The 72,089-nt window shown below is 41.5% G+C and overlaps 2 long non-coding RNA genes across 2 annotated transcripts; one reads left to right on the top strand and one right to left on the bottom strand.

The window, feature by feature from the left end:
- Window positions 1-5,547: 5,547 nt before the first annotated feature.
- Window positions 5,548-7,581, bottom strand: LOC310665182. The gene is made up of 3 exons (XR_014505243.1): window positions 7,517-7,581; window positions 6,646-6,718; window positions 5,548-5,923 (listed from the first exon to the last, which is right to left on the bottom strand). It is a non-coding gene; the product is annotated as an uncharacterized lncRNA (long non-coding RNA).
- Window positions 7,582-30,656: 23,075 nt separating this feature from the next.
- Window positions 30,657-65,306, top strand: LOC310665417. The gene is made up of 3 exons (XR_014505462.1): window positions 30,657-30,855; window positions 61,938-62,076; window positions 64,964-65,306. It is a non-coding gene; the product is annotated as an uncharacterized lncRNA (long non-coding RNA).
- The last annotated feature ends 6,783 nt before the right edge of the window (window positions 65,307-72,089 follow it).

Genomic DNA, 72,089 nt, shown 5'->3' with positions numbered 1-72,089 from the left:
TGAGTGTCGTTGCCCAACCCGGACACCAAGGGTGCTTGGCCTGCTTTTAATTATGCTGTTTCATAGTTTCACAGCTAGCCCTGTCACCTATCATAGCAAGCAAGTGGGGATTCTCTTCAGATTCTGCCTCCAGCCACAGAACACTTGGAGTGGCTATTCCTCAACATTAGCATAGCGTAATGTTTCAGTCTCACCATAATCACCTTCCACAATGCTGCTGCATTAGTATTTAATGAGGTCAGAATTAGAGGGAGAGAAAAGGAAATTTCACCTTTCCTGTAAATTGGATTTCTGTTAATTGGATTGCAAGCCAGGTCCCGCTTTGTTCTGTCTGCTATTGTATTCTGGCCCTTTCCGATTGTGCTCTCCTGCTGCCCAGATTTATTTGGATTTCTTGCCTATATGCTGTAGTGTCTAACTATTAGTGACTGCACTGTGACATAGCCACATGATGATGTCAAACAACCAGGCAGCTTACCTACCTGCTAATTTTTTCGAGACTTCAAGTAAGTGATATTATAATTAGAGGGAAAACTCTACCCTACAAGTGGCAGTAAAAAAATGCCACTTTCTCTGAGCTGGGATTTTTGCTATCTATCTATCATCTATCTATCTATCTATCTATCATCTATCTATCTATCTATCTATCTATCATCTATCATCTATCTATCTACCTATCTATCTATCATCTATCTATCATCTATCTATCTATCTATCTATCATCTATCTATCTATCATCTATCTATCTATCTATCTATCTATCTATCTATCTATCATCTATCATCTATCTATCATCTATCTATCTATCTATCTATCTATCATCTATCATCATCATCTATCTATCATCTATCTATCTATCATCTATCTATATCATCTATCATCTATCTATCTATCTATCTATCATCTATCATCTATCTATATCTATCTATCTATCTATCTATCTATCTATCTATCTATCTATCTATCTATCTATCATCTATCTATCTATCTATCTATCATCTATCTATCATCTATCTATCTATCTATCATCTATCTATCTATCTATCATCTATCTATCATCTATCTATCTATCATCTATCTATCTATCTATCTATCATCTATCTATCTATCTATCTATCATCTATCTATCTATCTATCATCTATCTATCATCTATCTATCATCATCTATCCTTTCTTCTTCTTCTTCTTCTTCTTCTTCTTCTTCTTCTTCTTCTTCTTCTTCTATTATTATTATTATTTATACCCCGCCCTTTTGGCTGGGTTTCCCCAGCCACTCTGGCCGGCTTCCAACAAAAGATTAAAAATACATTAAAACATCAGTCATTAAAAATTTACCTAAACAGGGCTGGGGAGTTTTCTTCCTTCTTCTTTCTTCCTTCCTCCACTGAGGGCAGCATTACAACAGAGATGGGGAACCTGCGGCCTTCCAGGTATTACTGGACCAATTCCTACAGCCCTGCCCATTGGGCCATGTTGGCTGGGCTGATAGAAATTATAGTCCAATTATATCTGGAGAGCCGCAGGTTCCCCACACTTTAACTAAAACATTTAAAAGAGTCATCTTAACTAATTATACTAATATGGGCAAATGGGCATTATCATTTCCAACTTATTGCACATTCTGAGGAAGAGGGTGCTGTTGAGCAGGTAGAATCCATGCTTTCAATCACACATTCAGTACCTGACATCTCCACGTATAGCTGTGAAGGACTAAAACCCCGAAAAACACTTTTTCAGTCAGTGTAGACCACACCAACCAGGTGGACTAGTTGGTGTCTCATGTGACAGACTCTATTCTTCATACATTCAAGTGTTTTGTTTTTGACATCCATGCCTAAAGGCGCCATGACAGGTTTAGAACCATGCCAGAAGAAATGTGGGAAGTCAGCGAGGAAGATTTCCCATCATTTCCCCTTTTGCTAATTATAGTACTTGCAGGCTCATGGGGGATGCTTTGAAAAGTGGTACTCTGGGAGAGGGTACCATTTCCCTCATCTAAATTGCCCCTCCCCTAAAGTAGTTTATCTTCATTTTAGGATCTTCGTCTGCTGCATTTTCCCAGTGCAGGCGGGGTGAGGGGAAGCTGACAGCTCTAGGCTGACCTTACTCTAAAGGGGAAAGAGTCTCTTGCTCTCTATGGGTGATGCCGTGATGTAATTTAGAGGAAAATCACAGCTGCTTAATGATCCATATTTCTTTGCTCTTTAAAGAATAAGCTCTTTTTCCTTTTGGAATAGGATTGTGGATCATGCTTGTGTCAATATTCTAGCCTAATTTCCCCAGTTCAATTATACCATGTGATGCAAGTATTTCACTATCAAACTTTCTTGTCCAGGAAGACTTTTAAAGTTTGGGATATTCTGTGGGTAACACAGCCTATTACTTTTGAGTGACTGTAACAATTCAAGTAATTTTCAATATGGAGTCATGCAGTGTAACCTAATATACAATTAACATCTGTCGGGTAGTTTAGTCCTTTGGCACACCTCCAACTTCTGCTAAGAATCTTAGCATGAAATAAGCCAAACCAATTTGTCCGGGCACTTCAATCAGGTGATGGCAGCTTGCAAGGCATTAAAACAATTACATGTATTTATGCAAGAGACATTACCTACAGCCAACAAAATGAGCATTTTATGACATGGCAAAATATTATAATTTACAGAAAATAAATAGATCAGATTCAAAAGCCAATTGTGGGCAACTCTGGATAATGCAGACATTATTTTGAAATGTATAAGGTATTTTCTTTTATGAGTGCTAAAACACACAATGCATTCGATGTCATAAAGACGATTGATTTGAAAATGACTACCGACTGAATGGTTTTGTGTTACTAAATCCTAGCCAGATTGGATGGTGAGCACCTGAGAAACCAAGCAGGAGAAATCAGGAAAACACTTGGACCCAACTGTGAGTCCTTCAATTCTCCCAGTGTCCAAATTAACCCATTACCAGTACTTTCTTCAGCCACAAGACTTGCAAAACTTACAACTGGTGGTCTAAGGTTTTGAGCAGCCTTGGTCACAGTCTGTTGTAACTGTGGTCTGCCAAGACCCAGTTCTCCTGAGCCAGGTGGAAGAGACCTGTTTGCAGATCTGGAGATTCACAGCCACTGGTCTCAGGCCAGAACAAGGTGGACTCTGAGGCATAGGGAGCAGTGGGAGGTACCCTCTAGGAGGTTAAGACAGGCCTGCAACACACCCACATACACATAGCTGCTGTTTTGTGCAAATCTGATGGATTGAGAAATTTGTGCGTGTGTGTCGTGTGCTTACATGTAAACAGATACCAGTGTGCATGCCCATAATGACCTCAGCCTGCGTCCTGGCCAGGCTTGTGTCCTGGGCATAGGACATTGCAGGGTGCAGGCTTCTGCTGGGCAAGGGGGCAGAACCTCAGATCATTGACTATTTGCAATGATTTTCAATTATATTTGAGGATCCCACTTCTGCCCCTTGGCTACGCCCATGGGCACAGGAGATGAGGAGGAAAGGGGGAGGATATGAAGCAACAGGTAGCCTTTCATATGAACAACTCCAATTCCTTTTTGGAATGAGGCATCATTTATTTTTCATTTTTGGACTGCTATTTTGTATAAGCATGGTAGATCACATAAAGTCTATGTGCACATGTATACAAATACCCATGGATCTCAGGTTTTCTGGCTTGGAGCAACACACACACACACACACCTGCTGTTTTGTGCAGATCTGATGGATTGAGAAACTTGCATTTCTTTACAATAAAAAAACTAACTAAAGGTGATTGCTAACAGGTAAACAGATACCAGTGTACATGCCAACAATGACCTCAGGCAAGGCCAACCCACCCATGTAGTGGCTTGAAGTATCTAGCTCAAGCATCAGAAGCTCCTGAGGCAGCACCCTCATGGGCTCCTCCTGCCACACCCCCACCTCTGCCAGAGAAGTGGTTCAAGTATCGGTGCTGCTTTCCTGCAAGATCTTGCGAGATCTCATCAAAGTCTTGCAAGATGTCAAGGAGAGCATAGGATCTCATGAGATTTGGGTGAGATCTTGCAAGCTGTTTCAGGGAGTCTCTCAGGTGCCAATGCCAGCCCTGCAGTGTTGGTACAGCTGGTGCAGTAATGGCAGGTGGCACAGTGGTGGTGAGTGTCCCGTGGGTGGTGGTGGTGTGGTGGTTTGGCAGAGCAGGGTGGCACATCTTGTTTTGCCTCAAGTGGCAAAATGGGACGTACCACCCCTGAGGTCAGAATTTCAGAACTTACAGCTGTGGAAGGCAAGGACCAACAAGGCAGTTGGGGCTTGATAGCTTGGTGAGGAGCTGTGTGATTCATCAGCTAGCGTAGGGTCAGGACAGGTGAGGGTCACATGCCTCATCAAGTCCATAAGATATAACGAGAAAGCTGTCCTTGCCAGGCCTGCGCACAAAACTATGGCATCAGTTTTTTTTTGGGGGGGGGGTCCAGAATTTTGGGGTTGCACGTTAATGAAGTTCCACAACCACATTATTGCTGCCAACACCTTTATTTAAGATATATTTATAGTGCTATGAACACTATAAAGTGCTATATGAGTGCTAAGCCCTTTTTGTACTCAATGTTGTTGTTGTTGTTTAGTCGTTTAGTCGTGTCCGACTCTTCGTGACCCCATGGACCAGAGCACGCCAGGCACTCCTGTCTTCCACTGCCTCCCGCAGTTTAGTTAAACTCATGCTGGTAGCTTCACGAACCAGGGTTCAAAACCCCCATTGTTTTAGGTATATTTTGTGACTGGGAATTTCCTTAGCCCAAGCAGTTTCTGAGCTCTGAGCACAATACTGTGCCTAATATTTCAGATTAAAACTGTAGAGTGGAAGGAAAAGAGGACCTTTTTCTGTCTCCTCACTTCCAGCTACTCTCTGAAGACTGGGGAAGAGACCCTCTTAAGAATATTAGGGGGGTTGGGCAGGGGAAGGACTAGACTAGACCATGTGAAATCTGAACATAATATTTCAGGTGCAGTTCATTCATTTTCAGCGATGTATTTTTCTTATTAAAAAGCGCACCTAGACATTCCATTGCTGTGCCTTAAACCTAGGCTTAAGTTGCCATTTAGCTCGTAGCTTTCAGATCTCAGTTTCTAACACTGACTCAAACCTACAGGAAGGCAGTTGTGCTTAAGCCTGAATGGCAGAACTTATGAATAAGGTACAGTCCTTATTCACATCACTCTACAAAGTTGCAGTTTGCATTTTAAGGGAAACCTCTATTGATACCAAGGAGAATGTAAAATGGAATACAAACAGCAGCTTCTTATAAGATTCTGCCTTTCCCATCTGTAGCAGGGAGGGAAAGTATTAAATTTCCCTTCTCCATTGCCTCCCCACCCCCCACCCAGAGACTGATCAGGTTTTCTCCATCACTGCTGTTTACCTAACAAGAGAAGGCTAAAAACATGTAAACAGGAACAACTATACTTTATGGTAAATGCTATAGTTCTTCCCAGTAAGACCGTGTGTGTGCCTTTTGCCTGTACTTGAGTCATTCTCTTTCCATGCAGGCAAAATAATTAGGATAGCAAGATCAACGGTTGTGACATTTTTTTATTTGCACTACCAACTGTGTGATATCAGAAAGTAATCTCTTATTACAGTTCAGATATTTGAGTGGAAGAAATTATTGATAGCTCTAATGTCGCTTTGCTTTTATTATTCTGTTCATGTTTTGACATGTGGTGAACATATTTTCCTCTCCTTTCATTCTCACCCCCCTCCCTGCCTGTTTCTCTTTTGTCATTAAGGTGCTAGATTCTCTGTGGGATGCAAGGTGTATAGTCTGACTCAGAAAGCCGATTTCTGGAAGTATGGGCTGAAAACTTTGTTAAGAGTTTCCTGTGCAAACCTTTCTGGTGAGAAGAAGTCAAGGTAGCAAAGGGAAATTTCTCTTGGGCTGCAGCCAGATCTACAAGGAGTGGATAAAACACTAAAATGTAATACAGTCGTACCTTGGAAGTTGAACAGAATCCGTTTCGGAAGTCTGTTCAACTTCTTAAACATTCAGAAAACCAAAGCGTGGCGTCCGATTGGCTGCAGGAAGCTCCTGCAGCCAATCGGAAGCCGCGGAAGCCCTGTCAGACGTTTGGGGTCCAAAGAACGTTCACAAACCTGAACACTCACTTTGGGGGTTGTGGCATTTGGGAGTCAAAATGTCAACGTACCAAGGTGTTCGGGATCCCAGGTATGACTGTACTAGAGCTGATATCCACACCAAAATATTTGGGTTGTGTATCCAACAAAGTCACCTTATTCACGCATTGACTTCTGCTTGTGCAGTATTACTTGCTTTCTCTCTCTCTCTTCTCCCTGGGTGCTCTCTGTTTTGTGTTTCCTCCTAGCCTTCTTAAGCAGATTTGAGGGGGTGCACATGGGGAGAGGAGAGGGAATGGAGATTCCTTTGTACAAGCAGATTTAAATACATAATTAAATCTGACTTGGCTTTTCTGAACTTCTGATAACTCCATGCATTTCCATGACTATATTACCTTGGACTTTCTGCATTCAAGAAAAAAATAAACGAAATGTTGTTCTTATATTTGTATGTATCAGGGAACCAGAGGACTAGAAGAGGAACAGACAGTTGGAGGCCAAGGGAAAAATAAATTCAAAGCTGCAATGTTGACTTACCAATTGGGTGACCTTTCTGAAGCCATCATTGTGGGCACCACCAGCCCTGATATTGAAGTGCAGTTCACATTCTCTATGAGAATAAAAGAGAATGCAAAACAAAAAGGGGGGAAAGGGAAAGTTTGTGTCACATTCAATTTGTTGCTTAGCAATACTGTAAGGTTATGCTATTGTTGAAAGGGGTCAGTACTATTATATGAAAGAGCACAACTGCGAATTTTGCAAAAAGATCCTGTGTTCTCTGTGGGATAGCGCGTACATTAATATGTTTTGTGCATCTCTTGGTATATAGCAACATGACTAGCTATTCAGACCAGGTCCCAGTCATGCCTTCCCTTATTCTTTGGATATGGTTAGGTCAGGAATGAGAAACAAACAATCACACCTGGATGAAAGGAATGAACAGTACAGTGATTTCTTCAATGAGAATTGCTCATTAAGCCGTCAATCAGAGCCATGTAGGTAACCAAATTCAGCAATGGCAACAATGGGCACCATGAGCTCGGCTGCAGTGGGGACTTTTTAGCCGACCCTTCAAGCATTTTCCTAATACAAAAGTTCCCAGTATAATCCAGCTTGAAATGAAAAGCCAAACCAGCCAATTTCCTGCAACAGATCCCTTTGTGAAGCCTGATTCCCTAAACACTACAGAGAAATGAATAATATGTTCTGTTGGTACAAGTCAAACATCAGACAACTTCCCCCTTTTCTGAAAAATGGAATTCCAAAACTGCACAAGTAGTACATGTACTGGGAGCCAGGGGAAATGTCTATGGCCCACTGTGTTTGATTTTCCATGGTGCCATGGCCATGCAAACACAGCATCTGGCTTAGGCTTTGCCTCTTGAGCTAAAATTTTAAAGTGCTTCACCTGGAAATGAGAAAAGAAACCTGGATTCTTATCATTGAGCTGAGGTACATGGTAGGCAATGAAAAGAATGTTGTGATTATGGAACTGATGCACAAAAGCCTAGAATTTCTTCAGAACTCTTAGGGCATGATTCACTTAAAGAGCCACATCAGTGGAAGCCCTGCATAAGGGCTTCCATGTGTGTAATGGGGCTTTCCCCCTCTGCTCCCTCTATGTACACCTTGTACCCCTGAAATTGGTTCAGGAGTGGGAGAACCCCCAGAGGAGGAAGTGTGCAGGGGGAGGTGAGTGTTGATCATTGCATCTGGCAAGCTGATATGCTAGTGTAGATGGAATGTTGAATTTCATCTTTGGTGTTTTGAATGGCAACTAATTCATAACCTATACATATCCTTGGCTATCATACCAAAATATTATCTGCAAAAACATCAGCCCAGATGTGAACTGCAAGTATTAGTGATTGATTTTTATTTTTATTTTAAATAAGAACATCAAGTTCCTGGTAACTCCATTAGCTTTCCTGGTGTCATACCACTGCTCAGTACATCAGGTACCCTGGAAATAGACACCTGCATCCAGCACCAGCACCAGCATTTGAATGAGTCTGCAGATCAACTTCAAGAAAAATAATACTATCTGCAAAAAGAAAGTGTGATTGCACGGGAATGTAGACAAATAAGATCCCAAGTAAATGATGTTGGGCGTGCCAAAGAAGCATCCGAAACGTGTGTTTTTTTAAAAAGAAGCTGTGCCTAGGGCAACAACCTTGCAGGCTAAATTCAAATGAAAAACTAAAACGCACCTCTGTCAATGATATTTTATCCTGTATAGCACATGGTAACCTAATCAAAAACCAGACAACTTTGAATAAGGCAAACAGTAGTGCTGAACCTGTAATTTCAATTTGACACCCAGGAACTTTAAGACACAGAAAGGTCCTCAGATTTTTTTCCCCAGGGGGGCAGAGGAAATCCAAATTCCTCTGCCAATTTACCCAGTGGATGCATGAGATCTAAATACGTACCTGACTTCATCTTACCAGCAAAGAGAAAAGTTTCAAATAATGAGTGCCTTCAGAAGAAAAATTGAATACAGTCGTACCTTGGAAGTCGAACAGAATCCATTCCAGAAGTCCATTCGACTTCCGAAACCTTCAGAAACTAAAGTGCAGCTTCTGATTGGCTGCAGAAAGTTCCTGCAGCCAATCAGAAGCTGAGGAAGCCCCGTCCAAAAATAGTTTGCAAACCGGAACATTCACTTTCAGATTAGAGATGTTTGAGAGCCAAAATGTATGAGAACTAAGCTGTTCAAAAACCAAGGGACGACTGTAGATTGAAATAATCAGGATGAATAGGAAGAAGACATAAAGCATATTAAATGTCACACATGCCCAGAAGCACATTCTGACCACAGTGAGGCACCATGTGTGCAACCGTTTCAATGGAAGCAAAGGTGACACAGCAGGGTAAGACAAGTGATGAATGTTGAAATTTCACAGGAAATGTTTTGGAACAACTCCAAACATAGATATCTTAAGATATCCTAAAGAAAGAACAATGAAAGGACCAGAAAACTGATCCTCCCATCTCTCTTGCTAGTTTTGAATGGACAACGTCTTGAATCTCAGACCTCGAATTCCAAGACATTATATGAACCCTGGGCTCTTCATAAGGAATCCAAAAACCCACGAGAAAAGACCTGAACTTAATAGGTTGTTGCCACTGTACTGAGTTAGTTTCCCAAGACACAGATAAGCTTATCAACCCTACCTCCTTCCATGGAATATTCCAGGCCAGGGAAGGGTTCAAGACAGCTCTCCTTCTAAAGTTTTCATTAAACCTGAGCCACATGGAAACTGGGGCCACATCCATACCATATATTTAAAGTAGTATAATGCCACTTTAAACAGTCGTGACTTCCCCCAAAGAATACTGGGAACTGTAGTTTGTTGAGGGTGCTGGAGCTGTTAGGAGAATCCCCTATTCCCCTCAGAGAGCTACAGTTCCCAAAGTGGATTAACAATCAATTCCTCTTCTCTGAGAATGCTGAAAGTTGTAGTTCTCAGCATTCTTGACAAACCACAGTTCCCAGGATTCTTTGAAGGAAATTATGACTCTTAAAGTATATTATTAATTAAAGTGTACGGTGTGGATGTGTGACCCAGGTATTCAGAATCCCCCAACTCACTGTGAATAATATCTGCTATGCTGGGTCCCTCTTCAGTTGTAAAATTACATCTGTGTAAATGGTGTAACTGGACAACCATTTACCCCAGTTTCTACTTTCCCGCTTATCTGTTCTTTTTCTTGGGATTCAGCAGAGTGCTTTTCTTTAGACTCAAGCTCAGAAGATAGCAGAGAGAGAAAGATAACTCTATTCCTAGAATATTTTATTTTTAGTTGCTTTGAGCAAGTAATCACGTAAAAGGCCAGTTTCCTCATATGGCTACTCCCCCCTGTCCCATACACAAATGTTATAGACCTGACATGGAGCCTGGCTCCTTGGATTTAAAGGCAAACAATGATGGCCCCAATAATGAGGGAGTCGAACAGGGAATTGGTCTCCCCCTTGACAAACTGGTCACATGGAATATATAGGCCTTTGACATCTACACATTAGTAGCAGAAAGATATTCAAACCTGACTTTATTAGCCATACTTTTGAGTAGGCAAAGTAGATGCCAAAACAAGGAGGGTCATTCTGTGGCCAATTAAATGATGTGTGTAAAACCCTTGTGTGTAACTCTGTAGCAAAATTGTGGCAATATGATACCGGTATATGAACACATGATTGTTCCCAGTACCTGTGGAGTGCTAGTTCATGTTCCTCTGCCATATGATCACTTCCTTGCCACGCAAATTGTTGCCATGTATCAGTCACATGCAGCCTGGAATCACCTCTATGGAGACCCTCTGTTTGTCTAATGGCATCGTTTCGGGCAGAGAAATGAACACTTGCACATCTAGAATGTAGAGTATGAACAAAACAAAAAAATGCAAAGCATCTGCCATTTAATGCAAGCAATTTTCAAAATAGGTCACCATCAAGGTTCCTTTCTATTCTCGGTCATCAGAAGAGAAAGAAGACGGGGAAATGAAATTTGCAGTGAACGTGTATAATTTAAACTGTCCAGCTGTCTAATTTTCAGCATGTTTGACTAGTTCATTGCTTACACTGCAGCAACACTGTGCATAGAAAAAAGTTATCCAACCATTTATGAACTGTCAGTCAAAAGCTCAAAAAGACTAAGCTTTTGGGGATATGCCGTTCCCAAGCCTTCTGCCTTTTTGCCTCTAACTACAGAGATAGAGGACAGCATCTGGTTGCTCTGATTCCTTTCAAAGTCATACCAAATATGGCTTAGGTAAATTTGATGGGATATTTTGGCCCTTAGGATATAAAATGTGTTCACTGTCTCTTGCTGGATTTGTATTTAATCCATCTGTTCAAAAATGTCTCATATTTCAGGAGTTTATATGTTGGCACTTGATCAAAGAAACTCCCATGAAAGACACACACACATCTCGGCTGCCCATTCAAAGCTCTCTAAAACATGTAACGTTTTCCCCAAAATGGCAGCCTCAAATATGAGGGATCCATTGCCTATACCTCACAGTGACTTGAGTTGACAGCAGATGAGCAAGATGCTTTGATTTCAGGCAATTATATTTCCATGTGGTGTGAAGCCAATTTGACTAACTGTACAGAGAAAATGAGTATAATTTGTAAACCGGATCTGAGAATGTACAGTGAACTCTTTGTTCTAAGTCATAGCCACTATTTATTCACAGCATCTTCTTCCAGTTCCACGAAGGGAAGGCAGCCCATTGCTGCCACCATCCCATGCTGCGTGGTCCCGGTAAAGGAAAAGGTGAATTAACATGTTCATGTTTGCCACCTTCCCAACAAAGTGAGACAATGAGGAAGTTCAAAATGCCAAGGCAAAGAGGGAAAATGTACTCCATAAATCGAGTTATTACCTGGCATGATCATGTTGTCTAAAGTGTAGAAACCTAGAATAAAATATTTGTTATATATATCACCTAGGTGATCTCGGTCAGGTCGCTACCTCAAATCCATGATTTTTGTCTTTAAAATAGAAATGCAAGTGATCTGCCCTACTAGGTTTATTGAGAGGAAGGATGAGATAATTATGAGAACTTCTTCAGTATGCTAAAATATCTCATCCTTCTCTAGTGTAGAGATTGCCAGCCTGTTGGCCCTCTGGGTAGAAATGCCAAAATCTGTCGGTTTTGGGTTATCTCGATTTGTCTCATCATTTCCAGTTTTAAGTTCAGTTTTCCGCATTTTCACAATTTTTTTAAAAAAGTCCATATGAGAAATCAAAACATTTTTGTGTGCATTTCACTTAATATACACAATTTAGTTTAGTGCAGGTTTTGGTGTCCTCGGGTGTCTTCCCGTGTAAAAGTTGGGGTGTCTAGGCGACGTTTCGACGAGGTCTCACTCGTCATCTTCAGGCTGGTGCTTTCGGCTTCTTGTTACTGGAACAGAGCAGGATCTCAGTGTTTGAGTTCCTGTAAATACTGTTGAGGAGGTGTGGTGTATAGCCTCCAATGTTCTGGGCAGAGAGGAGGTTCCCAGGCTAGTGTGCCTTTTCTTCTTTTGTTCCTTAATTACTTGAGGGATATCTTGAGTGATTTCTTGAGTGATTTCCTGAATCCCACTTAGGTGGGTCATTAGGTGTGGATTAGTTGCTAAAGCCTTCGTGTCTTGAACTCTTGAACTTTGTGAAGAGTTTTTCTGAGAAGATGGCTGTACTGCACTTGGTTGTGCTCTGGCTTGGCTTCGTGTATAGGGGCGAGCTGTGGTTTTGTGGCCTGTGCCAGCCAGATCTGTGTAGGGATTGCAGGGGGGTGCAGCATCCGGAGGTGCCACCCTGGTTTGGCTACTGGATGGTGTCTGTAATTTATCTGTGGAGAGGGTCTGGGTTTGGGTCTGGTGTGGTTGATTGGTGATGGCGTTCTGTGTGCCTCTGGATCTGGTGTCAGATTTTGTGGGGAGGGCTAATTTCCAGATGTCTGGCAAGCGGGATGTGTCGTCACGCTTGTTCATGTTGTGAGGGTGTTTCTCTATCTCGATGGCTTCCATGATTATTCTCTTGTGGTGATGTTCCATGTTAAAGAGCAATTTGGAATCTGCAATTTAGTTTAGTATACATACATTATGCAATATATGGTATTTCTGTATGTTGTTTTCACCAATGCGATTTTTTGTGTGAATTTTTTTTCTAATACTTGCTTTTTAATGCATTTTTGTTGTTGGAGATCTGTATTGCCAAAACTGGAGAAGCGCAATTTCAAAAGATCATGGTCTGTATATTGTTCCAGGAAGTAAGTAGGTTCACATTAGAATGTGAACCAGATAAATTTCCTCCCTCCCTATGTCCAGATATCCAGCACCTGGAGGGCTACATGGTCTCCATCTTTGCTTAGGGTGTCGGTTCCTGACTTCAGTGAACGGTGATGCATTCATAGTATTGTTCCAGCAGTGAATTTTCCAATGTTCCTTGTACTAACTTACATCTGAATAATTCATCAAGTATGGTGAGGAAATCAGTAGGCATACCATGAGGAAGTAGGGCATTTGCACATTGAAAATACCCCATGCTTGTTGAACGGAGTGTAGAAGCTGTTTGTTTTCTCTGTTCCAATAGAAGAAAGCTAGTGTACTTTTGCAAACTGTTTTGACCTCTGTGACCAGTTCTGTACTAGCTCACCTTCTCAGGCAAACGCCACTTCCTACATCACTCCCCTAGGGAGTCAGCAAGCTTTCAAAGACACAATTGTGTGATGAACATAATATGAGGTGGGCATAGGGCGAGATGTTTTAAAACAATAAAGAAATGAGCAAATTGTTCACTGCTCTTGTTCATGGCCTAGTTACTGAAATCAATGTGTCTGCAATTGTAACTTGCCTCATAAATCATTAGGTCACAAACCTTAACAATGTCAATGTGCTGTCATTATCCTGTTCAATTACATTACTAACCAAGGTAATATTTAACAGCGCTTTTTTCTCAGAAGAATGTTTTAATGTATTGATGGGGAAGGCTAATAGATGTGGCAGTCAACTTCGTTAAAGCAGCATGAAAGAGTAGAATAGAGGGGCCGCAAGTACAGAGAGAGGAATAAAAGACAAAGGGGTGCACAGTCAATTGAAAGCTGTCATACTGAAATACTGCAATCTTGTAATGCAAAGCACATGCAATTATTACAGAGCGGGGATAGGAAGCTGGCCTTTGTTCCAGGTCCTTCAAACAGAATGGAATTAGTTGACTTGGGCAACTCATCCGTATACCCAGCTCTGCCAGGAAAGGAGCTCCATGTGATGAGCGTGGCCAGTGGGATAATGCCTTATCTTCACCAAGAGCTGTAATTTCATCACAATTGCTTTCTAAAAAGTCCACTTCAAACCATAAAGCGGCAACATTTAAGTCACTAAGTTATGGAAGCAAATAGCTTATACTGACTCGGATCTGGGACACCTGTGAGTGCAACTGCACTTGTGGGGTGTGCTTCCTGGAAGAGGGATGGTGATTTTTCACTGATTCCTCTTATTCTAACTCTGAAAAGCTCATCTGAAGGACTGAGAGACCTTCCCACTAATGTACAAGCAAACCATTTTTTTAAAAAAATATTTTTTACAGCTGTGGTGTTGTTAGTGCAGGCAGAGCTTTCAAACGTTTCAACCAAACAGTGGGGGGGAAAGCAGCTTGTTAAATGGTGTGTGCGCATACTGCATTCAACAAGTGTCTGAGGGGGGGGGATGGTCCAATACATTTTGCTGCCTGAGACAAACCAGAAAAAGACATCCTTTGGGAATTATAGTTTGTTAAGGGTGCTTAACAACGATCCTGGGAATTGTAGTTTGTTAAGGGTGCTTAAGAGAACAATCACCTTGCTGCCCCATTTTCTTTAGTGAACCTCAAAAAATAATAATAATGGAATGGTGTTAGCTTGAGGCAATGCAATCCGAAAGAAATTGTGCGTTAGAATTGCTTTCCCTCCCTTTTTCTTTTCTTTTCTTTTTACTATTCTAAAGATTTATATTTCTATTCTTACGACATATCATCAGTATTATGAATACCTTTATTTTCTGTGTGCTGCTATAAAATTGAATACCACCCTGCCTTTTTTCTAGCACTGAATAGAAAACAGTGTTGTACCCTATTGCTGCCACAGTTGTATTTCATGGTTGTTCAATTGACAGTGCCTTTTTGAGATATGATTGCACGCCTCTCCTTCTTTCTGTTTTCAGTTTTGCCAAATGCATTGATTTTCATAGCTATGCCATATTTTCTGCTTCCTAATGGATTCCTGTTCACTCTTCCCATGTCTAAATCAATGTGTGTGTGTGTGTGTGTGTGTGTGTGTTTTATGTTGGAGGAATTAATCAGTGGCGATGACTTTAAAACTTCACACCTATGACAGTTTTCACATTCTCGATCCTGAAAACATTTGGTACATCAATTCCCTTTGGGGTGTACTTTATCTTCTTTTCAGATTGGAAATTATTGCCTCCTTCCTTTCACCGCTTATTATGGAACAGACTCACAGACATCAATGATCCTATTTTAACATGATTTTGCCTCAGATACGCTCTAATCTCTATTGTCCTCCACCCCCGACAAAAATATAATCCATTTAATGCCAAAAGAAAATCCTTTTTTTGAAGAAATTTTGATGTTGGCCCCTATCCAGAACCCTGCGGGTCTTCTGTGCACACAGCACTCTGCAAATTGGGAAATGTCCCACTTACTGGTATGCCATTGTGATTGTACACAAACAGCATTCACACATGACACTGAAAAAATAATGAAGCATGTGTCTGAATAGCAGTCATTTCTACAAAATGTATCTTGACTTTAGATGTGTCTATGTCAAGATTATTTGTCTGATTCTTGCAAAATGTGGCTCTTTACTGTTTTTACAAGTGCAACCATGCACACTCTGTGTTGTGCCATTGCACAGATAGCCTGTGTGTTTCTAGGCCCAGTTACAGATTTTAATCTGGTTTTAATCTGGAAAACTCTACAAGGCTCAGGACCACTTTTTTGTATATCTGTTCATGTGCCACTTATGACCAGAAAATAAACCCTGCTCTGTGAGATGCATCCTAAAAACTTTACTTGGTAGGGGTAACTCGGGTATCTTTGATTGGTTGAACGTACAGGTTTATGGCCATGCTGTAGTGTAGTAGTTTTGTGACTGTGATAAAAGGTGGCTGGGCTCATTGTCTCGGGGTTTGTGGGGGGGAGAAGTGACAAAACTGATATCCAATAAGTGTCCTCCTTTACTTCCATAACAAGTCCTTGAGTCTGTACTCTGAATAGTGACACCAGAGACCTAGAAGGTGCAGGGCTTGTCAGTCCAACCCCTGCACAGTCTCATCAGGACTGACCTTAAGGCAATTGGAGCAAGTTGGCCCAATTCGGCCCCACTTGCTGCTCCTAAGAGGGGGCCCGCACCAGGGCAATCTAGATGGATTTTATTTATATCTATAAGATTTCGCAGACTTTGGCTGTGAACTGGGGCCCTACAAAAAAAATATATCACGTTGCGCCCCACTGCTTCAAATTGGACTCCACTGGTAAGCCCTGAGTCTCATAGTTGCTGGGCCTGAGTTGCCCTGCCCTTGCATGAAGTCTTGGGTTTGTAATTTTGGGAGAAAGGAGACTGCCCACTGGGGAGCGGGGGGGGGGGGGGCTGGCGAGGCGCCCTAGATTTAGACGCCCTGAGCTTCAGCCTACTTAGCCTATACATAAATCCAGCACTGAGATCCACCCCATAGTCTCATTCCATGACTTTGTGCTGCAGGGCATGTGAGAACTGTTACCTGGTAGATGACACTGCATGGGTTTTCAGTTTGTTTTCCTTTTCTTAAAAAAAATAATGTACAATTATTTCTGGACATATGAAATGTATACCTTTGGGAGCTTTTCTTGGCTCAGTAAAGATACTGCCCTGATATGGAGGAAAGTGAATATCCCTCCACACCCCACCAAAGTTCCCTGGACTTGCATGTCTGCAATTTGGCAGATTTTATCCACTCCAGAGGGATTCCTAACCAAAAGTGAAAAAGAGTGCTAGGTAAAAAGGGGAAAAAAAGAAGTCTCCATAGAACTGAATGGGGAACACAGAGCTTTGTTTTAAACAGAAAATCTTGGAATCTGGATTATACACTGAACTAGAGATGGCACAGGGTAACCCAGAAGAGAAGACTCCCTGGAAAAGACCCTGATGTTGGGAAAGATGGAGTGCACAAGGAGAAGGGGATGACAGAGGACAAGATGGTTGGACAGTGTTCTTGAAGCTACCAGCATGAGTTTGACCAAACTGCGGGAGGCAGTGGAAGACAGGAGTGCCTGGCGTGCTCTGGTCCATGGGGTCATGAAGAGTTGGACATGACTAAACGACTAAACAACAACAACCCAGAAAAAGTTTGCAAACTTTCCCTATTAGCAGTCAAACTGAAGGCACATTTTTCAAAACATCTGAATCTCCAAATCTCTTTGGAGGTCTCTCCTTCAGGGTGGGGTGCTTTAGAAAAGATCCTGCTTTGTCAAGCCCTGGATGTTTCCAAACAGGCTTTCTTCACTTCTTGCTTCAGCATTTGTCCAAATCTTTTGCACACACGTCTATTATCTAACTCCCAGAAGTTTCACCTGGATAAAACAGGCTTCTACATATCTTGGTAAAGAGCAGCGCTCGACGAATCTTCCATATTGAAGCATAACAGAGTGAAAACAAGAGTGTGAACAAATACAGTACATTATGCCAACCTAGGGAACAGACAATAACAGCAGCGAAGCCCAGAAACACAAGCTTTCTTAAGTGAGTTTCAAACACAACTACATCTATTGTATCCTAGAAAACTTTTGACAAAAGAATGTTAACGTCTGCTTAACTCAGAATATATGTATATATAATTGTGTCATGACTTCCTTTGAGATTTTCTATGTTTTTTCACACCTGTATATGCACATCAAATAATATATTTTTATTCCATACATTATCATCATCACCATCATTAATTCTTGAGTTTCTGTTCAGGGCCCTTTTGCAACCTGTATCATTGTGTGTGTCCTTTGTTAAAGCAACTTTTCAGTGAAGGTGGAGTTGTAAATGGATAGGAATAGGAATCCTTTTGGCCTTCCACAGTTCTTGTCATCTTCAATCAGCATTTTTTTATAGCTTGCGTATTATTTCACACCTTTGCTTAACAAAGTTGAATACAACACAGTTGCCTGATTACTCAGGAAAAACTACACAGAGTGGATGAAAGGAACTCACTGGGCATCAGCAAGTTAATATTTTTCTCTCTGTCTTGGTCTTGGGTATCGCTGCATTTACTTATGGATGTGGGAGTTGAAAAAATCAACAAAGGCACTAGCCAGAAAACTCAATGAATCTGAAAATAAATGGTAGTGTAAAATCTTGGCTATTAAATGAAATGGCTTCATATTGATCAAGACTTATATAGAAAGGAATCTTTTCTTTCACCATAATATTTCTTCAGTGCAGTCAGTATATAACTGCTGATTATCTACTCCTAATGCACCAAAGAACCTGACCACAAATAACTGACTTAGTATTATTATTTTTTATAAATTCTTCTTCCATTAACTTTTTTCTTGTCCAGACTTTTATAATACCTGTGTTCTGATTTCAGTCCCTGTTGCACACAGGCTTGAAAATGCTTCTAGGATACAATCCTGTACACACAATGGCCACACTTACAAATATGGATTTTATAGTACTTGGAAGTTTAGATACATTACCAATCAAGTTTGGAGACTAAAAAATGATTTTTCTATCCATTTCCAATTAGTCATTGGATCTCCATTTTATTATTGTTGCTATTCTTGTTATTAGTTTATTTGACTTTTTGTGTTTGTTTGTTTTTCTTTCTCCCATACAACAATTTCCCCTACTTTTTATGATTTTATGTATGGGCTGCTGTTGTTTTAAACTGTTTTTATATTTATATTTGTTTTTATATGCAATCCTTTCAACTATTTTTATACATGTAACAGTTTTATATATGCTATTATATTGTAAACCACTTTAATATAAATAAATTTATTCCTCTCTGCCAATCTTTCCTTCTCCCTTCCCCTTAATATGAGCATTACACAAAGACCTAAAGTGACCTGCCGGCTTCTTAAAAAGACAATTCAAAGCAAGTTCATTTGTATAACTTAGTATCACAGATTTCAAACAACCTAATTCATAATCAGGGCTGCATCCACTGTGGCCATACTCAGGTTCAAAGATAGGCAGATACAGACCTTGAGCAGATGAATATCCAGGATGGTCAAATAGTGTATTGGGCTTTTGGTGTACACAAACAAACAAGAGATGGGAGGTGAGAACAGATCACCTTACACAGTTATGCTGTCAATGTTCCAGTGGGCTGATTGCATGTTCTTTGGCAGATTTGATTCCCAGAGGGGCAATGAGGGTGGATGCCCATATGGCCTGCCATGGCCTAGTTTGTCCACAGGGACTTGTGTTTATTTCAGAGCTTCAATTACATCTTCACAGAGACACTGATTGCTATATTGGTTTGCAGAGCTCTCAACTCTAATGAAACATCCCCTTTATAAAAATGAGTATTTGGAATTTTGTTCATTCAGCAGTCACTGAATACATCTTCACAAAATTTCTCATTATCTATTTGTGTGTGTGTGTGTGTGTGTGTGTGTGTGTTTAATAATAGGAATACAAGCTGTAATTTAGTTTGGCGTTGTATTGAATAATTCTAAGGCATGCCAAGCCAGTCACATTTCTGAGATGTAGAACAAAAAACCTTAACATGGAGTCAAGAATTTGGCACCACATTTTTGTGCAAAATTACTATTTAGAAGATATTGTAAGATGTTGAATCAAGGGCTTAGTCTTTTCTTCTTCTTTTGCATATTGGTAAAGGGAGAGAAATTTGCATGGTATGTTAGAGTACACTTCACTGGTGACTGACATTTTGGGAGTTGTTTGTTTCCTTGGCAAGCTGCTTATATCATTGTGTATATTCCAACCATCCTCTGTTCAAATATTTATTTATGAATCTTTCTTGCCTTGCAAATCACCTTGATTTGCATATAACAAAAGTAACCCCAAATGGGAAACAAAACTCAAATGACAATAAAGATTAGAGCACAAGCTTAGTTGACGGCGAAATGTGTGTCTGACACTTAAGCACTCACCTACATGCAGAACTGAATTAAGTAAACTTGAAAGGCCTAAATATTTAATCCAGGGGTACCCAATGTGGCACTCTTCTGGTGCAGTTGGCGACAGCACCAATCAACCTTGTCCATTGATTCTGCTGGCTGCGGTTAATTGGCGTTTTCCAGTATTACATTGGCTACATCTAATGCAATCCATCTGGCCCCTGCATGGGTAGTACATAGAACATCTATACAGTCGTATCTTGGATCACGAATGTCTTGATTCCCGAATGAATCAGCTCCCGGACGATTGAAACCCGGAAGTGAGTGTTCAGGTTTTCGAATGTTCTTTTGGAAGCCCAATGTCCGATGGGGCTTCCATGGCTTCCGGTTGGCTGCAGGAGATTCCTGCAGCCAATGAGAAGCCACACTTTGGTTTCCAAATGTTTTGGAATTCGAATGGACTTCCGGAATGGATTCTGTTTGACTTCCAAGGTACAACTGTATATGGAAGGAGCTGGAGGGAGAGCCATGTTTTTATCCGCTAACCAGGGCATCAGTACAGTGTCATATCATCAGCATAGGCTTCGAGCTCAGAACTTCTTCACACATGAACGTATCTCACTATAGAGGTGTGTGTGTGTGCATGTGTGTGTGAGAGAGATTTCATTTGTAAAAAGACATGCACCATTATAAGTCTAATTTTTAATGTAAAGATTATGTAGATATTTACTATGCATATAAACTGGAAGCCATCGTGCACAACCCTGCTTGTTTTTCTGGTAAGAGAGGCAGTCATGCTATTCTTGCACATTAAAGTGTACACAAATTTACATAGTCACAAATACTGTTAGCAAATCTACATGGCTGCTAGGACAAACACCAGGAATGCAGGGTTAAAGCATAGCACAAATAATAATTCTCAGGGGCATCCCATCCTGTTTTGCCACCTGAGGCAAAATGGCAAGGGATAGTCCCTCCCCCTGCCGAAGCCTCGCTTACCAGTGTCATGTGGCTATAGCAGCTTCCAATGAGATATTGGGGAGTTATCACAAGATCTCTCAAGAATTCTGTGAGATATCACTACAGCTGCACCACGCTGCTGGTGGTGGCAGGGATGGGCAGTGCTGCAAACAAGGATTGATAACAACGTCAAGATGCAATTGTGGTTGGTGTTTTGGCAGTACATGGCACATAGCTGTCAACCGTCCCTTATTTGGCGGGAAACTCCCTTATCCCAGCACTATTTCCCGCCGCTGTCCCTTATTGATGATGTCCCTTAAATTTCCTGGGTTTCAAAGGAAGCAGCTCCTCTCCCTCCCTCCCTGCTGGCCAGGGAGGAAGGAGGCTCCAACTGTGTTGCTTAGCTGCGTTGCTCACCCAGTAAGGAGTCTAAGAACAACTGGGGGGTGGGGCTTGCATGCCTTGTGCCAATCAAATCGGCCATGTTGCCTGGGGACTCACCTTTGCTCAGCGCTTCCCAGTGGAGAGGTGTCGGTGGTTTTCCTTGCTGCATCCCCTTTGCAGGGTTGCTGCACTGTGGGAACCACCGCTTGAGGCTTCGTTCGGCTGCTGGCTGGGCTTTCTGCCTTTGGCTCGGAGGGGCTCAGAAGTTGAACATACCTGTGCTCAGAATTGGATGGATACGTCATCAACGGCCCACTCACCCTTGCTGGGGAAAAGGTCTATCTGGAGCGGAGACACATGGTGGGGGGAAAGGAAAAAAGGAAAGGAGCTGGTTGAGTACAATGGCGGGTGGCGATCTCGTGGGAGGGGGGGCTTTTGGATTTGTTTTGGAGGCTCCTTTGATTGACTACTATGGGGGAAAGAAAAGGAGCTGTTTGACTAAAATCTCTTATTTTGGCTGCTGATACCTTAATTTTGAGGCTGCTGGTCCCTTATTTTCAAATCTGTAAGTTGACAGCTATGACATGGCAGACATTTTTAGAAATCTTTGGTGAATTTTTTTTGAATTGCTACTTGCAAGGGTAGCAACCTTGTTTGTAGTAGGGTTATTGTAGCATGCCAAAAGATCACAAAGAATATCAATCAGGGTCCAGCCAGCTCTTGCTCTCAAAAGGTCTCCCCCCAAAATAAGCACTGATATACAACAGACGCTATATCTTCCACCTCCACAGTACACTATATCTTCCACATCCCCAGTACCACAAACTCATGTCAGCTGGGCATAGAGAATCCTGCTATACTTTCACTCCAAATAGGCTGAAGGCATCATTTCAAAATGAAGAGCAGTAAATGCTCTTCTAAGGGTAACAGAATTTTACACATTTTCTCCTTGTGCATGTGTTCAAGGTGGAAGAATCAGTCTGCTTCCAGTCCATGCCACATTTGCACGTGCTTATCCAAAATTCAATTCTGCTGTATTTTTCAGCATTAAACTATTTTTAAAAATAAAAAGCTGCACAAAAATCTGCACTACATTTTAAAATATAGGTTTTAATATTTATTTTCTAAAAAAAGAAAGCTTTTTAGAAAGAAGGAAGGAAGGCCATTTTAATTGTATTTTGATACTCTTTTTGAGTAGAAATGTTTGTGTTATGTATGCAGGCATTGTGGGCTGAAGCCAGGCTGTATGCATGCAATGCAGGCCTAGGCCTTAAGGCCTCCTGGAGCTTAGGAGATTAATCTGCATAACAAAAGAAAGAGGATTATAAAATCCTACAATGACATTGTTAGTAGCTGTCAGGCAGCCAGTCCCTGCTGAAATATGGCCAGTGTTGTAATTTGCTAATTGCAGCATTAAGACGACCTATAACAGGCAAAGTATGTGTTTTGCCTGGGCTGGCTTCAGGTATATATACAGTGGTACCTCAGGTTAAGAACTTAATTCATTCCGGAGGTCCGTTCTTAACCTGAAACTGTTCTTAACCTGAAGCACCACTTTAGCTAATGGGGCCTCCTGCTGCCGCTGCGCTGCCACTGCACGATTTCTGTTCTCATCCTGAAGCAAAGTTCTTAACCCCCAGGTAATATTTCTGGGTTAGCAGAGTCTGTAACCTGAAGCGCATGTAACCTGAAGCATATGTAACCCGAGGTACCACTGTATACCTTAAGTGACCTTGTTTGTCGGACTTGTTCCTGTTGTTACAATAAATTCTTTTGAGCTGCGATCTGGTCTTGGGCCATGCCTGAACCCACCTACACTTCAGTTTGTAAAACATGAAAGCCAGTGGATAACTATGTTCCAGTCTACACACACTGAAGGCCATTGGTTCATGTTGGAATTTCCAAGGCATCCCTATCATCCAATTCCTGCTGTCAAATTCACAAAACATTGACTACCACTAGCACAGGGCCATCAGTCCTCTCAGGAGGAGAGCTTTACCTCAAGACAGTGGGAATGACTAAGGGTCATTCAGCTGAGTCTTGTCAGCAGAAGCCCTGTGCAAAGACTTAGAAACTGGCTCAGGGGAGGGATTGGAAGACTGCCCCCTCCCCAATGGCATGTGGGAAAAGGAGATTGTTCCATCTGGCAAGATGAGATGCTTGCCCTGACGGAACTATCACCTTAGTGTTTCTCCACTGTTCCACCACTGAATTCCTCCCTAAAGCCCAATCTGCACCATACAGCATACCATTTTGAAAGGATATGGCTTCCCCCTAAGAATTCTGGGAGCTGCAGCTTGTTAAGGTGCTAAGAGTTTTTAGGAGACCCCTATTCCCTTCAGAGGGCTACAATTCTCTTAACTTCCAAGATAACTCTGATAATTGAATCTCGGGGGGGGGGGGGATATATGGCTGGGAGTTTTGCACCAGGATTGGTGAATCACAAGTTGTGATGGACTGGTCTAGGTCATGGCCTCCAGCTATTCTGTATTACTTTGCAGATGATGGCACGTGAAATACAAACAGCACAAAACACGCTTTGTCCATCAATAACATTATGGCTTAATGATTCTTTTCTCTCCCTCTCTCTCGCCATGTCTCTACAAATATATGTACAATTCATTTCCATCTTCATTTCTTTTTCCGTCTTTGGCCTGCAATTTCCATCTCAGCATGCACAAAATACTCGAGTTTTGGGGAGTTTTAGATATCATGGAGTGGGGTGTTGGGTTTTTTTTTTGTTGGTTTGTAGAACTGAACGAACTATCAGCATTGGCACAGGATAAATAATTCATACATGTAAAATTAATGGTTCGCTTGAAAATGGTTATAAAATATTTAATTTGATTGAAATAGCTAGGCTGGTGTGTTATGCATTTCAGATATGAAGGTTTCAATCAAACAATAAGACAGTTCCATTTTTCATGCTGTTCACACACACTGTTCTCTAGTCCTCTTCTTTAATAAACAATTTCAGAACCTAAATTTGATCATTACATGAAAATTGTCATGGCTGATTATATCATTTTGGAAAACTGATTGCAAGACTAGTTGCTTTCTCTCTCTCTCTATTATTCCATATTCAAGGGTTCTTAAAGGAAGACATGTGGCTTTAGAAGCAATATTTAAAACACAATGGCCAATTTACTAATGCAGGAGGCACTTGTGAGCATTCCATCCAAATTCCATTTTTTGAAAAATTGCTGGATATTTCACGTGATGTAAAAAAAAAAAAGAATAGCCCTGATTCAGATAAGTATGGGGAAACCTGTGGTTTATACTTGAGGCAAAGCCTCCTGTTCCCATAATACATCCAGGACTTCACTGGTCTTTTGTCAGGAAGGAACGTCTGGCTAAATGGCTGAGCAAGTCTAAAACGGCAATTTTAAAAATGGTGAGCAAAAGCAGTAGGAACCAGAGCAGAGCTCCTGACCCTTCAACACACTTACACATCATATACACAAATACATCTTGAGCCAGGGGAGCCATCTTGTCCTCAGGATTGTGGGTGCCTGCCACCACGCCGCCGACATAGGATGTCATATGCACATGCTGGCTACTCCTTCCTCTTCCTATGCGTAGCCAGCAAGGCACCCTTTTATGTGGGGAGGTGCTTGGAGGCAGAGATGGAAGATAGAGACATCATCCTCTTTCTGTGCTTCTCCCGATGGAAACATGCAGATGGGAACAGCTATGTCCTGCTTTAAGTCGTTTGCATACTGTTTTACCTTGTACAGTGGTACCTCGGTTTTCGAACATAATCCATTCAGGAAGACCACTTGACTTCCAAAACATTTGAAAACCAAGACGCAAAGGGCTGTCTGTAAATTCAATAGAGAAAATTTGGGGGGGGGACGACTCAGTGGAAGTCGTTCGACGCGTTCAAAAACAGAAGCATTTACTTCCAGGTTTTCGGCATTCGAAACCCAAAACGTTTGACTTCTGAGACGTTCGAAAACTGAAGTACCACTGTATATTATGTACTATAAAGCTCAATGACTAAGCTCTTTAGCGACAAAACATCTGATTACCAGAACGACGTCTGAGCACTGAACCACTGGTATATCAGAAGTGAGCTCTTTATTTACTGCATTTGCAATTGCTTAAGATAAAACAAATTTGTGGAGGGAAACTACTTTCGCCATTTTTATGGACGTTTATTGTTTGTTTACAGATAGTTGCCTTGGTGATATTACCTTGTGTCGATTTCAATAGTCATTGCATCACCACCCTGTTCATTGTTTTATTGTTGAACTACAGCTCCTATCATCACTGACCATTGGCCATGCAGGCTGGGGTTCCCCATCCCTGCTCTACAGAATATAAGAGGATACATCCCTGCTTTGCAGCGCCCACAGTCTAAAATTCAATATGTTGTTGATTCAGCAGCACATACTTAGGCTTAGTTACAGCTGGGCATGAAAACTAGAAGATGCATTGTACAGAAGAGCGACCATGTTTCCGCTTTACTATATAGTGGTACCTCGGGTTACATACGCTTCAGGTTACAGACTCCGCTAACCCAGAAATAGTACCTCAGGTTGAGAACTTTGCTTCAGGATGAGAACAGAAATCGCACAATGGTGGTGTGGTGGCAGCAGGAGGCCCCATTAGCTAAAGTGGTGCTTCAGGTTAAGAACAGTTTCAGGTTAAGAACAGACCTCCGGAACAAATTAAGTACTTAACTCGAGGTACCACTGTATAGTCAGATCTTCATTCAACCCAAATTTACTTCACTGCTGAGCAGCCCACATTTCTGGCAGTTCTGTGGTAGCATGACAACCCCATGGTTGTTTGGGCACATGTTATACTTCTGTTCAACCTTCTTTCTCAACCAGTCAACTGGCTGTTGTGAACTGACTCAGTGTTCTGGAGAAATAGCAAGTGGCTGTGGGAGACGACTAATACATCCAGGGCTGATACTGCAGTATAATTAAACACTATGTTTGACAAGAAGACTGTACAGTCTGACACTTTAAAAAATGGTCTGTGTTAAATGTAAATTTATAGCTCTTTACGCATGCTTATTCTCATCTAGCCGAGTTAATGTATTCCACTTCTCCTGAATTTCTGCCAATTAACAGATAAAAAGGCACTCTTTACAAGCCTCTACTGTTTCATGATTTTGAGGGCACAAAATCAACACAAAAAGAATTCCTTAATCCGCCATTGCCCAAGGAAGTTTTATCCAAACTCACTTGTTTTTTCCAATTCACTGTGAAGTATGAGAAACAAGTGGGTTAAGATATAACTTCCTTGAGTAGTAGTGGATTAATAAATTCTTTTGTGCTAATATTTTATTAATTCCATTCTTTCCTTCCTTTAGTTCAATGGAACAGAAGAATAACACTTATATGTTATTTTAAATGCCATACCCACCAGCCATTTTTGGATGTCTTTGGGTGTGGATGCTGTTCTTTCTGATGTTTAGCTGCTTACTCAAACTGTTGCCTGATCCACTTCTCTCACATGAGCTGAACCATCAATTTGTGTCATGTACCCAGTACATGATAGGGAAATTCATTGTGTCAGTCAATAGATAGTCAGAGAAGTTTATCAGTTTCTGAGAAATTGCGGTACGGTTGCCTAGAAATCACAAAATTCGCCCAAAGTAGGTGGATCTTAAATTTTTTGGAGTATCAGCTGAAAATCAATGAAGTCAGATTTGGAGTGCAATTTGAGAGATAGCAAATCTTGTCTTATGACACCCCCCCCCCATTTCCCCATCATTTGAGACAGCACCTTGAACACCCTCTATAAAGTGACTATTGCATCTTGGAAACATAAAAAAGAAGAGCATAGACACAGAGGAATAAACTATCCACTGAGAGTCACCTGTGGTGGTAGATCTATAACGAGTGAACCCAATGTGTGAATGCTTAAGAGTTAGCCCATTTCTTGATGGCTCACTTTTGAAGGACTTGCCCTATCAATCTGACTAAGGAGTATTTTCTTTTTATATCCTATTTCAACATGGATATCCAACACATCTAATATACGGATATGTGACAGAAAGTTGCAATTTTATATTTATCCTTGACTGATGCATCCTTATACAATAATGACTCTTCAGTCAACTCACAGGCATAAGAGAAATTACCGGCACAGGCATGAATGTCATTGCTCACATTTCTGAAAAGGGTTCTACGTGAACGTATCACAGAAGAGTGGTAATAGCCATAATCACAAAAGCATTCCCCATCTCAACAAGTTTAAATGGACGAAGCACCACGAGCTGAGGATATTAAAGTCATTTGGTTTGCCCTCTACATTCTTTCAAGAATGCAAAGCTGGCTAGAGTGGGGGGAAAGAAGAGCTGACACATGAATCAGCTCACTTGAACACCACAAAAAGAAACAACTTCCCTGCTCTTCCCACCAGATTTATTTTTCCATTAAAGTGTCTACAGATGCTTCCTTCTGAATAGGCAGTGCGTAAACATCTCTCAAATAATGTGCCTGCCCTTGTACGATTCCTAGAACAGGCAACCCATATATTTGACTAAATTAAAAGTAGTGCTGCTGACACCAGACATTTTCGCAACCGGTATGAGGAATACGTTCCGGATGAATTTCTAACATTACCTCAACAGCATAGGATCCATAACAGCACCAAGGGAATGCGAGGTGCTGTGGACCATTTGGGACAAACTCCTGCCTTCTAATCCTATGCATCAGGGCAGCAGCGGAAGTTGAAGAGCTTGTATTGGGTCAGCTTTGAGACAAATGAAATTGCAAAAGGAATGACAGGAAACTGTGGCCACCAGGTTGGGGAGTACACAGGGCAAAGGAAGAAAACAATAAATGAAATTACTTGATCAATCTATTTTTAACTTCAGGTGACTATCCAGGGTGGCACATTTTTTTGGTTATCTGTTCTGCGCACACTTCATGAGCTTCTGCTTGTACCAATTGTGTTGATGTCGCCTAGTGCGGTCACACCATCAAGAGCACCAGATGGGATCTGCTCAACTCTCACCGACCTTACTGCCACCTTGACCCTCCCTGTCTCCCTCTGAAAGAGCAGCAGTGCCACTGCTGCCAGGAAGCTAGTGTTGCAGCTCCACCCCACTGGGTGAGTTGTTCCTGCTTTTGTGGCATGTCATGGTCCTCCAAGCTATATTTCTGGTTCTTCTTGCTAGGTTCCAGACATGCCCCTGGGACCATCCAGGTTCTCTTACACATCTCTGAGTTTAAAATGTGAGGTAAAACGAGTTTGGATTAGACCATAAAGACCATAAAGAATGATCTCAAAAGTCACAGATTAGTCTGGATAAGCCTCTTATATGGATATCTGAAAATACACAGAGACGAGGAGGAAATAAATATTATCTTCAGATGAAATGAGAGTTGCCCTCTGTGTAAAAGTGCCTTCATTACTATCAGGAATACATTTTCTTGTCTCATTATTTTGCTTCAGTATGGAAAGAAACAGAAAGTGTGTGGCTATTTTAGGGGTTTGATTGCTTCATCAAGATATCTCTCATGAGGGTTGACCTTTGGTATTATTATTTTGTCTGGTGAACGAAACAAGACAGTATCATTATCAGAAAATACTCTTTTTTTCTGGTGAGTAAAAATAGAGCCCATGGAGGGAAGGGAAAGGCACTGTTGAGTCTCACATAATCTGCTATAAAGAAATTGTTGTTTCCGAAGTAGCTCTACATGAATGTTCCAGGCATTCAAAGATTTCTGCTTCTGCAACAGAACCATTATTCCCTTCTCCTACCCATGCATTCCCTCAATCTGTTGTTGGCATTCCCCATACCATTTGGAGCAATTGGAGAAGGGCAAAGGCATACAGGAGGAAGAGAGGGTGAAAGTTCCACTGTAGATGTATAAATCCAGGAGGTTCAGGAAAAAGGGGAAGTGGATGGGAGGTTCCATTTACATATCACACCAGCTATGCTGTAGTTGAAGCAAATGAAGAGAGCGTCTGCTCATCCCACAATGATCCCAGTCCCTGGAAGAGGCATGTAGGACATTTCATATGCATAAAAATGGGTATTGATCAGCTTTCATGTATTTTTAATCTTTTGTTGGAAGTTGCCCAGAGTGGCTGGGGAAACCCAACCAGATGGGTGGGGTATAAATAAAAAGTTGTTGTTGTTGTTGTTACTTGAATGCTTGCTGCCTTTGTGATAAATGGCTCTTTTGATCACCTAGTTAAAGGACATGTAAAATATGTATTTTATGGGAAAGCACATTGAACAGTATTGAAAAATATGGATTTTTGGAGGGAAAGGCATGGAGCAATGTATACAATAATACATATAATTTCAAAGCAAATGTTTAAGGCATTCTTTTAAAAAATCCACACAAAACAGGAGGCATGGACCTATGACTGAGTGCCAGCAACAATGAAATTGGGTGGAATTAGGAAGATTTGTCCATCGCTACAGTTGAATAGGAATCAATAGGAAAAAACTGAGTTTCTCATTGGAAATATATAAATGAGCTCAGCACCACCAATAGAACTTTAAGTATGTATCGTCTTTGATCTGCATGAACTTCTGAATAAATGGTGGGTTTCTCCATTCCAGGTCCTTGTTTATACTTTCTGGCAGTTAAATTTGGCATGGATTAAAATTCTATTTCTTCCCCAGGCTGGGTGTACATAATGCTCATGAAACTGAGACGAATTACAGTGGCTCAGCTTAGGTGCTGCTTTGACAGGGACCACATGCCAGTTTAAATCACTTCTGAATTGTGAGCACTATTCCAAATGAAGGAGATGGTGCCAATTCTGCTGAACTGTTTAGAGTGTTCAGGGTATTTGGATGATGAAACTAATAAGCCTTCCAGGGTGGTTACTGCCACCAAATGTGAATTCAATAGCTCCATGAATACAGCTCATTATGATGCTGTAAATTAGAATGGATAGAAATGAAACAAAAACTCAGCCCCCAATATTTATCAGCTGAATGTCAGTATCGTCCAGGTGCCTAGCTGTCTCCATCAATCTCTTCCATGAGTATCTAAAGTAGAATACACAGAGGTGATCATTTCTTCTGGAGTGACTTCATTTGTTGAACATTTGTTTACAAATTAAGGTTGCAGAGGTTGTATGAAATGGAAGCTTTTTTTGCAGCCGACAGACAGCTCCTAAAGGCCAAGTTACCCCTGACATCATTCACACAATTAGTATCTGAGTTACTGTTTCTGTCAGGGGTAGAATCTGAATTGAGATTGTGGTGTGGGTTTAAAGGTAAAGGTACCCCTGCCTGTACGGGCCAGTCTTGACAGACTCAAGTGTTGTGCGCCCATCTCACTCAAGAGGCCGGGGGCCAGTGCTGTCCGAAAACACTTCCGGGTCACGTGGCCAGTGTGACATCGCTGCTCTGGTGAGCCAGAGCTGCACACGGAAACGTCGTTTACCTTCCCGCTAGTAAGCAGTCCCTATTTATCTACTTGCACCCGGGAGTGCTTTCGAACTGCTAGGTTGGCAGGCGCTCGGACCGAACAACGGGAGCGCACCCCGCCGCGGGGATTCGAACCGCTGACCTTTTGATCGGCAAGCCCTAGGTGCTGAGGCTTTTACCCACAGCGCCACCCACGTCCCTGGTGTGGGTTTAGGAAGCATCTTTTACTCTGACCGTGATCCCGATAGGCTGCTGTTTGCATCCTGAACAAGCCTGATGGCAATGGGAGTTTTCCTTGGCAGCTGTGGGTGTGCTCAGACGGGATCAGCACCATGGCAGGAGCAATGGTATAAAGGCCTCTCCCCATCTAGCTGTAGCTCCATCCATTGGTCAAAGGAACAAGAACCACCAACCGCTATTTAAGGAAGAACCAGCAAGGTAAGAACGGCCTGGTCTCAGCTGGGTATATACAGTCACCTCATTGTTCTTACCATGAAGAACTGGTCTTCTTCATCTGGGTTTCCCACCCGTTTTCCTTTTCTTGTGTGTCTTGTCTTTTTGGCAGCCATCTCTCTCTCTCTCTTCATGTGAGCCACTTTTGGGGTGTGGGGCAATTCTCTTCTGAAAAGCAGGATAAAAATACAGTAAATAAAAGCATTTACTCTGGTGTTTAGATCACAACTGGTCAGTTCTTTTGGAAACAGCAGCATGGTAAAAGAGGGGCAATTTAACTAGATTAGCAATTTCTTCATAATATAAGCCCAAAACTACTCCCGTGCCTCACATAGCCAATGAAATGTATATCTATTTAGGTGCACAATATTCTATTATTATTTCCAATGCAATATTTGGCAAATCTACATCTTGATGTTGATGAAGTTGTCATTAGTATCACTCTAAAGAGCTGTGACAGATGAGATAAAATTGTAATATTGTCCAGACCAATTAAATAGAAACTGTAAAGAGGAAACTGGTGTTTGTGGGGAAGACAGTCCTAACGTGGGATAATGAGGTTTCCCCTTTCAAGTCTAACCCAGTGGTTCTGACATGAGGGAACACTTCCCACCTTCGTTTATTCTGCCTATGCCCCCTTAGAAGTCTGCCACACAGCACCCCTGAACCTCAAGTTAATTACAGGACCACTGGTAAGAGACTAAGAAGTATCCAGATGAGTGCATGGGGCTGCTGCTATGGACCTAAGAAAAAGCACTTTTGAAACTGTCCTTTTGACTGCTGGAGGTGGAGGCTTGCCAAGAGCTTCTTGAAATGCTCTTTGTATGTTAGACTTTTGTAACTTGCATTTAATCTTGCACTATGGTTACTCCGCCACCATTGCCTTTGCTGCCTCTTGGTTTACTACTGTTCTTCATGGACACTGTGAACCTGAATGTGTTGGGTTTCATGAGGAAATGGTCGGTGGAAAACTGCCTACCAGTAGGGAAGGGAGTGAGCTAAGGATTCTGTGATCAACTGAAGTGTCTATCAGCCTGGAAAACAATTTTTAACTGTTGGTTCAAATGGACCTGCTTAGAAAGTGTTGTTTTGTGGGTTGTTGTTTTTTAAGAAACTCTGGATAGGAACAATACCTTCTAAAAAAAGGAAAGCAATTTGAGGGCCTTTGGTAGAGGGAGAGGGAAAGAGACGGCTTTAATGACAGAGAAATCACTGTGGAAATTTCATTCATCAGCAGCATCGCCACCAGCAGCTTAAATGAAGTAGTTAATAACATCCTCCCCTCTCTCGTTCTGAATCATCTTTCCTCTTTCACATACAAAAATTGAGTTGTTGACTTCCTCAATCTTTTTCTTCCTGGACAACCCCTGCTTCTCCATCAATACATCATTGAGGCATCTCATTTGTATGATGCATAGCAATAATCCATAACTGAAATGCAATTACTCTGATGATAAACCACAAAGTGATGAGGGCCAGCTGCTGGGGCTGTCTTTTGTGAGTCTTACTAACAGTTACACTATTATTTAAAAGTGATTATTTGTGTGGGGTGCACATGGGGGTTTGTGTGTGTGTGTGTGTGTGGAAGGGATAACTACTGGCTTGGAAAGGCTTCCGACTAGGAAATGCTTTTCCTCCAACTCAGCCTAGCACATTTATTCTTGGTTCACAAACAGAGCAATTTAACTGAGGCAAGCAATTGCTTCCCTTCCATGCTGAGGGTTAACTGATCTTTATCTTTGTTACAAAGCACTCACAGGATCACATGATGTGCATCATATCAGGTCAGGCAACTTCCCCCTCTATCTCAGCTTTGTCTATTCTCACCAGCAGCTTTTTTGTGAGGGTCTAAGGCAGAGGCGGCTGGTGTGGTGGAGCATAGCCCAAATCCCCATTGTTATGGTCAGTGGCCAGCATTAAAGAAGCAAAATAAGGAGCACATAGAAGACACTATAAAGTAGCATAGAGTTAGTTAGTTAGTTAGTAAGTTTTTTAAAGCATCAACGTTCTAAAAGTTATGGTTGTGTCCTGAACTCCAAAGAGGAGAATTGCAAAATATCTGGGATCATCTGCTGGTGGGTTTTGCTTGCTTCAGCACAGCAGTTGGCCACATGGGGAGTGATAGATGCATTTTTATCGGGGCGGGGGGGGGGCTGCCCTCCTAATTCCAGTGTCACTACAGTTTACCTGCACTGTAATGGAGTGAGGCAATGTAGCAGGTACACAATTATATGCCCCCCTCTCCTAAACAGGCACAAAAGAGAACTTTGAAAGGCTGCAAACTGTGCTTGGCATACCACTTCTGTAACATAAGTGGCCCAAAAGTCATTTAAGAAAATAAAATGAACTTCCATACCATGCTTATTTCATCAACCTCTTATAATTGGTTAAAGTGTGGTGCTGATAACACCAAGGTTGCAGGTTTGATCCCTGCAGCTAATATGGTAGCTGCATATTCCTGGATTTCAGGGGGTTAGACTAGATGATCCTCAGAGTCTATGATTTTATGATTCTATGATAAGAGTAAGAATAGATTCCACCCCTCCTCTAAGCTACCTGGTCTCCCACCTGTTCTTTTTGTTTGTTTGTTTTTAAACACCGTAAACCTTCAACAGCTTGTGTTGTGCCTAGCTTGCCTGATTTTTGTCAGAGTTGACCCAGAAATCACCTTGCACATATGCTAAGCAAAAGAGAATAAAAGCCACAACTGCATGCATCCCAGACATGGGAGCCCTCTGAATGTTATCTCTCATTTCAGAAGCTTCGTTGGCTTCAGCACTTGGAAGCACTTTGCATCCCTGACTGCCTTAGAGGCTCATTTTAAAGTGCTTTTCCTCCCCAAGCTTGTTCTTCATTCCATGCTTACCTGGAGGATGCAAGTTGACTTTGAGAAGCAGACCACCCAGGTGAACTATAATACAGTAGTATCAAAAGAGCAGGTGACTGCAAAATTATAACATAATATAATATATAATAAAATATAATATAGATGTGATTGTTGTTGTTGTTTAGTCATTTAGTTGTGTCCAACTCTTCGTGACCCCATGGACCAGAGCATGCCAGGCACTCCTGTCTTCCGCTGCCTCCCGCAGTTTTGTCAAACTCATGCTGGTAGCTTCGAGAGCACTGTCCAACCATCTCGTCCTCTGTTGTCTCCTTCTCCTAGTGCTCCTAGTGATCTTTCCCAACATCAGGGTCTTTTCCAGGGAGTCTTCTCTTTTCATGAGGTGGCCAAAGTATTGGAGCCTCAGCTTCACGATCTGTCCTTCCAGTGAGCACTGAGGGCTGATTTCCTTAAGAATGGATAGGTTTGTTCTTCTTGCAGTCCATGGAACTCTCAAGAGTCTCCTCCAGCACCATAATTCAAAAGCATTAATTATTCAGCGATCAGCCTTCCTTATGGTCCAGCTAATGAATTCTGTCTTTAGTGTCCTTATGGAGTCCTAATATTCTGCCCCAATCAAGATGTTATATTACCCTGAGAAAGCAATAAGTAAGTAAATAAGTAAGTAAATATGCCCAGAGGTTGTTCATATTTGGCCACAATCCAAAGCACATTTACTTTCCTTTCTGGGGCCAATTGAAACAAACGAACTTTGTATACACCCCCTCCCTGCTACTTTCCTCCTTGGCTGAATTCTGGACCCAGCCCCCTGTTAGTATTGAGACAGCTAAAGAGGGTTAATAGGACTGCCTTGTTGAGCTATGAAATTAATCTGTGGACATATGTTGATGGTTGCCTGTGGCCAGAATTCATTGTAAATATCACCCGAGTTAGGGCTGCCATACATTACCAAGATTTCAAAGGTGGAATTTACGTCCAGGAGAAATTTCTGAAAGGTGGTGCTTTGTCCAGGAGTCAAGTCAATCCAGTCAGGGGGAAATACGGGGTGTCCTGGTTTTTACTTCTTGAAATATGGCAACCCTACCTCAGTTGGGTTTTTCTGTGGTTTTTTCATACCTGATTTCCTCTTCCTGTTTTGAAGAGTTAATAGCAGACCTTTATAACAACACATTTTATCAATAACAGGCAATTCAGAGCCTATTGTATTTGTAAGGGCATAAACATTAAGGGAGGGACGTGGGTGGCGCTGTGGGTAAAACCTCAGTACCTAGGACTTGCTGATTGTAAGGTCGGCAGTTCGAATCCCCATGGCAGGGTGAGCTCCCGTCGTTCGGTCCCAGCTCCTGCCCACCTAGCAGTTCGAAAGCACCCTTAACTGCAAGTAGATAAATAGGTACCGCTTATAGCGGGAAGGTAAACGGCGTTTCCGTGTGCGACACTGGTGCTGGCTCGCCAGTGCAACTTCGTCACACCGGCCACGTGACCCGGAAGTGCCTTCAGACGGCGACGGCTCCCGGCCTCTTGAGCGAGATGAGCGCACAACCCTAGAGTTGGTCACGACTTGCCCGTACGGGCAGGGGTACCTTTAGCTTTACCTTAAACATTAAGGGTAAATGTTAGTCTTATTTAATGACTGCCCATAAAGAGTATATAAAACAACACTCGACTTACATTGGGGCTTTCAGCTGTTCCAGATTTCCTATGTTTGAGGGCAGGAAATGGACTGATTGTCATCACTGAAGAATTATGCTGGAATGGAAATTCTCAAGGTTGTTTGCCATCCATCATTTTAATGTTAGTGTTATCATTCCTTCTGGCCTGACTGAATTTGTATTGTAATCTCAAAGAAAGCAATCACATTAAACGAAAGACATTTATGTCTAAATCCCCCAAACAACTTTGGATTATAGTTATTTACTGTACACATGAAATTAGAAACACACTAACAGTGATACAAAATGACAATCAAGGATGTGACACAAAGGTGCATGTCATGGCAGTGATAAAAACAAGTTAATTGCCATTTATTTTGAACCAGGGGCTGATCATACTCTAATTACTATTATAATAAGAAAACTCCCCCCACTTTGATAAATACCCTGTCAAATACCTCTGTCATTAAAAGCTCATATTAAAACCAAGAAGCTAGAATATATGACGGGTTATGAAAAGAAATGCCAGAAGGCCTAAGATCTGAAATCCTTAAGGAAGTTCATATTTTTATTACATTGTGGGTGATTGATATAATCAGTTCCATACTATTGTCACTCTATGGGGATATGCATCACCTGTTAGTTTAATGGGTCTTGGGTTTGCTCCCAAACAAAAAAGTGCAGGGCTACAGTTTTTGAATGGGTACGAAAGTTCATGTGAATATACATATAAATGGGATACTGTTATCATACCCTAAGTAAAAACAACATTGATTTACATTCTTTTAAAAAGAGGTGTCCCAAGACTCTAACTTGCCTCAAAGTCTCTTTTCGAGGCTCGTGTCTCTAATCTTAAACTTTAGGAGTGCTGCTTTAGTTTTTGAGAGGGCCTTTCGTGTGGTGGTACCCTGCTTTGCAAAGCCATCCCCAAGGAAGAATGACTGGCAGAGACATTACAAGCTTTTTTGCATCAGATGAAGACCTTCCTGTTTGTAATTTTAGATTGTGGATGGGTTTTCTATTCTTCCATGTGAGGAGAGCAGATTAAACAGGCAAGGCACAAGGCTAGGACCAATTTAGAGCTAGGACCAATTTATTAATTATAATTTGTGATCTGCATAGGGGCAGTGGTAGGCTCTCAAATTTCAGCAGTGCCCTGTGCGGTGCTAAAATTAGACCCCCCCTTCCTCTCATGCTCCATTCTACAGCATTGTTTTGGTGCCCCCTGCAGGGTGGCAACCAGTGCAGACACACCTGTCGCAACACCCTAAACTGCCTCTGATAGATGAAACCAATGCGTGGGAAATATTCCAAAATAGTTATGAGGCACCTAAGTCTGTCAAAATTGGGTGATCCTATCCTACTGAGAGGAAAAGTGGATTTAGTTTCACCTCTCCCACTGTCCTACAGGTCTTCAGGTGATGAGGAAGGCCTTCTTGGTGTCCCCTTGGTGCCCCAGAACTTTAAATGAGTGATGTAGATTATCCAGAAACTCTGTTTGCCTGAAAAGTGCCTCAACGTTCTTGCTATCTGTGCAAACCTGTTTCCTTTCCCACACACAGTTGACCAATTCAATTGACTTATTTGACTTGGCTCTCACCCTGACCTACAGAATGGAATACACACGCAAAGAAAATCCTCTACTGGCTAATCACTGATAAAGATTTCTAAAATTTACAGAAATGAGAGTGCACCAGTGTTATGCTTTTTTCAGTCTCTCTCTCTCTCTCTCTCTGGTGCACTCCTGGTGGGGGACCCTTGAAGTTTCTCTTACCCAGAGGCCCTTAAATTTGCTCTTCTACCTTGGGGCTCAGATTTGCTGTGGGAAAAGCTCAGAAGAAATTCTTCAGTCACTGATGCCCCATCTCACAAAAAGTGGTCCAGTTTGGCATTCCTCGGTGCTGGTTACAGTCATGCTCAAAGTCATTTTCCGTGAGAATTGGCTACTTAGTCTTTTCTGACACTTCGTCAGCCAGTCATTCAAGTTGAACGACGTGAGGGATTAAGACGGGCATACAAGAATCCAGTGAAGATCCTTTGGAAGACTTTTGCAGTAACGCTAACTTGTGCACAATCGTATGGGCAGATAAACATTTCTGTTCACCTCATCTCTAACTTCAAATAGATTATATACCATAAGTCCTAAAACTCCAACATCCCAATCTTTATAGCAATAGTCCATTTACTCTAAAGTGGCATATGCATCAGAACCTGGTCGAAAATTCGATAGGCCCTTTAGTTACCACTCAGGGACAGTTAAATAACAAATGTAGCAAATAAATCCCCAAAACAAAAATAGGCCTGTCAGTTTCACCTTTCGGGGGTGATAGATTATCTCTCTAACCTATACTTACACCACTTCTGAGTCTTATGTGTTTTCCGGTAATTTTTGTTTTCATCTAACCACTTTCTTTTAAAATAAAGGTTTGTCATGTTAACTTTTAGGCTAACAGCTGTTCAGATTTAAGGTAAACTTTACAAAATGAAGGACACTTGATGGTGAAGACAGTTCTCAGCTTATCAGCGAGTTAATCAAGACAATCAACATAAGCTTTGTAAGAGACAAACAGCAAACCAGAGCCCCTCACATTAAATATAATAAAAATATTATTTATATGCCACCCATATGACTGGGTTGCCCCAGCCACTCTAGCTGGCTCCCAAGAAAATATTAAAAACACAATTAAAGCATGTTACCAAGTTCTCAATGAGCTTTGCAAGAGGTTTATTGAAAATAAGCGTTGCTCTGGCTTTGAACTAGCAAAGGTGCTTTGTAGGTAGTGCCAGAGAAAAAGAGGTCCATGCATGCCTCACAAAACCTTGTCATCTATCCATCCATCCCTCTCCATGCCTTCCAAGAAACTTCTATTGCTTTGAGCATGAAAAGGAAAGACTAAATTGAGATATGGAAGGTTCATTAAGACCAGAGCTGGCCCTATCGTTAGGCAGTGTGAGGTAACTGCCTCAGGCTACAGAAGCAGCTGTGGGTGGGAAGCAGCTGCAAGATGATGGAGGACAAAGCTGTGTGTGTACAGCACAACCTGTCCTGTGCCCCCTGAGCTGCCCTCTGATACAATAGTTCAGTTGACTTCTGAATAGGGAATGAAGGGAGATCTCTATCTTGCCCTTTGCCTCAGGCACCAAAATGTCTTGGGCCAGCCCTGACAAAGACACCCCCATTCCGAATTCCCTCTAACGTTCCATTTTCTCCGTGTTTCTCAGTTGCAAGTGTATCATCCCCAATGTTAACTTTTTAAAAGAGAAAGTTTAAGGAAGAATATCAAATCTGAACACAGTCCGCTCCACAGGTACTTTGACACTGAGAATTCACGAGGCAGTGAATGCCTGAGTCACAGGGCAGGTTTTCACCGCCTTTTTTTACAGAGGATTTTTTATATATTCGATTTTGAAATATGTAAGTGTCCTTCTGTCAGTATATCAGGATTGCAAATATATAACCTGGAACCATATAGATCCTTTGAAAAGCCTTGCTACCTCCAGCAGCTTAAAGGCTTCCAAATATCAAAGACCGGGCTTAATCTTTTCTGTAAACCTTTGTGCAGTTGCTTTAAAGTACTCCCTCCCCTCTGCCAAAGACCTCAAAGTATAAAAGTGAAGTCACATAAATACATCTTTCAGATGAACTGGAAAGTGATGTATGGGGGGAATAGTGCTGTCAAGAAAAATAAAATAAAAAAAGCAAGCCATATGAAGCCTCCAAACTCCAGCAAGCTACATTAAGAGTGTGAATTGAAGTGGACAACCCATTTTCCCCTGAAATACATTTTGCCCATAAGTTTGTGTTGCAGTCTTAAGGCTGAAACAGATATCAAGAAGAAAATTCTTGACTTGATCATCTCACTTTTAAATGTATACTTTGAAGCAGTGGCGATCCAATTTTGAACAGAGTCATGGTTCCAGAGATGCATTAAAAAAAAAAACCCACTGCATTGTTATTCCCAATGTAAATCACCTGCTGTTGGCACCACTATGGGAAAAAAGGGCTTCACTTTGGTGCCTGTGTCCCCCCACCCCCCACCCCACAGCAGCTTCAAGTAATAATTGGATTTAGAAAACAGTGTGAATGGAGAAGGTTAAATCCACTGGGGGACATCTGTGGCTCAGAGGCAGAACACTTGCTTTGCATGCAAAATGTCTCAGGGCTGATCCCTGGCATTCCAGTTAGGGCTGCATAAAAACCTCCTGTCTGAAACCCTGGAGGCTTGTTGCCAGTAAATCAGTGAAGGCTGGTGTAGTTAACATGGTGCCCTCCAGTCTTTTGCAATTAGTTTATTTTGCACAAGTCTCTATTCCATTTTGTTGTCAGTAGTTGTAGAAATATATGGAGGTGGTATCCAAATAACAAGTGCAAGGAGTTACACTTGTATACTGGAGCTTTCCCCATCTCCCACCCCTGTGCACCCCGTAAATATTTTGTGGGAGTTCTTCCAACCCTCCCAAGTGAATTTGGGGAGGATGTGGACACATGCAGGTATGAGGGGACAGGAAGTTCCATTGCACATTGGACTAAGGACAGTCCTCCCCTCCCTTTAGTAACTTCACAGCAAGAATTAACAAGCAGTTTGTATTTTATAGTCCTATTCAGTCATCCGGTTGCAAGCAAAAAGCCACATCTCTCCACAAGGAGAGCAGTTGACTACTCTAAATCCTTCCCCTTCCTTCCCCAGCAACATCCTGGGTGCCAACGAGAAGTTCCTCATCCTCTCTGCATTCTTTGTTTCTAATACGGATGGACTTTCTAGATCTTGGGGAAGGAGGGTTTCCCACACTCTCTAATGACATCTCTGCTGGCTGTTCCCTCCTTTCTGTGTCTCTTTCCATTATCTTGTAACTAGGCAACTCCTGTGGAAGCTGCTCAGTGTCTGTCTCTCTCTCTGCTCCTGAAACCGCTGATCAGCCTGAGAATGCATTCCCCAATCCTCAGATCCAGACCATTCCTTGACAGGTGACAATCATGTATAGAAAGAGTCCATGCCTTTATTGAAGTTGAAACGGGTTGATGAAAGGCAGTTCCCATCTTCCCTGAACACTAGTTGCGTTGATGAGGCTGATGGGATTTGTAGTCCAAAACATCATTCACTTGACGTGTAGTGAATGCTGACCTAGATAGACTAATGGTCTGACTTAGCTTTAAGTAGCTTCCTATGTTCTTTAGACGGGGCCCAATGCTACTGGTCCAATCAAAACCTAGTTTCCAATGGCTTGTGTATCCCGCCCCACCCCCTGTAAAGAAGAATGGATAGTTTCAATGATGAATATCTTCTGTTGCATCTGTTCTGTCCCATAATATTTTGAATGTAACTGCACAATTCTATACATATATAGAAGCAACACCCACTGGTTTTCAATAAGGTTTACTTCCAGAGAACTGTGAACAGGACTGTAGCCTAAATGTAAATCACACATTGCATAACTTTACATACCATTGCATTCTTCGGTCAGATTATACTTTCTGTATTAGATAGCAGAAACATTTAAGAAATCATCGAGAGTCCTCTGAAGAAGGCCCCCTTAGCTCACTTTGGGTAAATCTGGAAAGTGTGACCATGAGACAGGATGAGATATAAATCTTTGGTAAATTCTGGCAATTTCTGGATTTCCTATAAATGTAGGATACTTATCCGGAATCTTACAGTGTGACTGATCTATAATATGCAGGTGCTTCTGCATATAATTAAGTATCACTTTCTCATGCATTATAACATCAAACTAGCTTATCAGCTCATACGGAAAAACAGATGGGTATCATGTAATCAAGAATAATCCAAAGTAAGATAAATAGTGGCATATTTAATCATCTCCAATCAGGATTTCTCAAGAAGAAAAATGCCCTTCTGAGAAAGGATCAGGGTTCCAGAAAGTGAATATTTGCTGTTTGGATAAAAGACTATTCATGTAAGAAGGCAAGTACTACACCTTGCAATTATCTTTTCATATTTGACTTTGAATAAGAATTTTCAATTCACTATCCAGCTTTTGCCTCCTGCTTAATCCTGAAATTAAACCTCTATTTATGGCATCAGCACCTGTTGCCATGGAAATGAATGTGATGATCCAACATTATGGATTCACCAGAGACGGCGGTAGGAGGGTAAGAGGGCTGGGAAAGAGTAAACATTGGTTCATTTGACTTTCTCTCAGGATTAGCAAAGGAGGAAAAAGTAATGGGGACGAGAAACAAAAGAATGGCTTTACCAAATAGCTTACATTATAATTGTGAAATTCGAATGGTGTTTGCTCTTCTTGTACGGAGCAACTTGCATTTAAGATGGGAACAGCAAAGCAAACGGAAGGTCATGGCATCTGCACAGTGTGGTGTGACCACCAGTGAATTTTAGGACCTCTGATTTTTCAGATGAAACAACGTGTGTAGCCCAGGAAACTTTGTAGAAACTTCCACGAATCAAACTTTCTAAAATGTAGGTCAGGTATCTGCCTTCCTCTCAACCTCAAGTGATGAAGGTGGAAATTGTTGCTGATCTGATCTCTTTCACATTCCTAACCTTGGCCAATTTTGGTGGTGATCTCTGTTGTTGTTTTTTTCAACAAAAGAAAAAGGAGAGAGAAAGCTCTTTTTGCAAAATACAGTGTTGGCTTGATTTAATATTACAGCTTTGCAAAAGCTTTGTCCCAGGACTGTACCATTTTGGCCTTGGGTGGTAATCAACTAAGTTTTACTCAGAATAGACACATTAATGTGACTAAATTAAGCCCATTCATTTTAACTAGTCTACACTGAGTAAAACTTAATTAAAATGTAGGTTGGTATTCTACAGGAGCTTCTTATGAGTAAAACGTTGGTGCTAAATGAGTGTTTTAAATGGGTCTGGGGCTCACATTTTGATAAAGGAGATATTTCAAGAGAAATGTGTGGTTTGACTTTCATGTGCAAACCAGTAGATAGGGGCTTGATGTTGGTCCATGCTCCTTGGATATCACTATTAGTCTCAGATCTGAGAAATGCCTGGCCCATTGGGAGGGGCAAGCTGCTCTTCCTTGAAAATTCCCACCCCTTTGCCATGTTTCTTGAGCTGGGAACCTTTCCGCTTCTATTTTCTGGGTGCCCCTACAAAATGAGATCCCTACCAAATGGGAAAAACCCCTTCTTGGAGGTGGCGTCCAATCTGTACAATGCTGTCCCTTCGGAGCCTCGCTTGGTGCCTATGTTGGTCATTCCTTTGGTCCCCAACCTTTTAAACACTATTATATCTAAGCAAGAGTGCACCCTCTTCTAAAAACTTTAGTCTGTGACAACATCTCATTGGGGATGGGGGTGTATATAAACCTCCCCAGTGAGTCTTTAAAAAAAAAGCAAGAAAAAAACTTAAACACTTTATTAAACTGAAACTACTGGTGAGTTAAACCCAGAGAGAACAAAACAGCACCAACCATCCGCAGAACTGCTCAACACGGAAGAGACCATACAGGGTACAGATGAGACATCTAGATGGCTCTAGATGCTGCCGGACTCCAACTCCCATCATCCCTGATTATTGACCATATGGGCTGAAGCTGATGGGACTTAGAGTCCAACAATATCTGGAGAACCTCAGGTTAGCTACCCTGGATAAAGGGCATCTGTGAGGTGCCCCTGCCCCAAGCCCAGCCTTGGTCAACCCTTTAAATACTTACAAGTTCCTAGATGGTGCTGGGTGTTGCGGGTTATTATTTACAAATGAGGGAGAATGGAGCAGTTTAGATGGTTCTACATTTTTAGGGTAAGGTAAAGGTACCCCTGCCCGTACGGGCCAGTCTTGACAGACTCTAGGGTTGTGCACCCATCTCACTCAAGAGGCCAGGGGCCAGCGCTGTTCGAAGACACTTCCGGGTCATGTGGCCAGCGTGACATCGCTGCTCTGGCGAGCCAGAGCCGCACACGGAAACGCCGTTTACCTTCCCGCTAGTAAGCGGTCCCTATTTATCTACTTGCACCCGGGGTGCTTTCGAACTGCTAGGTTGGCAGGCGCTGGGACCGAACAGCGGGAGCGCACCCCGCCGCGGGGATTCGAACCGCCGACCTTTCGATCGGCAAGCCCTAGGCACTGAGGCTTTAACCCACAGCGCCACCCGCGTCCCCTACATTTTTAGAGTAGCCATGGCCTAATTTAACCAGGCTTCCTCTAGTATTCCAGACAGCTCTGCTGTAAGTGGGTTCAGGCTGACCCAGGCTACACCTCTCCGACTGAGTTAAGCACTTGAAATTGAGTATTTATTTGTTACCCAACACACTGAATGCTAAACAAGAAGCCTGTTTTTTACAAATAATTTGTTGTCGCTGTGGAAACTCTATTTGAATGGTTGCTGACATGCCAGCATCATGGGGGACAATAGTTCAGTTGTGAAGTACATGCTTTGCATGCAGAAAATCCTAGATTTAATACTTCATGTCTCCTGTTAAAACAGGTAGCAGGTGGGATGAAAGCCATTTCCTGAGAACCTAGAGTACTGCCACTTCTCAGAATTGACAATAACTACTGAGCTAGATGGAACAATGGACTTGTATCAGTCTAAACTGGCCCCCGTAATATGTTGTGCAGGAATGTCTTCCGTGTATGATGAGAGATGCTACACTTCTCTCTTCCTGATTTTGGACAAATGTAGCCTTCTCTGACCTTTCTTGGTTAGCAGAACAGTATTAGGTCTGCACATTTGTTTGGGGACAAATGAAACCATTGAATTGAATGGGGATACTTCTGTTCAATTTTTATATATCTGATACAACTGTGGTAACTTACAGGCCTGAATGGGTTCCTTGTTCATTTCTCTTATCCATACCTATCCAGACTAGGTAGGGTGGAGATGAAGACTTTTCTCCAGCAGAAACAGAGGACTAGTTGGTCAGTGGCTGCCTCATGGTGCCTCCTACCATTTTCTTTCCCCAAAATGCCCTACACATTATATTGTTCTGGAATATTTTGGGGGCAGGGGAGCAGCCAGCCCATACACACATCCTCACTAGAGTACTAGCAGTATGGCAAATATAAAAAAACTCAGTAGAAGAAAAAGAAATACATGAAAACTGGTGTAAGTAACAGGAGCATATGGAATGAATGTATGCATCATGAAACAAATGTGGTTTTGAGGAATGAATGGTGAAGGGGGAAAGATGTTTTATGGGACCGAACAGCTCCCGCTGTTCGGTCCCAGCGCCACTCTGGGCGGCTTCCAACATAACATTAAAATACAATAATTCATCAGATATTAAAAGCTTCCCTAAACAGGGCTGCCTTCAGGTGTCTTCTAAAAGTCAGATAGTTGTTTATTTCCTTGACATCTGATGGGAGGGTGTTCCACAGGGCGGGCACCACTACCGAGAAGGCCCTCTGCCTGGTTCCCTGTAACTTTGCTTCTCGTGGTGAGGGAACTGCCACTCTGGTGAGACAGTCTGTGGGCAGGTAGGGTTTCAGCCTGCATACCAGGTGGAGCTTGTAGATAGCTGCCCTGGACACAGCATTGACCTTCGCCTCCATGGAACGCTGTGAGTCCAAAATGACTCCCAGGCTGCACACGTGCTCCTTCGGGGCACGGTTGCCCCATTCAGAACCAGGGAGTCCCCCACACCCACCCACACCCTGTCCCCCAAAAACAGAACTTCTGTCTTGTCAGGGTTCAACCTCAATTCATTAGCCACCATCCATCCTCCATCCATTTACCTCCAGGACCCCTGGTTGCTCAATACACCCCCTCTCAGTTTAGATTTGGTTATAGCTAACCACATATCCTACAGTCCCTGGTGCATGCACACATTTCATCAGAGCCCATAACCAGTGGCGTAGCGTGGGTTGTCAGCACCTGGGGCAAGACAAGTAATTTGCGCCCCCTAGCCCGTGGATTTTAGTAGGGGCAGAGAGCGGCGAGTGCCAGCGCGCCCCCCCGATGTTGCGCCCGGTGCGGCCGGCCCCCCTGCACCTCCCACGCTACGCCACTGCCCATAACACACTTCTGATGAAATGTGTGCATGCACCAGGGATTGTAGGATATTGTCAGGACCACACTAGGACAGTGAGTACAGAAAGGCACTTGAATGTCACTGAGATCCTGGTTCTAGAAGGTCTTATATAGTTTACACGGTTTTGACTGTCTCTCCCCCCCCCCCTGCATAGCACACATTCTGCCCCACCCTCTGGTAGATAATCCACAAGTCATCTATTCTAAGCAACAGGATACAGGTGTCTACTTCCTTTGATACACTGCCTAATCTATTGGGGTTAAATAATAGATCACATATCTGTTCAGTTAAAGCACTGCCTGTAGCCCGGTAAGCTGACTGATAGCTAGATCTGTTATATTCTCTCTCTTTAAAGCATATGCACACACAAGTCTCTTCAAACCGAATGATCTGTCATCTGTCCAGGAGACTTATCAGAGTAAAGAGTCAGTTACTTGAGGTGCAATTAAAACATTAAAATGTTTCAATTGCTTAGGAAAGCAAAGAGAATGACCACCATCTTTCTCTGTCTATAAATTTAAAAAAGGCATCCTATGATATATTACACTGTTAATTTTTGAGGCAACCTTTTGCAGCACTCAGGCAAAAGTGTTCATGGCTGGCATGAACACTGAGACAGAAACATGAGAGGCAGCCCTCTGGGGATATACATGTTTAGAAGACTTTTGCACAGCATTAGACACACAATCAAGCAAGACATGCAATCAGCAGAATGACATGTTGCCGTTCAGAACGAAGATGTCCAGATATCCTCCATATAACATTTCCCCAGTATGTATTGCATTTCCCCAGGAGTTTAAGGTTTCCCCTATTGTTCATAAGTAGGATTTACTGTGTGCTTAGTGATGAAGATGATGTTTGACAGGTTTCTGAGCATTCAGATATGGAATTATTCACTGGGGCTATTATGTTGTAAACCACCCTTTGGTGTTTGGGTGAAAGGTAGTATAATTAATTAATTAATTAATTAATTAAAATAATTTTGCGTTTGTTCAGTCCAGCAAGAACTACACAATAAATTCTACAGGATTTATGGGTTAGTATTCTCAATCTTTTACCATGAAGAGTAGATTAACTTCAAAATTAGTGGAGTCACCACGGAATAATCTGTTTTGCCACCACAGTTGGAATGAAGATGGAAACAAAACATACAGTGTCAATAAAGGCCACAGCTGTTTTAACGTGGGTTCTGAGGGGATCTGCAGCAATATCACCCCCCTGCGTTACTGTGGACAGAAGATTAATGTGGAGGTAGGATGGAGATTCCTTCCCTTTCCTCATCTAGAAGACACCACCTTGGCTCAGAATTTAGCGCCCATGAATGGCAGATGTGAGTCATTACTTCAGTGGCAGACCTTGGGGTCTCAAATCTCAGTGGTGCCCTGTGTGACACCAAAATTTGATGCCCTCACCTTCCATTCTACATCATAGTTGTGGCGCCCCCTTCAGCACCCATGAGGCTTTGCACTTTATCATGAAGGTGAGTTGAAGGGTGAAACCAGTAAGGTCCACCCCAGTCTTCCTGGAAAGGAATAGGCAAGGTGAAGCCTACAGGGCCTCATGAGCTTTTCACCATTGTCTACCACCACCATCACCCTTGGGTCCAGATGGCAGGGATGGGGAATGGCAGGACCAGGGATCAAATGCAACTCTCCAGGTCCCTCTCTGGCCCTTGGGCCTCCCTTGGCCAGACCACACCCCTCTCCTGTCCCACTTCACACAGCTCTTTTGCCTTCATTGAACTCTTGTTTACCTGATTGGAGAGACCAAAGTGTAGAAACCTCTGGCTTTTGCATAGCTGAACTATACCTACTATGCAAAGGATCCACAGACAAAGCAAGCAGAAAAAGCAGTAGTGATCCAGCCATTTTACAATGCAAACAATCGTACTAATAACAGCTGCAAAAATCACACACACAAAGAGCATTCACAATGAAGAGATGAAGCAGCAAGGGAATCAACAGTTTATATGCCAAGGTAATCTCATCTGAAATTCCTACAGGGTCCCAGAAATTTCAGTTTCAACAGCTGTAAGGACCCCTGCCCTCTTTTTCACCTGGCCACCTAATGAAGGAACTTACCTAGCTGCAGATGTCATTACCAAATTGTATCTAGCTATCAATGTCATAAAAAAACAGGTATGACTCCATGTTTAACCTAGAAAGTCTAATGATGGAAGGAGGAGAAAGGGCAGAACCACGGTGATTGCTTCTGAACATTTCCATCTTTGCAATGGCTTAGCAAGCTTATCTTCCACAACCATAGTTAAGTTGCAATTGATTATACATCAGCTGGGGTGACACTAGGAATAATATATATCAATGGGAAAGTCTTCCGATGATATGGAGTGATTGCTGCCTAATGTATGCTGCAATTACTCAAAGGCAGACAGCTTTGAAAAATGATCCCTCAAGCCACATACATGGGAAGGTCACACGGAGCAATTATTTTGCTTTAGCATAACCTTTCACTGGAATGTGATTACCTGCCAGTATAATATATATTGCTGCAAGCAGGTTGGTGCTTATGAATCCTATGGTGGAACCAATGGCAGTATGAAAGCAGAATGTCCCAGATATCCAAAAAGAAAAAGAGGGTGTGAGTGATGTAGGTGATGTAGGTGACTCAAACAGAGCTTGCTTTCTTGTAGTTGCATCAGTCTCCTCTCAAGAATTTAGCTCTTGCACATAGAGGTGCTTGTGACTCTAACAGGTATTGCCTTCCTGTATATGCATGAAAACATATGCAGAATCCTTCTTAATCAGGCCAAAGGACCATTTAGTCCAGTATCATTTTCTCAAAGTGGCCAAACAGATGCCTATGAGATGCCCACATGTAGGACATGAACACAGTATGTTTTTCCTATCATTTCTCAGCTCTTGTTTTAGGTATGTCCATAGCGTGGTGTATTTAGATCTCCAGGTATAGGGTGGTATATAAATTCAATAATAAATAAATAGAAATACATAGCACCTGTATACAGCCCACAAGGATTTTCAACAAACTTTTGATTAAGATACACATTTTTGAGAAATCAAGCTCCTCCAAACTAATGTAATTTTTTGTTTGCTATCTTCAACAAAATATGCAATTTTATTCACACCTTCCCCTAATATAATGCATTTCTGTACACATTGTTGGGTTGGCAAACTTCACTGCAAAATTCACAGAAGGGTGAATTTCAAAGGATAGTTCGTGTATTGATTCAAGAAGTATGAATTAGGTAGATTCTCATTAGAATGCAAACAAAACTGAATTTCTTTCCCATCCGTAGGGCCAGGTAAAGGGGTCCTTACCCTGTAGTGCCCCCTGTTCTGGACAGGGCATTGCTCATTTAGGCTAGTTCTCTACACTGTTCATTCCCTGTATGAATGTTTGCTTAAATAAAATGTCACCCAAGCTCAACCCATTTTACATGCCATTCCTCTTATATTCTTGTTCTGGTAACCAAACTAATTAATAAAATCATGACAGACACACTTTACAAGTGTGATTATCTGAATCTCTCCATGCTTTCTTCATTTCCTAGTTAACTTTTCCTATCATTTACTTTGCTTTTTATGCTGAGCACATGCTGAAGCTCTCTTTTTATTTCAGTAATGAAATATAATAAAAGGATTGGGATCTCTGATTCATGCTTCAAATCTAGTTCTTAGTGTGAAACGGAAAACCAAACCAGGGGATTATTTGGCTCTATTTAAAGCATCGTTTTGCTCATCTTGACCTATGAACATCCCTTGAGATTGTAGATTTCTTCATATTACGCTACAGCTTTCTGGAAATTTGTTGCATACTATAGGAATGTGTTTCAGGATTTATGCCAGTGGCTTTTGCTCCTTGCAAATTATTTATATTACAAAAGCAACCCACCTCACCTCTTCGCCAGCCACAACTGCAAGGGAGTATGTAACTTACAACTCAGCATATAATAAATCAAAGAAGTGAGACTCAACAGAAACCTGTATTAACAGAACCTAGCACTGCAGGCAACAGATAAATAATACACATTCTTAGAGAATTGGGACTAAAGACTGGGTCCTTCACATTCAGAAATGTAGGACTTTATTGCCTGAGTAAAGAAATGGTAACATATCCACTGCTTGTACCAACTTATCATCTCTATGGACCAACAACTGGAGGGCAACATCACACACTTGTGCACACCACATCAGAACATTAGAATGCACTGCTCTGAGTTGTATTGATCATGCCTTCTGTGCCTAAATGTTTGCACAGCAGTGAAAAATTCCCAAGTCCTGGCTCTCGCATGTACTATGCTTGGAACTTAGATCAAAATTGGGTAGCCATGGCGTAGGTCTCAGTGGATTCCTCAGCCCCTGCACATACACACATTTACTTGTCTCAAAGACACGTAGTAAGGAACCTGGAAGAAATATTCTTAGGATAGTGTTGCTCAGTTTGGAACTCTAATTGGCTGCCTATAGAAAAGAGCCTTTCCCTTGCACTGAGTAAATAAGAGCACTGGGACAAGTCTTGAGAACTGATGGTCATGCAAAAGCATCCAACCCTGTAAGGCTCACATTCTCTGTAGTAGGTCAAGCTTTATCACTAGCTAAAGTGGAGTAGCTGTTGGACAAGACATTGAATATCTGCATAGTATGAGTGTGATGCATAGATTTGTATTGTGGATTTAACCATCGGTTATCGTTCATCACTTCATTACATTTCTGGGTATTCTTCTTTGGCAATTATTCGTAGCCGAGTAAGATTATCTTCCATAAACACAGTTTTAACAATGAGTCCATAAGTGACTGTGGAGACCAATTCAGGATCCACACGTCCTTCCACAGTGGGGACATTGGTTTCTGGGCAGGAGTTGATCATGGTGTAGATTTGCCAAGTGTGCCTTCCTCTTAGCATGTTTCTCCCATGCATCCTGAGTTCGAGTGTCTTCAAAGCCCATGACACCTTTGGTAAAGGCTGTTCTCCAACTGGAGCGCTCACGGGCCAGTGTTTCCCATTTGTCAGTGTTTATACTACATTTTTAAGATTTGCCTTGAGACAGTCTTTAAACCTCTTTTGTTGACCACCAGCATTATGCTTTCCATTTTAAAGTTCAGAATAGAGTAGTTGCTTTGGAAGACAATCAACAGGCATCCGCACAACATGACCAGTCCAACAAAGTTGGTGTTGAAGAATCATTGCTTCAACACTGGTGATCTTCGCTTCATCCAGTACACTGATATTAGTTCGCCTGCCTTTCCAAGTGATGTGTAAGATTTTTCAGAGACACCGTCGATGGAATCTTTCGAGGAGTTGGAGATGGCGTTTATAAGTGGTCCATGTTTCACAAGCATATAGTAAGGTTAGTAGTACAATAGCTTTGTAAACAAGCATTTTGGTTTCCCTGTGAATGTCCCGGTCCTCAAACACTCTGCACTTCAATCAGGAGAAAGCTGCACTCACAGAGCTCAGGTGATGCTGGATTTTGGCATCAATGTTGGCCCTTGTGGAAAGATAACTACCTAGGTAGGAGACGTGACCGACATTTTCCAGCATTACACCATTGAGTTGGATTTGTGGCACTGCAGAGGGGTTATTTTGTACTTGTTGGTGTAGCACTTTGGTTTTTTGGATGTTGAGTGATAGGCCAAGCTTTCCGTAAGCTTCTGCAAAGATATTTAGGATCGTTTGGAGGTCATCCTCTGAGCATGCACACACTACGTTGTCATCAGCATACTAAAGCTCTATGATGGAAGTTACGGTAACCTTACTCTTTGCTTTCAGCCTGCTCAGATTGAAGAGCTTTCCATCTGCTCGATATATGATTTCTACTCCAGTGGGGAGTTTCCCTTCGACAAAGTGTAGGATCATGGCAATGAAAATAATGAATAGAGTTGGGGCAACAACACAACCCTGCTTAACACCTGATCCCACTGTGAATGGTTCACTTTGAGAGCCATTGTTATCTGTGATTGTTGCGATCATATTATCATGGAGGAGCTGAATGATGTTTACAAATTTATCTGGGCAGTCAATTTTCAGAAGGACAGTCCACAGAATCAGAATGAATCTGAATCCATTCTCACAATAAAAAGCAAGTTGTAGTCTCGAATAAGATTTATGTATTCACAGTGCTAAAGTTACAAGCCTACACACAAATTATTATGGTGCTTTATGATGATGCATGGTGCTTTATAGTGTACAAGTGAACTAACTGGTCCCTGCCCCCAAGGACTTTACCATTTAAAGTTTGACACAGGAAACCATGGATGAAGGAAAGAGAAGTGGAGGCAATTGCAAGAATGTGTAATTGCTTCAGTAACAGATGCTCAGCTTTGTTACAGTCAGTGCTTTTATTCTGGGGGGACCCAGGGGTTCACATACCCCTAAATATTTTGTGAATCTAATGGGAGAAGAAACTAAAACTACTTTTCTGAGTACCTTTCAGAAAATAAGATTCCATCATCTCTTATGCCTCTTTTAAACACAATCAAGTCCATCCCAATTTCAACAAGTGAGTGTGAACATGGCTTCTCTCAGATGAATTTAATACTGACTGCAACAAGAGCTTCATTGCATTTAAACCCTGTAGCCAACTTAATGTTTATGAAATTGGTAGGCCCTCCTTTGTTTAAGCCTTCAGTGTATGTAAATTCATGATTTTTGAAAGGACGACATCTGGCGACACACACCAACAGCAAGCAGAGGAATCGGGAAGATGTTACTGCACAAAACCTCATGCCAATGTGGAAGTTATTGTGAGCTGTCAGCTGTGTTATATGAGGTAATGCATGTTCTTTGTACTTCTGTCTATTTACTGTATTTATTTTCCCCAATTTGAACTATAAAATGGTGGTTTTCTTGAGTCAAAATGAGAGTACCCCTAAACATATATTTTTTTAGAAAAAAAAGAACTGATTACAGTCTTAGAAATGATATGAGTATGTTTATTCGCACACACAGATACCAAAGGCCCTGTTGAATACTACTACTTTCTGACAGGCTTCTCATTGCCACTCTGCTCCTGCTGGTTGTAGCTCTACCAGTGCTTGGAGCAGGAGGGAAACTTTTTTGTGTCTAAAAAGAAATAATAGCAATGGAATCCTGTACCACCTTGTATTGTAATGGTGAGCCCCAGATACTGCCCCCAATAAATATGTTAGACTCTCCCATGTGAAAGTGGCCAAAAATCCAGTGGGGCCCTGGCAGGTAGCACATTGCAGCTATTCATTTAATAACGTTGTGCAAATCTTACATGACTAAATAAATTGGGATTAAAACTCAAAAACACCTGCTTCTTGGGAGAAAAGCAATGACAAACCTAGACAGCATCTTAAAAAACAGAGACATCACCTTGCCAACAAAGGTCCGTATAGTTAAAGCTATGGTTTTCCCAGTAGTGAAGTATGGAAGTGAGAGCTGGACCATAAAGAAGGCTGATCATTGAATAATTGATGCTTTTGAATTATGGTGCTGGAAGAGACTTCTGAGAGTCCCATGGACTGCAAGAAGATCAAACCTATCCATTCTTAAGGAAATCAGCCCTGAGTGCTCACTGGAAGGACAGATCGTGAAGCTGAGGCTCCAGTTCTTTGGCCACCTCATGAGAGAGAAGACTCCCTTGAAAAGACCCTGATGTTGGGAAAGATGGAGGGCACAAGGAGAAGGGGACGACAGAGGACGAGATGGTTGGATAGTGTTCTCGAAGCTACTAACATGCATTTGACCAAACTGGGGGAGACAGTGGAAGACACGAGCGCCTAGCATGCTCTGGTCCATGGGGTCATGAAGAGTTGGACTAAATGACTAAACAGCAACAACACTCATCAAATCTGTTAGAGGCAGAACAGTTCCCCCCTTCAAAAATGTTTTCTTATTCTGTCCCACAAGTAAGAAACTACTGAAAAAGTGGGGTGGGGTGGTGGGTGGGAGAGCGAAAGCGAGAGAGAGCGCATCGTCTGGTTGGGAAGGTCATTGAATGTCAGAAGAAAACTTGACACAAAACTTGTGATTTTTTTTTCAGAAGTAGAAAGAATCTCAGGTGGAGTGTCTACATAAAGAGACATTGATTTCTTCTTATGCGGATAGTCGCATGTGGGCTTTAACAAAGCAATCTCTGAAAAGCAGAGAATGAGCTGATAATATGCAATGCAAACTGGTGATGGAGAAAAAGGAGTAGGAGGGAAATATGCATTGAGTGGGACACACAGAAGCTGACAAATGAAGGTCAGGGTGCAGCCTTAACAACAGGACAAACCCATGAGTGATTAAACAGGCTGCTCAAAAGACATTATGCTTCTATACGAAACAGACGGAATAAAGTGGGGAAAGAGACAGAGTGGAATGCCCGAATTTTAGGCTTGCTTTTTTGTTCTTTAGAGGGAGGAGGTTTCCTGCTGAATCCTTTTCTTTAAAAAAAAAATTAAATTGACAAAGCAGATGACAATCTTTTATGAGATAAACAACTTCCTTTTATTTTTCTCACCAAACATCTTGTCAGTGTGCAGAGCAGATCTCCACCCTTCAGTGAATCACAGATGTCTAGCACACCAGACACTGGCACTGATTCATTTAGATTAACTTTGCCAAGACATCTGCCAATTTATGCCGCCTATCACAGCAAACCCTATTTGATATATTGTATAACCTCAGTTCCTTATGAAAACCTTGGCTTGATTTATGAATGATTGGTATCCTGCAGGATAAGGGTTGTGTGACAAGAATTAGAATGACTCGTGACATTTAAAGAAGATTTCTTGATGAGAGGGCAAGCCGTCTAAACATTTTTTTCCTTTTGGCCCACTGTGAAGCATCTGCTACAACACCATACTAGGATGTTTCAAACAGAATCGTGCCTCTGGGCCATTTGGAAAACAGCAACATTTCAATGAAAGCCATAGGGGGTGTGGGGGTATTGGATATTATTAAAATATTCAGATAAAAGGGAAACCATTCATATGGGGCAATATGATTCATAGAAGAAATAAAATCAAGATGAACCTGAAGACCATCTTTATTTATTTATGAATAAAAATATTTAAAGATATATCACAGTGGTTTACAACAAAAGAAAAACAGAAAAATGGGGGGGGGGAATCATAGAAAGGGAAAAACAAGTGAAAAACAAAAAGAAATAAAAAAACAAACATCAATAGAACATTGCATCAACTATTTGCATTGTGGCAAAATTCTCTTATAAGAACTAGGGAGGGGATATTCCCTAAAACTTAAGGCACTTTAATGCTGAACTGATGGGGGGGCATGCCTCTCTAATACATAGTGACACACACACACACACACACACAATCATCATCATCATCATCATCCTGGGTGCTTCACTGTTCAGTGGGAGGCCTTTTGTTGTTGTTGTTGCATTTCCACAGAGAGGTCAAGAAAATGTAGCTTATAGGAACATAGTTAGTAAGGAAAGCTTCAACTGCTTTCCTCTTTGAGGAGGAAGATATACATTGATCAGTAACAGGCTATGGAATCTACATCTCACTAACAGGGCTATGGCCAGGTAGTTCAGTGGCTCCAACTTTACTAGGGTCACCCTCAGCCTTGTTGATACTAAAATACCCAGACCACCTTCTCCATATGCTATGGGCTGCTTTGCTAGGATTAAGCGGGTGGTGCTGTGGGTTAAGCCACAGAGCCTAGGGCTTGCCAATCAGACGGTCGGTGGTTCTAATCCCTGCGACGGGGTGAGCTCCCGTTACCCACTCCTGCCAATCTAGCAGTTCGAAAGCACGTCAAAGTGCAAGTAGATAAATAGGTACCACTCCGGCAGGAAGGCATTTCCATGTACTGCTCTGGTTCGCCAGAAGCGGCTTAGTCATGCTGGTCACATGACCCGGAAAAACTGTCTGTGGACAAACACTGGCTCCCTTGGTCAGTAAAGCGAGATGAGCGCCACAACCCCAGAGTCGTCCGTGACTGGACTTAACGGTCAGGGTTCCCTTTACCTTTACTCTTCCTACACCTTAATCAGGCAAGTGCAGTGTTGCAGAACCTCTTCCTCAATGCATGGGGGACATCACTTTTTATGTATAGCCTAACAGACTTCAGTTACAAAGCATTCTCTGAAAACACATAAACTTTGAAAAACATTGTGACAATTATTATTATAGCTTATATCAATAAAATTCTCTAAGTGACTTGTAAAATAAAAAAAGTTATGCAGTAATCATGTATTAATTAAAACCAGGAAACAAACAAATAAACTCAACAGCTTAAACTTTCCCAAGTGGACACAAAATACACTTTACAGCATTCTGAGCTGCAGAACAATTTTTTGGGGAGAGAAATAATGGCCAGTTTGTGTTGCATCTGAGCATTGAGAGCCAATAAACTTGTATTCTGTTCAGGTACGACGACTTTCAGCAACATCACTATTCAGCAGACAGTTCTATAATCTCACTTCAGCTGCAGAGAAGGTCCTATCTCAGGTGGTAACCAACCACGCTTCAAGATAGTGGGAACAAGGAAAAGAATTTCTAGATATTTTCTAAATATATGGCTCACATGGTTCATATGGGAGGTTCATGCTCATCAAAAGTCAAATAATTCCACACACACCCCACCTCAGTGCTTGACACAATATTTTTGCCTGCTATGGATAAAGTCAGAATGCATAAATACTACTTTGGGGAGAAAAATAAAATTGTTAGGTGATAATATTTTTTTAAACCATATACCAACTATTTGGGGTTTGACAATGGGTCAGTGTAAATGGACTCCCTCCTTACTTCTGCCAAGAAATTGATGTTGATTCATTGTATATTTCCATGGCCCTCTTTGATAAATGGATAGACGTTACGACAACTCTTAAACATACAAATGGATTGCTTTTAGATGCAGATTTTGTATGGATAAATATAATGATATTTTGAATGTATTTATGAAAATTATAATGGCTTGTTAATAATTTTACACTTGTTGGAATAATTGTATTACTTATATATATATCATATTGTATTACAATTTCATGTTTTTCTTTCTTTTTCTTTTTTTCCATTTTCCTTCACTTCATTTCCTCACTGAAAATTTTCAATAAAATATAAACAGAAAAAAGGGACACATTGTCCGAAACTTGTTATTCCAGAGCATCTCAAATAGAATCTGTCATTCTGGAAACTGATTTGGTTGTCTCCCATTACTTTCTCTTCGGTAGTATGTTAATTTAGAGTATTATAATATTCAAAACTCTATTAAACCTTTCTGAGACTGATGGAGGATTATTTTTTTCTCCAATCTGTTGCTATACAGATCTTGCCAGCAGCAAAAAGATTAACCACCAAATTGACATCTGTAATTGAATTCTTTAAGTAACCCAAAAGGAAAACGTCTGATGGTAGCAAATATCTTGTCATTTCCCTAACCAGGTTCCATATTGTATGGAATATTGGGCATTTCCAAAATATATATTTAAAATCTGCTACTGTGTTAATGATAAATCTAGCTCAATCTATGTGGTGGTAGATACTATTGGTACTGGATTTTTATTTATTTTTTTGGTGGGGAGAACACACGTTTCTTTTACATCTTTTTAATAGCAAATTTAGAGGTATTTTCATTTCTCCTATATTGTGCACTCTGCATATCTGTAGCAAAAGACAGTAAAAGACAGAACTAGTCCCTATCTTGCTCATTTGTTATTTGTAATCCCATAGCATCGTTTGTTGATTCTCAATAAGATTATGATGGTGATGGTGATAACATTTGTATACTCACCACCCAGCCAAGTTCTCTGCATGGTGCGTATTGACAATAAAATACAATTCGCAATAAAAGGTAAAGCCAAGAAATCACTTATGCAAAAAAAGCCCAGCGCAAACCAGCAAACACTTAAAATCAATACAGAACCCAGCAGCTAAAATAAGGTAAACAATTCCAACCCAGCATCAAACCCAGCATGGAAGCAGGGGGACTCGGTGTAAAAAATGGAGCTACCTGCTGTGATTTAAAAAGCCTGGGTGCAGAAGTGGATATGGCTGATGGGCTGGATTTAGACATCCCCCAATCCTCAAGAGCCACTTTGACAGGTGGGTGGAACTGTTCACCTGCCAATCTCTCATGAAGGCAGGTGAAGACTCCCCTCCCCCGCCACATGGTTTGATTTCAAATTGTGCTGGCAAAGGAAGCATCTCTCTTTCTACTTCCTTTGCCCATGCCGTCTGAAATCAAAAGATGCTGTCTAAGGAAACAGCAATTCTCAATGAGAACTTACAGCAAACTGCACTACAGAGTTTCCAGCTGGAAACTAACCTCATTGGGCATGTGGGGTGGAAGATCTTCACTGCTGTGTTAGAAGTGTAAATGAAAGACTTCTAGATAGTTGTACCCCAACAATATATTGGAAACATTTGTAAAATGCTATCATTGTGTATTGGTATAGTGGGTTTTGTGCCTTATCAGAAAAAGCTCCTTTGTAGAGAGAGGTTGACAAAGTTTATTTTATCAAATTTATTAATGAAGAATCGATAGTTCCAATGACCCCAGCGAGATATGCCAGTATATGGAACAGACCATAGTTGACCCATGTCCCCAGTACTCCTGGAGTTACCAGCCATTCTCAGCTAACTCTGTGAACAGCAGTAGAATAATTAGAACAAATAGAATGGAGTCAGAATTTGGGGGCATTTTTATTTATTTATTTATTGTTTTGCTTTCTTCTTCTTTCTCCCTCTCTTTGTACTCTTTTGTTTGATTATTCCAGATGCTTTAACAAGATGCAATATATATATATATATATATATATATATATATATATATATATATATTTGCTTTATAAACTCAATAATGATTTCTTGCACAATTTAGTAAACTCAATGGACTCCCAATTCCTTGAAATTCACTCCTGCAACTTATTTACTCTTCCCCACCCTTCTAGAGAAGGATAGATGAGGTAATTTTTCTGAACTCTCAAACTGACTTGGAAAAATGGGCTGCAATATTGCTCCCACCACCACCTCCAGAAGAACTTGGTAAAGTTCCAAGAGTCTGACGTGCTCCTTGTTACAATTTCAGGCACATGTTTATGCAAAACTTATGTGTACACACACAGAAAAATGCAATGTGGGAAGAAGCTCTAAGATATCAACAGAACTAATCTGGGTTTAATCCATGTACTTCAGTCTAACCAGGCTGTGGACTGGGCTGAATGTCACTTTGATACCTTTTTTTATGGAACTAAATGTAAGATGGATAGAGCTGACTGCACTTTTAACAGCTTGTGCTTGCAAAGGTTACTCTGAGTCAGCTGGCAGGAATGGATACCAATTAGAAAGTCGGCTCCATGATAGACTATTTGTTTTTAACATCAGCTAGCAAATATGACCATCACTCTTGGGGCACCTGTCATGCCTGTCAGAAGGAAAGATTAACATCTGAATGATTTGAAGTGTTGTAAGACTCATGCAGGAATACACCCGCCTATTAAAATATAGAATATACACTAAAAACCAGTTCCAAGAACAAGTTGATTTGTACATATTGCTAAATCTTTTTTAAAATAATTGAAATACTGTTGCGTGGTATTTACTGTTTGGATATTTAATAATCAGACTTGCCAAGTTATTTGAATTCAAAATTAATTGTAGAAAATATCAATTATGAAACCGATGGACTCAAAATTGAGGTTTTGTTACACGGAGATGGATGTGACTTGGTATATTGTTTGAATTTCATCATAGGTTCATGGTTTCCGTATTTTGTTTTCTTTTGAATGCCTATTGTGAAGTTACTTGTGATCCTTAAAATCTGTGATCAGAATTACATGAGAAAAACCATAGAATTATCCAGTGCTTTTTTTCTGGAGGGATGAAGGGGGACGCATACCCCTAAACATTTTGTGAATCTAAGTTTGGCCTCCTTGAGGGGCAGTATTTCAATATAAGTAGGAAAATGAGAGTACCCCTAACATTTTTTTAAAAGAAAAAAAGCACTGAAATTATCTAATCGACTTGCTTTTAATTGGTTTCCAATAATATTAAGTACCTAATAATAATATTCAGCTATTTATTAGCTATTTCCAATGAGCACATGCTCTTCTATCCATATACTAGACCAAAGTTGCATCCCAAAAGGTCCTGTGTCCCAAAGTGGAAGTCCATTTCTTCCTATACACAAGGTCAACTGGGCATCTGATTCTGGTATCTAATTATTATTTTTTATTAAATTTGTATACCGCCCTATACCTGCAGGTCTCTAGTTAGCATTGATAGTATCTACTTGCATGCAATGAGTTGTGATGCCATATGATTGCAGTTGCTCTTTATACTTCTATCCTGCCTTCCCTCCAGTTTACCTATGATCCCCAGATTGTCTCCCATCCAGACACTGCTCAGGCCGGACCTCCTTGGTTTCAGCAGTAGAACTGATCACATCTCACACCTCTGTTCCTTCTCTTTTTGCTAGGGCAAAAATGGGCACATTCCTTCCTAAACATTTACCTAACGATGCAGCAAGTTCTAAAAAGAAATGGTTAGCCTTCATTATTTTGGAATGAGATACATAATGGATGATTTGCCCAGCATATGTGCTGTACCTTAATGAGAATAGTATCTTAATTTAATCTTTGGACCACATCATCATTATTTTAGTAGAATCCTTCTCTGTTAACTAATTGCTTTCTTTCGTTTTTGAAATGTTGAACAGAGTATTCTACAAGAAGGGGTCAGCAAGATAAAAATGAAAACAAAGCAGCACATGGTATGGTTTGCTCTGAAAGCTGCTCTGAAAGCGCCTCCCTTTGGCACCCCCCCCCTTGTGTTTCATTTGGTAGTGTCCAGTTGCTTTCAGAATTCTAATCAGGCTGATTAATGTCCTGGCAGCTTTCACAGTGCGATAGCTATTTGCATGGTAGAGGCTGGCAAGGAGTGGTCCACCTTTTCGTAATTTAAAAGATAAAGACAAGTTCAGATTATAGCCTGTGCCATCAGTCCCTTTCCCTAAGATTAAAACCGACCAATAATGGAATGCATTTATTTTGTAAACGATCTTCAACCATCCACAGATCTTGTATTCCACTAAAAGCAAGATACATCTAGAAAATGAAGCCTCTCACGGGAATTGTGCCTTATTTGTTTACAATTAGTTTTAAAAGTAAAAGAAAGTGATCCAGCAAGCGGACAAACAAGCAAACACTGGGTTCCATTTATATGTGTATTTTTATTGCATTCTCTTCCTTTTAATTAGAAAAATAACAACTACAACCAAGGGGTGATTTCTGCAATTCAAATGTTAACACCGAGAAAAGATGTGTCTATTTGTGATATGGATTTATTTATTTTTTACCAACAACAGCCTATTTGGTATTAGGTGACAATAATATACCTAATTCTCTTTTATGAAATATGATTTAAGAATAAATAAACATTTTAATGATTGTGAGTTGTTGCCCAGAGCAGTCTGAATGAAACTGAGGGACTAACTTTGATGCATTGATTTCAGTGGGTTTACTCTAAGTAGAACTTAGTGGCATCCAGCACTGTAAATTTAAGTGTGAGATTGGATTTACATAAGTGAGTATCAACTATGGTTCCAAAGCTCAGTGGAGTTCAGCTCATTCTGGAAGAAGGAGGTGAGGGAGAAGCATCTCTTTCCTCTATTCAGGTGAATTGGGCTGCCATTCATAAATGAAAGGAGCCCTTCACACAACAGCCAGACTGGATCCAACCCTGTTTAACTTTGTCGTCACTACTATTAGCATTTTTAATTACAGTAACATGTTCGATAAATATGTCAATGTACTATGGAATTTTTAAAAAAAACAACAACAACAACCTTGGGATACTAAGCTCTGAGTGGTCAAAATCCACAAGCTGAGATTAATAATGGTATCAGAAAAGGGAAGGAGATCATCATATCATTCCAAGGGAGGAAGGTATTCCCCAACACATTATAAAGGGAAAGAGGACACTGAACACAAGCCACATCCGCACTCCTACTCCCTAGGCAAGTCATGGACTCCCATCTCTTTTTCCTTCTACAAACTGAAACTAAGGGATTCCATTCAAATGACAAGGAGGCTGCCTTTGACACCCACCTATAATCCTTCACTGGGGAAGAGGCAAATTGTTCCTTCTAGGGTCTTTATTAATAAGTGATATTTTATATTAAAATGTTATTTTTTTTAAAAAAAAACCTGGTATAGAAACATCTCATATACACATTTGTAAGATTAGGTAAAGGTAAAGGACCCCTGACGGTTAAGTCCAGTCGTGAATGACTCTGGGGTTGCGGCGCTCATCTCACTTTACTGGCCAAGGGAGCTGGCATTTGTCCACAGACAGTTTTTCCAGGTCATGTGGCCAATATGACTAAGCCACTTCTGTTGAAACCAGAGCAGTGCACAGAAACACCGTTTACCTTCCCGCCAGAGTGGTACCTATTTATCTACTTGTACTTTGATGTGCTTTCAAACTGCTAGGTTGGCAGGAGCTGGGACCAAGCAACGGGAGTTCACCCCACCGTGGGGATTTGAACCGCTGACCTTCCAAACAGCAAGCCCTAGGCTCAGTGGTTTAGACCACAGCACCACCCGCATCCCATTTATAAGATTACCATGTTGCAAATGTTTGCAGCACACAGTAGCATCGTGAATTAATTGGACTCTTGTATTTGCATACATTAGACACAGTGCTCTTCAGTGGCCGGCCTTTGAGGATCAAAGCCTGAACGTGTGTGATCCCTGCTGAAGCGGGTAACATGGGAGTAGATCTTGCCTTCACTCATCTTGTCACTCATGAATGATGCACACCTGCTCAGGTTTTGTAAGTTAAACAACCTTCGCTGTTTTGTCACTGTGTGCTATCAAGAGTTACAATAGCACTGCGCATTTAAATGTTAGTACTGTTCAACATGCTGACAGTTCAATTTCTACTTGTCTTCACTCCTCTGTCTCCTTGTCTTTCCTCTGCTCAATATACTAGCTTAACACACTTCCAGGTTGCCGTTTCAGTTATCACATGTAATTATTTTCTTAGTTCTGTTGTATTTAGTTGAAGTCTAAAGTTCATGGAACAGCAGCCAAATATTTAAAGCCTCAGCAGGAGAACCTGAGTTGAAAACAGAACTGGAACTAGCAGTTTCTGTACCCTGGGCAGACCACAGTTTTAACATCTCAGAGTGGGGTTTTTTAGGATTAGGAAACTGTCTTGATTGACCAATGGTCTGCCTCTGCATAAATCACTTTCCTATATTCCTGCATGGGTCTCAGAAGTTCTCCAATTCCTAACAACCAATAAGCACCTTGAATTTTACTCAGAAATAGAGCTTTTCAGCAAGTTACCATTTGAAAGCCAAACTGGTGTCTTTCAAACCATCTGAAGTTTGCAGGAGGTCCTCAAGGACAGTCCATGTAGGACACATTGCGTTAGTCAAGCCTGCTACTTCTGACCAACACCAGCCTGAGCTGGCAAAGAGTGCTTTGTGTCCAGAGTGAGGTACTCCAAAACAGCACTCAAAACTGTGAACCCCATTCTTAAGAAAGTGTGCGATCCCATCCAGAACTTTAAACATCCTACCACCTCAGTCAGATGGACCATTCAGCCAGATACATTTCCAGGCTGTCTGGATTAAGCATCAGTATGGTATCCCTCATTTGGTATGCTGATGATTCTGTTTAGGTTGGATAGTACTGTTTCAGGGGACATGGGCTAAAGGCTATATGACAGTAACAGAAGGGGCTGAAGCCAGTTGTGGGTGGGATCAGAGACCAAAATGGGAAGGGCCACTCACCCACCTTCTCTCTCTCTCTCTCTCTCTCTCTCTCTTCCTCCTCCTATCTTTCTAAAAACTGGGGGCCTGCTGCTCTTGGGGGGATTACTATATCAAGCTGAAACTACAGTAGTACCTTGATTTTTCAAAGAAACAGCTTTTAATCATAGCTACTTAAAATGATTGAAATTGCACTGGAAATGTGGCAAGAAAAATAAAGAGCATAATTTTGTCAAAAGATGAATCCCACCGAGGCTCTTCATACTCCAAATGGCTTAAGCAGCAAACAGCAGAGCTGTGTTTTCAGTTAATGAAATGGGTAAATCACAGTGGCAAAGGCAAAAAGGAAGGAATGGTACAATCATTTTCCTGTTAAAAGCAGACCAGAATTGCAGAATCTTAGAACACTGCAATTACTGCAGTGAGATTTGGTCTGTGTGCATTAGCACTTAAAAAAAATAATAATAATAGCCAATATATAAGTGAAAAATGAGGTAGGATTTTTTTTTAATTTATTTACCTGTTTTCCTGATTTTCACAAAACAAGAATTGGGAAAGATGCAAAACTATACTGCTCTAATCTTGCAAGGTGGAGCATGTTAATTTCATTCATCATTTGTAAACTATAGCAAGAATCTAAGATTTAGGACAGTGGTAGCCTACATGGTGCCCTTAATATGTTGTTCAACTCCGGCTCCCATCTAAGTCACAGTGGTAGTGTCACCTGCAACCATCAGACAGCAGTTTGAAAATGGATGCACTAAGAAGGAAGAGGGCCTCCTAAATACATTTAGAGTGTCCTCACCAGACTCTGAAAAAGAGACTGTGGAAGCATGACATGCGGAAAGGAAATGTGCAAAGTGTGAAGAGGAAAAGGAGAGAATAGCATGTACAATAGGGAAATGAAGGAGTAGGTGCCAGGGGTGACCTTTAACCATAAGGACTAGAAGCTTGAGAGTAATTGAAAAGTGACAGGGACCTGGTGCAGAGATGGGAGGAAAGGGGGAAATGGCTTAGCCACTCAGGAGCACTGAGATGAGTCAACTTGATGCAGTAACAAAATGAAAGCTAATCAAGTAACATCTGGAACCCACAGGCAGGCATACAAAGTAACGTCTCATAAAAAGCAGAGCGAAAGTCCTCTGATATTCTTGGTATACAATACATGCTGACTTCTGCAAACAGGCTGTCAGAACCAGATGGAGTGGAAGGTCTGTTAATATTATGGAACAGTGATGGATGCCCACAGGGGCCTTTGCTTACAGTATGTTGCATTCAGTACCTGTGGTGCTGATTTTATAATGCATAACAAACTTTCTCAACATATTGCTCATAAGCAGCCCTGTCCGGGTTAAGCTGTAAGCAGCTATCAGGGAAGAGCCAAGCATTGTGTCAGGGGAGTCAGAGCTGGGGAGAGGCTCAAGACCTATAGCAAGAGTGTTGTGAAACCCTCATCTTTATATAGCTTTGCCCTGTGTGAAATTCTGTTGACATTTTAAAAGACAAATTCTTTAAATGCCAACGGTCCATAGGCAAGGTCTTTCTGTACCCCTCCTAGGAGTATCTAGAAGCTTCTAAATGGGAACCAAAGTTATTCCAGGGAGAAGAGAGAGTGGAGACTGCAAGGAGTATAGACTGGAAAAAGCCACTGAGTTTTCCTGAAGGAGACATGGAAGGGCCTAGCTATGTGCGAATGACCTGGCTGTGAAGTTGTATGCCTGCAGGCTCCATGTTGGCATATAGACTTGAGGCTATTCATGGGCACTGGCAGGCCACAATGGCTTACACTGGAAAGCTCTCCACACAGATTTCCACAGAAGTGGAAGATCTACCTCATGGACATGGGCCCCATTGAAGGTTTTTTACCTTTGCTGTTTGGTTTCCAAGACTACTTTGCGCACCATATATAGTACCTGTAATTTCATTTCGCATTAATGGCAGAGCTGGACCATGCTGCACTTCCGCAAATGTCTGTGTTTGGGCACCTCCAGACAATGACAGATATCCTCCCATTGATCTGCGAGTGAAGCTTCCGCTGTGTCACGAGGGCTGCTGTGATGTCATCTCTAATAATAGATCCTATCCAGGAAAACTAAAGAGCAACTTGGCGATTAATGCTCCTGGCACTGTCAAGATTGATCACACTTCAAGAGACGGGTGCTTCTAAGAAAGAAACAGCGGTCACTTTCATGGACAGTCATTGTGGAGTGACAAATTCCTCCTCAAGTTTCTAGAAGTTTGGCGCTGCTCTTAACACTTGGTTCAGCGCTTTGAAGCATGCAAATCACGCCCACGCACCTGCTTTGTAATATATTTACCCCAAAGCTCTTGGAATCTTTCTCAATAGAGTTTGCAAAAAAAGAAAAAGAAAAATCCTACCAGGCTATCTTTCCTTGCCAGCTTTTCCCCAAGCAACTCAGAAGCGAAGGGAAAACGCAAGAGTGCTAGATGATGCTAGTTTATGGGCCTGAAGAACACAACTGCCACCTCATTGTATACTCTATTTACTCAGACATACACACAGCATTCAGGTGAACCAACTGCATTTTTCGATTAATATAGCGGTGACAGAGAATGTAATTTCCCCAGCGAAACACTTCTTGGAGTATGCTGGATATGTGAATAGGGGCCACAGCTCATCAGGCACACAGTGCATTATACTTGGACAACGTAATTTAATTCCCAATCTGTTCCTAACAAAGTAAAGAAGCGAGTAGGCAGACATTATAAATTAGAGCTCAAGGCAAACCCAGTGTCATTATTATAGCTATATTACAGAGTCATTTATCAAAATGGATTAAATATTAATGAAGTTTTAATTGCTATTGCAGAGTAACACAGGAGCTGTAGCCAACGCAGGCACAAAAACTGCAGGTTGCTTCTCTGCCAAAATTTGACTGGATTGTTTTGGTTACGTGTGGGCGTTTTAAGCTTCTGTGGTGCATTCCAGAATTAAGAAGAATTCCCTTGAATCCACTGAAAGTTAAAGCTCTTAGAAGACTTTAATATAATATCACACAGTCTTATTACAGATATTCATGCAAATTGATGGTGCATCACTCTTAGAGATGGTTCATGCAGTCAGTTGTCTCAGGGACGGGGTATGTATTTTTATTTGTTTGCCTTCACTGTTGCTCTTATAACAAAAGATTAAGATCAAAAAGTGGAAACCACATCCTTAAATTAACACTCTGAGAAAATTGGCTCCCTGTTGAAGTCAGTTTTGTTAGATCCAGGTATCCGTCCAGCAACATCTGCAATTAGCTCAAGGCAACAACATTAGAGAGAGTCTTGGCTTGTTATGAGTGGCAAGAAGCACACTTCAAAGTGGGCTGCTTTCTCTCTCATGCTTAGCTGAGCTGTTGATTGAACTTCTACAGCAGCTCTGTCCAACAGTGATAGCACATAGCCAGCAAATTGTACCCAAACATTTCCAAAGTTGGGAAGCCTTGAGACTGCCAAACTTTATGAGCATCAGCAAAATTGGTCCCGATATTGGGAAATCAGTGAAGCAAGGGAAAGAAAAGAATAACCATGATGTGACAGATATATCACATTTACACATCTTGCTATAAATATGGTACCCTCCAGATTTTGTTGGACTGAAATGCTTATTGGCCCCAACCAGCATGGCCAACAGCCAGGGGTGATGGGAATCGTAGTCCAAAAGATATGGAGTGCACCACAATGGCTATGCCTCTTATAATAATGTTACACCAAGCTATTCCTCATAGTCAGGATGGTGCAGAATTTACATGAACTCAAGTTCATTATGCCTGCAGAACACAAGCCCACCCAGCTGTTTAGGATTCTGAGAGTTGTTAGGAGGCCCCTATTCCCCACCCAGACCTCCTGCAGTAGCACCAATTCTGCTGAATGGAGCAGTTGAGTGGGCACATATGGGGTAAGACGATCTTGTAGGTAAACTGGTTCTAAATTGTTAAGGACTTTATATACTAAAAGTAGCACCTCGAACTTTGCCCAGCAGCAAATCAGCAACTACTGCAGATCTTTGAGCGCAGGTGTTATATGCTGACAAGGCCTCTCTCCTGTCAGCAAGTGAATTGCAGCATTCTGCGCTCATTGCAGCTTCTGGACCAAGCTTGAAGGAAGACACACATAGAGTGTGTTGTAGTAATCCAGTCTTGAAGTAACCAATGCATAAACTACTGCAGCAAGGTTTTCCTGGTCCAGAAATGGCCACCTTTGTCAAACCAGTTGCAGTTGGTGAAAGGCACTTCTATCCCCTGAGGCTAACTGAGCCTCCAGTGACAGAGCTGGTTCCAGAAGCTCCCTCAAGCTTTACCTGCTCCTTCAGAGAGAGTGCAAACCCACCCAGGGTAGGCAGCTGACCAATTTGATGGACACAGGACCTCCTTACTCACCCACAGTGCCTCCATCTTGCCAGGATTCAAGCTCAACTTGTCATGATACTACTATAAATGTACAGTGCAGATGGGGCCTTAATAAAGATGTCGCTCACATTGCATTGCATTTCATTTCATTCTGGTGGTGTGGGGGCAATCATGTGATCTGGACAATTAGCTGGCACTACACTGCTTAAACAATGATTTTGAAGATTGCTGTAATGTTCCCTTTCTAATTTTTTTTTCCTTTTGCTCTGGGTTTTCACTCTCTTAACCTATGGCTTCTTTAAATATGTTCTACCATAAAATCACATTACAATATACTTTATAGTTTGTATTTAAATATGAATAGCTTCTTTGTATACCTGGGTTGTGGGTGTGTACCTCACTTATAACTTATCCTCCTTAATTGAGTCTTCTCAGCACCACAAATGGTGCAATGGGAAAACTACATGGCCATCCAAAATTACCTGCTGCCTTTTCTTTAATCAGCAGGAGGGTTTACAGAAAGGTGATTAAGACCAAGATGCTTCATACTGCCAACCTGCCTAGGTTATATTCTCGATTCTTTATCTCAAACATCTGAGAGTAAGATAGAGGGAATTTAAAAGTTAAATGGAGAAATAAATGGTAAGAACAAAAAAATAATAATGATTAAACCTAAGGAATACATCTTCTACGTTCTGGAATTCATGCAACTATTAAATGATAATTTAAAGGGTTTTTTTTTAAAAGGGACCAGGACGGGACAGAGATTGTGTTTTATTGCACAAATACTCCTCAGTTTCTGTCTACTTGCTTTAATTGGCAAGACAGGATCCTAAAAGAAGCCACAGACCATATTTTTTCCAATTAATATTTTCCTCATTCATCTTTTGCCCCCGCTCTTTTGTCACCAAAGCCATCCATCAAATTTCAGTTGACGTCAGCGATGCAAGTCAGTGCCCTTAGTTTCAGCTTTCACTCCTCATTTCTGACCTTTGAACCCCATTGCAGACAATGCTTCTTTATTACTGCCACACGTAGTTTCTGCAGAATGTTTTGGGGAATAGAACTTAGAGAGAAAAACAAACTAAAGATAGCACATTAAAATGAAAATCTATTGACCGTCGTTCCTTCTCTCTTCCTGAACCACTCAGGGTTATGTTCTTCTTTTCCAAAAATGACCCCTCCCCCAGCAAAGACAATAAAAGTTACAAAGCTTGTCATAAGAGTAAAAGGCACACAGGTTGCTGTTCTTGATTTAATAATTGATTTAGCATTTCAAAACTTAGTATTAGACTCTAGAGAGGCAAAGTTGTTTTGTTTCTTAAATTTAAAGTCCAACTCCATTCATTGCCCAAGGCATGCTTCTGTACCTCAGCTTGGTTCGGTTTCTGTATTCAGAAATTCAGTTTAATAATTCACTTAGTTTAACTTGTAAGTTCTTTTAAAAAAAGATGACACTAAGGTAAACAGCACAATATGAAAAGTCTCCCAATGTTACTCACATAGTATACATATTCTTTTGAAGATTTTGGGCATCATCAAAGTATTCACAGAACTAAGTTACTTTTAATAAATTATGCCTTTGAAACATTTTTTTAAAAAAATCAGTCTTACAACATTTGGCAAACTATGGGTGACATCTATTGGTGGCAGAACACAAATGGAATAGACTTCCACTCGTGCCATAGCACCTACTCTGCTTTTTCTCCCACCTCCAATCCTTCAAATATGGGGGACCCCATGAAGCGGGTTTGAGAGGTATGCTGGGGCTGTGGGGAGAAGTGGAATGGGGAAGCCATGCTGCTCAACTGGAAGTCTGTTGGGAACTGGATTTCACCTTAAAAAAAAAAGTTCTATCAGTAGATGTACCTAAAGGAAACACTCGTTAGGCTGGGCTGTTAACTATTGTTCCCTCTTACTGGAGATGTTGTAAAGTGGTATGGGATTTATAATGCCTTTCTGCCATTGCTTGTTGGAACATCTGCTTCTCCCGCAAATGGTGAGCAGCTTGTCTGGTTGTTTAATCACATACCTGGCTAATTGATCACAGTAATCAACAACAGATGGAATTCATGGAATCACAGAACTGTAGAGTTGGAAGGGACCCCAAGGGTCATCTAGTCCAACCCCTTCCAATGCAGGAATCTCAGCTAAATCATGCATGACAGATGACCATCCAAACAGGCATTTGACATAAATTTTATCAAACTGCTGTTGAAAAAGGCAACAGTGGATCTCTTACACAATGAACCACTGGCACAAGAACTATTGAAATCTCTCTGCTAAAGATCTCGTTATTTTCCATATGGACAGACTTCCACTGTTATTGAAGACCGTTCAAAAGTATATTTCAAGAGACTTGGAAATAATAAGGTAACTGGCTGAGCTAGTCAGCTTGGATGAAGAATGACCAGACTGAAGACATTATTTTTCTGGAAACCTAACATTTGGCAAGCTTTCTCCTACCATTTTTTAGTACAGTGGTACCTCGGGTTACAGATGCTTCAGGTTACAGACTCCACTAACCCAGAAATAGTACCTCGGGTTAAGAACTTTGCTTCAGGATGAGAACAGAAATCATGCAGCAGCAGTGGGAGGCCCCATTAGCTAAAGTGGTACCTCAGGTTAAAAACAGTTTCAGGTTAAGAATGGACCTCCAGAACGAATAAAGTTCTTAACCCGAGGTACCACTGTACGGCATTTTAAGGTTTTTTGGTGTGCGTTTTTTGTATTGCTTCAAAGATTATTTGCTTGGATTCAACTAACCCAGCACGCAGGGCAGACTTTGGTAATCTTTCAAAATATGTTGCCCTGTGTGAAGCCAAAATTTGGTGTCCCCAAATGGATTTTCCCAATTATGGATCTTTTCAATTTTGTGCCCCCTCGGCTTGGTGCCCTGTGCTGGGGAACCACCTGCTCCACCCTAAATCCAGCGCTGCAGCACAGAAGCCAGCTTAAAGACTCCTGCTAGTGCAACAGGACTTCTCTTTTTCTGTGCTCCTGTGTCTCCCCCAAATCCTCTCTGAAGGGTGACAGGAAGAGCACAGAGGGGAAGGAAAAGAAGATCATTTCCTCTGGCAAGCAAAAACTCTTCCAATGATGAAATGATCAGAAGAGTGTGGTGACGAATTCTTTCTCACAAATGCAGCTCCCACCCATCCAACACAAGCATGGACCCCATTCATTTGATCTCTCTTCCATTCATTGGCTTGCATTCAACGTAGCATTAAGGTGAATGTTCCATTAGCACAAGGATTTTTCTTTGTGAAATGGAGCATTCGCCCTTCTCTTCCCCACTTTGCATCCTCCAAAACAGCTCCCTTCTCTTTGTCTAGCAGGAGGAGGATTGTGGCAGTGGCAGCAAGGGTGCTGGGGACTGTAGATGGAGGCTGAGGGTCTCATGCAGCCCAAAGGCTGTGGTTTGCCCAACTCTGCTAAAGAAGTCTTAATGGTGATGGTAATGAACAAGAGAACTGCTGTACATTCATCTGCCATGTTGGATATATACGGGGGCGGGGGCGGGGAATAGTATACACTCTCCATCATACACTTTCCTGCTATTTGTTGCTAAGAGTAAACAGCAAGCCTGTCAGTGTAGAAGAGAATCTGTTCAGGAATGACACAATAGATAATTTGGTGCACTTTATAAAGAACTCTGCTATAAAATGGATAGCTATAGGAGGGAAATTTTGATGGCTAATAATGGAAAGGTCAGGGTCGAAACTACCTTCTCTAATGCATAGCTTTAAGTTGTGGTGGAGCAATAGGTTATCATGGACATTTGTAATAGTTTTAGTCTGGAAATTGCTGATAGTTTGGGGGCAGACTATTGCCATTTGGGTCTTTCCATGATCTATTAGCTCATCTTTGTAGTGAGACTATAAAAATTATTCTTCCCTAGAAATCATGTAGTCAGGCTATCAGTCTTGTGTTTGTTATTTTCTTTCTATCACAGCTCGTGATTTGTTTGACAATGTTTCTGTGGCCAGCCTTTGGGGAAATGGATTTAGGTAAACAGATTTGCAAAATCTTTTCTTTTCTGTTCTGTGTCATCCCAATAAATCACACAGAATATTTGCCCTTCACCAATAAAGTGAGGGAATGTTAATCCCCTTTATGTTCCTGTATACTTTAAAACAACCTACATGGATTATCATGAAATTTTACCACCCATGAGACTCGACTGTACTGCAGTGGCATGTTCATAACTGCCTTTAAAACACATGACAATAATGTGATGGTTCACAACCTTTTATATACACCGATGTCATACATGTTAGCATTTTTAGTCTATTAAATGTTGCAGTCTTGCCACCCCATGAAAGTCACTGTGGGGCCTCCTCTTCAATGGGGCATCCTTTCTTTCTAGAATTATGTGGCTCCCATGATCCTTAGCACAAAACAATGCTTTGTGCTAATGCTTTGATGGAAGTCTTTGTGACAGAACAAATGGAGGGACAGACATGCGTGTCCACAAAAACAAACAGGTGACCACTTGCACTGGACTCGTAACCCAGTTCTATCACTTTGTGTCCTCCTTTCCTGGCCCCTCTTCCTCAAGGAAAAAAAATCACCTTAAGGAAGGAGTAATAGGTGGGGCCAGGAAAGGAGGACACAAAGTGATAGAACTGGGTTACGAGTCCAGTGCAAGTGGTCACCTGTTTGTTTTTGTGGACACGCATGTCTGTCCCTCCATTTGTTCTGTCACAATG

The sequence above is a fragment of the Podarcis tiliguerta genome, assembly GCF_965153285.1.
Source record: "Podarcis tiliguerta genome assembly, chromosome: 1".
Classification (NCBI taxonomy): Eukaryota; Metazoa; Chordata; class Lepidosauria; order Squamata; family Lacertidae; genus Podarcis; species Podarcis tiliguerta.
This window is presented reverse-complemented; position numbering and strand designations above follow the sequence as displayed.